This window comes from Mustela lutreola, chromosome 13 (assembly GCF_030435805.1).
Source record: "Mustela lutreola isolate mMusLut2 chromosome 13, mMusLut2.pri, whole genome shotgun sequence".
In the NCBI taxonomy this organism is placed as follows: Eukaryota; Metazoa; Chordata; class Mammalia; order Carnivora; family Mustelidae; genus Mustela; species Mustela lutreola.
Window position 1 is genome coordinate 5,775,096 of NC_081302.1, and position 72,089 is coordinate 5,847,184.

The following is a 72,089-nucleotide window of genomic DNA, read 5'->3' on the forward strand; positions in this document are numbered from 1 at the left end:
GCAGATGGTGAAATCTTCTTTGGCGAACCCAACAGTCAGCTGGACATCACCTTCCCTCCCTCCCTGGAAGGCAGAAAATGTCCTGGTGGAAGATGGTCCTCTTGTCTCTGGAAGTGGGTTTACTTAGGAAGGTCAAATCCACTCTAAATTATACTTATGTCTCATCTGTCCTCACCACATGGGGCCTTTCAGACAATTATTTCTTGGGCAAGGCCTAAGGAGAAGAGAAAATCCAAATCTACTCTAGCCATAATCGTGTCTTTGCAAGTCCAGACTTGGACCTAAACACCCTAGCAGAGATGCTACAAACATCTTGTAGAATATTATTTTAAATTTTTTTAAAGATTTTATTTATTTGACAGAAAGAGAGAGAGAGAGATCACAAGTAGGCAGAAAGGCAGGCAGAGAGAGAAAGGGGAGGAAGCAGACTCCCTGCGGAGCAGAGAGCCCGATGTGGGGCTTGATCCTAGGACCCTGGGATCATGACCTGAGCCGAAGGCAGAGGCTTTAACCCACTGAGCCACCCAGGCACCCCTATTATTTTAATTTTTTGATAGACCAAAGTCTGTTACAGAATGACTCATTCTGAAGATTCTAGAATATCCTGGTGACTGTTTCCTTCCTAAAAAGCAATGTCAATTCCTTGAAGTACAGCTTAGGCTGGTGGTTCTACTTACATGGAGAAAACAGAAATAATTAATATGTATATGTATGTGCATATATATGTGTGTGTGTGCGTGTGTGTGTGTATGAAGTTTGTAAAGAGTCAGTCTACCTAATCATTCTTATTTAAGGAAAAGAAGACTTAAAGACACATCATAAAGAAATGGAGATACGTTTTTCATTTTCAAAGTGTTAAAATTATACATTCCTTCCTCTAAATTGGGAGACATAAATTCCCTGAATTAAACATATACTTTCTGGTGCTGTGCAGCGTGAAGTCGGTTTACTTCCAGAGGAAAACTCTGTGGTGTGTTAAAGCAGTAACTGTAATGGCCTAGATTCGGTCTTATGCAACTACAGACAACCATTGGGTTTGTGCCTCCTTGTTAGGTTTTTCTTTCAAAGGAGCAGAGTCACTGGCTGGTGGATTATGGCGCATAGAGAAGCACACAGAAGACTTAAGTTTTCACTTAAGTGAAAACAAAACAAAACATCTGAGGGTTAACAGATCTCTGAGGCCACAAACAGCTCCATCTCCAGTTGGCTTTCCACTCTCTCTCTGCGGACGGTCTCCAGCCACGGGGTGTGAAGGGGTAAAGCGTCACCAACAACCCAGAAACAAAAAACTGCAGGAAGTGAATGGGTCCAGCAGAGGATTTAAAAGGGCTTTTCCCCAACGGAGGGTGGGTGTTCCTTCGACAGCAAAAAATTCTCCGTCTTCCTTGACTTAGAAGACTGCAGAGAAGAGAAGACAGCCGGCATCGTTGTCTCATCGTCGTCATCGTCTTCGTCTTCGTCTTCTTCTTGTTCTTTTTGTTTTTAAAGATTTTTTTTAAGATTTTATTTATTTATTTGACAGACAGAGATCATAAGTAGGCAGAGAGGCAGGCAGAGAGAGAGGAGGAAGCAGGCTCCCCACGGAGCAGAGAGCCCGGTGTGGGGCTTGATCCCAGAACCCTGGGATCATGACCTGAGCCGAAGGCAGAGGCTTTAACCCACTGAGCCACCCAGGTGCCCCCTTCTTGTTCTTTTTAATGGTAGAATTTACCTTTATGTTTAATGGCAGAGTGAATACGTTTGTAATTTGGGGACTGTTATCTCTTCCAATCAGGGGGTCAGTTTCTGAGATCCTGAAGTCTGAATTAGGTGAACATAGAATATTTTCGTAATCTTTCTTTCTTCTATCTTAGTTTTGACTAAAATGTAAGTAGATTCAGGAGTGAAGGGTTATTGGTTAAAAAAGGCAAATGAAAACTCTTCCCGAGAGTAGATTTCCCCCCTCCCCCAGTGTGATGTCAGTCACAGCTCTTGGCCTTCTGGTGCATTCCTGTGGGCCTGCACCACAAGGAATTATCCCTAGGGGCACACATGTCTTACTGTTGTGGTAATGATTGCTTGTATCCAATATTTATTTAATTTTTTTTCTCTCTATGTGGGTTATAAATATATATGTAATATATATTACACACACACACACACATACATATACCGACAAACAACTTCCCATTTATTTACAATTTTTGGCCTGCATTTTTACTTCTCATTGATTTTACCAGTACTAGATAATACAACTAACTTATATTTATTTCCTTTTATTGCTGGAGGAAATCCTAAGAACGTTCAGACTCACCAGGAAAGCCCTGGTTTAGTGCTGATTGTTAATGAACCCTCCCGTGCACCTGGTTTTATGGTTGGGAAGAAATCATTTCTCTCAAGAGTCCCATTACTGTAAACCTCCTTTAAACTAGTAAGAAGATAGTGTGTAGGCAAAACTCAGGTTACTTCAAATATTTGGTCTAGAATTTGCTTTTGAAATCCGGTGGATATTGGAAGTAGGAATTCGAAATCCCCTGGGTACAATAGGTTACTATTAAATTTGCGAATGTTTTAAAAGGATTTAATTCAGATAAAAATCCTTAATTTTCAATTTATATCACAGACAGACTTAACCCTGAAAGGCTAGATTACGTGACAATTTCCTTTACCATTTGAAAAAAAGCCTGTGCTTTTTATTTTTTTTTAAGTCTTTTTTTCTTTTTTAAACCAAGTTTAATGGTGATAACGTCTTCTATTTGGAGTAGGGATTTAAGAAAGTGCTATTTTGGATTTACTATAGAGCTTTATTCTCTCAATTTTATTAAAAAGTGCTTCTTTTAGTGGCTTACCAAGCTCAGCTAGAAAAGTACTAGAAAGAACATACCTCTCGGCCCTGCATGTCCCAGAAAGTAATTGTTCTCTTTAAAAGGTAGTTTTGTGATCTTTGGTTCAAATTAATGCCCCATAGGTAGGGGTTTACCTTTGGTTTATTTTTGGTTAAGTATCACTTTTGAGTTTGAACTACAACAAGTTTCCTGAGAAAAGCTTGTAAAATCTTTGGAGCAGCCTTAACAGCACTGTTGACGTTGATCAGAAACATATGGGTTCAAATTTCTCTGCAAACACATGGTTATACATGTTTGAGAGGACAGTTTGGGGTCTCACTGCACCCCAAACTTGAGATATCTGGCTTCAGGAAAGACTTTCAGATGTGGGGGAGTGTTCTCTGTAGACCCGTGTTCACTCATCCTTTACAGAAACCCTTCGAGAGAGGTCTGGTTATTATTTTCTGTTTGGGAGAAAAAACATGGTGTGAATTTATTTTTCAGGCCACAAGTGGTCTCAATGACCACCACAAAAATTTTACTTTAACCAACGGTGTGCCCTATCTTTCCAACGGTGAAATATCTCCTACCACCTTAAGCCATTTGGTTTTTGGGAGACCTCACTGTTGACAAAGTGAGAGATATGATTTGCTCACCGAACCTCCATTTCGTGTTCCACCATGTAAGGAATGAGCAAAGCCTGACCACACAGGCGGGTCTGGGTTCAAAGATGGCCAAGAAGAAAGCCTCACATTTAAAAACGTTGCTTCAATTCATGTTACTATCAGGCCAGCCACCAAGTAATGCAGAGACAAGAGTCATGGACAAAAGAGTGCATGCAACCATATAACCATATGCTGTTATTTCCCTTTTTTTTTTTTTTTTTAAGAAAATGGTCATGAAGTTTGTGGTTCTCTTATGTTTCTGAGGAGTGAAAATCTTCAGAGCAGGGAAACCAGAGCTTGTTGCTTTTTATGAAATTATGTGTGGAGGTCACGGAGCAGAGCCTTTCCCAGCAACCAGTGGCTCTCTGTGCCTGCATAAGAAAATGCTGCTATTGGGGGCACCCAGGTGGCTCAGTCGATTTGGTATCTGCCTTTCGTTTGGGTCGTGATCTCAGGTTCCTGGGATTGAGGCCACGTGGGTGTCCCAACTCAGCGGGGAGGCTGCTTGTCCCTCTTCTCTCCCTCTGCTTGTGCTCTCTCTCTCTCTCTCTCTGACAAATAAATAATAAAATCTTAGAAAAGAAAATTTGCCTTACTTACCTACTTCCTACGCTCTTTCCTTTTATTTCCCCCTTGTTGGGATCTCACCTCATGTTTTTGTGTAGCAGATCCTTCCTTGGCCAGACATTGGATTAGATCTTTAGAAAATAAAAATCAGGTCTATTCTGATGTTAACTCCTGATATATGAAACCTGAAATTATCTCATGGTGTTGTCCACTGGGACCCTCTTAGTCAAAAATGATGACATTCACTTTGATAGAACAAGAAAAACATGTTCCAGAAGCAAATGACATTTAAATTTCTAAACAAGCTGGCAAAATGTGATTCATTGAATTCTGAGTGTGTTTTTAGCTGAAGTGCTTCATCTGAAGGATAACAGCACTTTGTTAATTTGGCATGGTAGAAGGATTGAGGTGTTCCATGAAAGAAATTTTCCAGATATGGAAAGAATGCTCAATTATCAACACTTCATTTTTTAACTACTTTTAGGGAATATTCTTGTCCGAATGCAATTCATGCTTCCCTACCATGTTTATAGATGGATGATTTGATATTTTAGCAGCCTCAGGGCCCCTGTTAAAAATATAGGGAGAAACACTGAATGTTTATTGAAATTATTCATAAGAAATATATGTGTGGAATAGGATACAACAACTCAAACTTGAGTTTTGCTTTGTGCAAATGTTTTCTGTCCATTTTTTGAGGAGGCTGACTCATTAGAGGAAGGATGAAAATATTTCTTTTCCTGTCCAGGGAGGGGAAACCAGATTTTATGTTTGTAAGGGTGGGGGCTCCATTGTGATAAGACATCAGATTCTTCTTGATGGTCATTAAATCCAATTAAAAAATATATATATTGTTTAAGGACTTCTCTCTTCAAGACCCCAGAGGGAAAGTTTGGAGGAGACACAGGGGTGGGGGTTACAGGGAGGTGTGAATGATGGTGGTGCTGGCTTGGGAGCTGTGCCAGCAGGCTCCAGCCACCATAACAGAATAGCACAGAAGGGGCCTTGAACAACAGAAATTTATTTATCGCCTCAGTTCTGGAGGCTGGAAGTCCAAGATCAGGGGGCTGGGAGGATTGGTTTCCAGTTTAGCCACTTTCTTTGACTTGTGGATGACTATGTTCTCACTACATCTCCAACATGGCCTTTTCTCTGTGTGCACACAATCGCGGCATCTCTTATTCTTTTTAGAAGGTCACTAGTCCTTTTGGGTTAAGGTCTCCAGCCTTATTACCTCATTAAACCTTAGTTACCCATCTTCCAAATAGAGTCACATTGGAGCTTGGAGCTTCAATGTATGGATTTTGAGGAAGGGAACACAATTCAGTCTGTAACAGAGCCGATGTAAGAAGTCTGGGGCTGCCAACAGACAATTGGTCTCATAGTCTTTCTCCAGCACAGAAAGTGCTTGGGCCAGTAGGACCACCATAAAAGACAAAGTTTAAGTGCCCAGCAGTTATAGATGAAAGTCAACAGGGAGTGAAGCCATTCTGTGAGATGGCCAGTTGTCTGCTGAGTGAATAGGTCAACTCCCATGGGATTCAATAGGCTAGGCTTTGAAGGTGTGGTGTCACAGAGCTGGTCACCATTTGTGCCCCCAGGTGCCCAACCATTCAGCCACATTGGGTAACTGCCTCATTGCAGCACCCCAGGGAAATAGTGGCAGAGGAGATTCTCTGTACCTATCCTCTGGAATCTTCTAAGACATGATACTGTATCTTCAGCTGGGGGACAAGGTTATGGGTGGGGTGCCTTCCAGAGGTTGTACTTCTAGTGACCTTAACCATGTAGAACATCACCACAAAAGGAGAAGTCAATGACAATCCAATACTACATTGGAATGGGGTTGTGATTATGGGGACTACAGAGCCATGTAGAACTGACAATCTCTAAAATACGAGTCCACAAAAGACTGTTATTGTAAAGATCTGCTAGAAACTGGTACTGCATTTTTCTGGCTCTGTTGTGCTCTTTTGTTCTACACAAAATCACTCCCATTACGTTCCAAGAAAGTTCACTTTTCTGTAGAGTGAAGCGGGTGGATTTATGTACTGGAAAATTTTTCTCGTTCAGATATTTTTCATGTTTTATTTGATGCTGAATAGCAAAATTTGCTAGAAGCCTGGTGTGGTTATTCTCTAACCATTTAGAAGTTAGGGGGAAAATTCCTCTTTGTCATGTAAGTTTTGAAGCATATATATTTAAAAATATTTGGTAAGGGGCGCCTGGGTGGCTCAGTGGTTAAGCCGCTGCCTTCGGCTCCGGTCATGATCCCAGGGTCCGGGGATCGAGCCCCGCATCGGGCTCTCTGTTCAGCAGGGAGCCTGCTTCCTCCTCTCTCTCTGCCTGCCTCTCTGCCTACTTGCGATCTCTGTCTGTCAAATAAATAAATAAAATCTTTAAAAAAAATAAAAAATAAAAAAAAATAAAAATATTTGGTAATAGTCATTTGGGTTGAGGAGGTATCACATGTATATATACAGTGCTCTACTCTCAACTCATTTCACACACTGGCCAATCAAAAGTCAAATTGTCTGCCCACGGAAGTGAGGTGGGGAGACCAGGTAGCCTCTGCTGATGTGGAATGGGTTTAGACTCCAGTTTCTAACACTGAGGGCTTGATTCTGATGTCTGGCTTTTTGTTTTGTTTTCTTTTTTTCTTAAAAAAAAAAAACCTGAATCTTTCTGCATAAAAAATTTATTTTTCTAAGACATCTCACATAAATTATATATAAGATGGGGGTAGAGAGAGAATATAGAAATGTAAAAGTGAATAAAAGTGATATATATATATATATATATATATATATATATATATACACACTATTTTTATGGGGACAGCTCTCTCCACATCATTTTCCTGCCAGATTCAACCACATGTCCCTTTTCTCTGTAAACCCAGTGACAGTCATTGTTGGTGTGCCAATTTCTACTCAGTGGTAGTGAGTCTGTCCCTTATCTGTCCCTGCACACTCCCCTTGTCTCCGTCCAACTTGATCTGCCTTACCAAGAATTGTTTTTATGTATCTGCCCCCACCTCCAGACATGGTAAAGCTAATTGTATTAGGTTTCTAGTTAAGCAATATAATTAAAGCAGGACCTAAAAATGAGCATATAAAGAAAGAGCACTGTTGCTCTGAAAGCTAAGTGGAATGCTTTGTGGTGATTCAGGAAAAGCTGATCGGTAAAAATAACCAATACCAATGAGTCACAGGCAGGTCAACTGAAGAAGACAAGCCATAAAAATCTAGAAAGATTCGGCACTCAGATGTTTCCACAACTATCTTTGGGATCTCACTTCACTTTAAAGAAATAAAAACCTGGAAATCACAAGTGAGGTGTTACACGTGGAGAGGCTGACGTTGAACTTGAGCCAGAGGACCCGTATTCAGAACCTGGGTTCTGGCCCTACATCCATTCTCTGACAAGGATCGTTCATTTGCACATTGTTAGTTAAGATGTTCATGTTGTTTTCATCTTACTGTTATTTATTTATTTATTTTAAAGAATTTATTTATTTGTGAGAGAGAGACAGCATGAGTAGGAGGGACACAGGAAGAGAGAGAGAGGCTCAAGCATACTCCACACTGACCATGGAGCCTGATGTGGGGCTCCATCCTAGGACCCTGAGATCACAACCTGGGCCGAAACCAAGAGTCAGAGGCTTAACCAACTGTGCCACTGAGGCACTGCATCGCCTTGCTCTTCTTCAGTCTATGTTTTCACCAAGCAGAGGTGCTGGCCATACCGGTCAGGAGCACTGCTTCTGTACAAAACTGACACATAGTGTTTAATCAGGAGGGATACTTCTTCCATTACAGAACATGCAGGGGATTCAAAATGATATTGCCGGTGTGCGTTTATTGGCTAAAATTTAATAAGGTGGCCAAAACCCATTGCATAATTTCAGGGTAAGAAGAGCCAGCCTCCGATATTCACCACAAGTGAATATTTGCTGGGGAAACAGAGCTGGGGAAAGGGTGAGTTGTGAGCAAAGAGTTTCCAAAGTACACGTGGCTTTGGGGTAAAAGGAGGTATAGTGGAGTAGACTGTATTGGCTATAGGTGGGATAATATATAGATTATTCTGTAGGAAACGGAAAATAAAGACAACCCTAGTGAATTTACAAAAAGGCCAATTCCAGTGCTTGTCTTCAGGGTGCACATATCACTGATGAAATGTGTCTGAGAATGCATTTGGGCTTTCTTCCAAGACATTAAATAACTAAAGCCAGTAGGTCAAGAGTTCTTAACCTATTTTTTTGCTATGGACTCCCTTTGGCAAACCCTTGTCAAAGCAATATTCTTACATGCATAAAATAAAATACATAGAATTAAATAAAAGAGATCCTACTTTAAAAATAATTATGAAGATGAAAAAAGTATATATTTGTGAAATGGTAGTCTTGATTACAAATACACAAAGTGACAAGATCTAGTAGAGGGTCTAATCTGATGAGTACAATGAATATTTAGAAATACCTGATATGAAATAATATCGATTAATGACCAAGCATCAGACACTGCTGGTATAACTATGGTGTGTTATTGTCATCATTGAAGAAAGTGAAAAGGAAGGTACAGATTTATTTTGTTCTCTGTGCACATTCATGGATTTTCTGAGTTCCATCCTTTGAAAGGAAGACATTCAGGCTTAGATGACTTTATGAAGTGTCATGAAAAGTTTTGAATGATAATGACTAGTTGGAAGCATTTGGAAGATTCAGTAACATAGAGAGTGACCAATATATATCTTTATCCTGAGGTTTTCAGAGTATTTCAGGAAAGAGAATTTATGAGACCTACTTTTCCTAAGCCAGACATTTCTGAAATGTTGGAAATTTTACAATAAGCATGTATTAGTATTAAAAGAAGAAAATAATGTGAAAAATAAAATTTTTAGAAAGTCTTGTATTTCAGAAGAGCACAAAGAAAGAATTCCTCTCTCTCCATGAGGAAGGACAACATGTATATAACACATTATATTAATACCAGTTGAATACTCCAGAGTAGATGGGCTTCAGTAGATGGGCTACTCCAGAGTGATGTGGTATTAACGGGGCCAAATTAACATGAAGCATACCAACCAATGCTTATGGCGGTGGTAACCTTCAACCACGTTATAGCAACAAAAGCCACAGAAGGCTGAAATCCTGTATGAGGCCATTTAGCTTAAACAGAATGATTCTGGAAGTTTAGAACTAATGATCATGAGTAATTAAAAAGATTTCACCCAAACCATTTGGATTTAAATTCAGGAAACTTCATTGTTTCTTTGTAGTCAAGAAAATCAGCATTCTGAAGAAGAAGACCTTTGTTTTTCAAAGGACAAAACTTTAATATTTTAAGGATATTCTAAATGAATTACTGGCGGGGTTCCAGAAGGTTCCATTCATCCCACCACATTGAGAATTGAGAATTCTGAAAGTTAAAGCAATTACCTCTTTGGATCCATAAAAACAATATATAGGAATAAAGGGCAGGGGAGCGAGGGATAGGAAGCAAGGAACAAAGGAGGAAGAAGAGAAAAGAAAGACAAAAGACAGGATCTATCTTTCCATCAATAGCGGAATGGTAACTAGATGATAGTAGTTTTTACCTGTAGGATACTTAGGAGTTTTTATAACATTCTATTTTTGTGGGCTTAAAAAACAAAACTCTAGTGATGTATGCACATTTATTGAGCTCTCCGTTGGAGACGTTTGTGCTTCGTTGTATGTAGGATTATTATCTCAATAAGAAAACATTAAACACAAACAATTACACATCAAGGGGGAAAAAAATCAAAGCAGACTAACCAGGATGGCAGGAGGTCTGGAATCGATGCCATATATGAAGTGACAGGAAGAACTGGAGAAATTTAATTAGAAAGGAAAAGGATTAGGGGTTACAGGGGTAGTTTATGGAAATAGTTGAAAGTTGTCATGCAAAATAGGTTGAAATATTAACATCAAAGAGTTAGTCAAACATATTGCAAGCCAAGCATGCAACACAGGGATGACAATTTTTGTGAAGTGAACCAAAATAATAACTTGCCTCCATGGACATATTCTAAATGAATTAGTCTTTCGAGGAAAGACTAGAAGCTAGGATCACAGGTTTCCCATGAACCTTTAGATGCAGAATCACTAAGAACCCTTCCGGTCTTAGCGATCTCTGGTTCTTTGGTGATTGGCATGGACTGCAAGAACATTAAGATGGTTGAGAGTTCTGTTTTTTGAAAAGCCCCAACGCACAGTTTCTGGACCTCAGATTCATCGATGTAAATTTGTAACACACTCTCTGATTCCCAGGCTTGCGAACAAAGTGAACAGTAAATGTCTAGATCCTACAAACCTTGCACACAACAATCCCTAAATGAAACAAATATGTGTTAAACAGTAGATGTGAAATAAATTTTTAGAATCTGAGGAAACTTAATACACAGTTTTAGAGTCATCACCTAGGACTCAGGAAGTCCCAAATATCTGTACATATAATTTTAATAAATAATAAAAATCCAGTTACAGTCAGTGTCTCATGAAATGGTTTGTAATTGGTGACTGAGAACTTTACTCAAAAATTAATATCAGCAATGAATTTCCAACAGTGATATAATCAATGAATTATATAAATCCAGGCTGGGTTTATATAAAGTGTACATCTAATTATTTGATGCAATACTTAGGTAGGTTTGACATTTGCACTATCTGGTGTTGGTTATATTTTATATGAGTTTATGTAGTCAAGTACTCAAATATTGAATTTATTTATTTCTCAGGGTTGAATAACAGACTAAAGTTTTTGATGATTTGATGTCGAAACAAAATTGTGATTTTTTTGGGCTAGACACTGATAGACAATAGTGTAAAATTTTGAAATTCTAGGGGCACCTATGTGGCTCAGTTGGTTAAGCATCTGCCTTCAGCTGAGGTCATAATCCTGGGGTCCTGGGATCAAGCCCTGCCTTGGGCTCCCTGCTCAGCAGGAACCCTGCTTCTCCCCTTCCCTCTGCCGCTCCTCCTGTTTGTGCTCACTCTCTCTCAAATAAATAAATAAAATCTTAATAATTTTTTTGAAATTCTATTAATGTGGATATTATTTGCTTGTCAATTCAGCTCCCTAAATAATAACTTCATATTATTTCAATAGCAGTACTCAGACTATATCAAATGCCGGTTGAAGAGTAAGGTCACAGTGCTGAGATTCAAAACGTGTCAGATGTAAAACCATCAGGGATTTGGGCAAGATGAAAAGACGAGACTTTTGATGTGACCTGATGTAGCTGAGTAACTCACAAAGTCACAAGTCAGTTTCTGACTATAAAAGAGACATCTGATCAGATTGTCATGCTCTATGTTTAATGGAGTGTTGCAAGGACTTTGACACAAACCATTACCCACTATTTACTTATTCAAGGCAGAAACCTACTGGAAAATTGAGTGAAATTATCCATACTTTAACAGCTTTGAGCAGATTGCATTATGATCAAAATTTCTAAAACACACCCTTCTGAAGACATAGGTATTAAATACTATTGAGTTCTGTTATACTACTTTAATCGTCATGTTTTACAAGATTGCTTCTCTCCTTGGAAGATAAAGTAACATTGTGTGATTGTGGGAGAATTTAATACCCACAGTTGGATCTGTAATTTGTCAGTAGTTGTGTTATTTGGAGAAATACTGTTAGTCCAGAAAGCCAGTTAATTTTCACACCATTCTTTTCTCAACAGTCCTGTTTTATTTCCAAATTTCCAACATTTGTTCTTTATTTAGGTTCCTTGGACAGAGTTCCCTAGTAAACCAAAATGAACTTTTTTTGGGTTTTAGACTAATCAAAAGGAAACTTTTCAAATAAGAAATACAGAAACTCTGACACTCAGTGAACTGTTCATATATATATATATATATGTATGTGTGTGTATATATATGTATATATATACATATATATATATATATAAAATCAGTTAACATTACATAGCTCCTTTGATTTATGATGGGGTTGCATTGTTATAAAACCATCACAAGTTGTAAATATTGAAAGCTGAAAATACATTTTCTATACTCCACCTACTGAACACTGTAGCTTAGCCTAGCCTACCTTAGATACGCTCAGAACACTTCCATTAGCCTGCAGTTGGGCAAAGCAACTAATGCAAAGCCTGTTTTATAACAAAGTATTGAATATCTCATGTACTTTCTTGAACACTGGATTGAAAGCAAACGGAATGACTGTATGGGGACAGAAGGTTTGTTTATCCTTGGGATTAACCTGCTCAGCACCAGGAGAGAGGATCAAACCACATATTGGTAGCCCAGGAGAAAATCCAAGTTCACAATTCCAAGAATGGTTTCTACTAGATGCATATTGGTTTTGAACCATCATAAAGCTGAAAAATCCCAAGTTGAACCATGGTAAATTGGGGACCGTCAGTATATAGAGTTGTGTTCTGCCTCGGCCTATTGGTGCTGCTGAAAATAAATTAGAAGTGTCTTCTCAGGCCCTGCAAGGTCATAATGATCATAAATGGAGGAGAGCATCAATAAATATTTATGTGGAATTTTATGAGGAAACTTTTAAAAACTTAAATGTTTTCCAAAGATCTTTTTAGCCGCAAGAACTAAATAAACTGGTTTCCTGACAAATGTCTTGTGTATACCGTATTCTATTATATTGTCCTTTATTAATGAATATAATGTGCAATGACAGATTTTGAAAAAAAACTTTTCCTGTTTTCCTTACTAAATATTTCAAAACTGATGGCATATTTTTATTTGCTTTAACGTATTTTTGAAGAAGAGTTTTGCAAAAATGAACCAATTTAGTAACAAAGAACTGTTCATGATCTAAAAATTAATCATTGCTACCATAATCTTTGTCCCAGAACAATCCTTTGATTTTAGTTTCCTTATCAGTTGCAAGTCTGGAACACATTGTAAGATAAAATTAATTTTTTCATCATATGGTCTAGCAGTATCAAGATGGGGCCTAAGGTTAATCATATCAGTCAAATACCCAACTTGAGAAAAATTCCACTGGAAAGCTCTTCAAATATCAGCAATGACATTTGAAGTAATTGCAAAGCTCAAGCACCAATTTAAATGAAAGGCTACCCCCCTCTGCTATCTTCTCCTTCACTAGTTTAATATTATAATATAAAAAGTATCATTGTGTTATCAGGTGAATTAATAATGTGATATTTTATTGATTGCCTATGTATTCATTTGAAAATTCTATTTTCAGTTTAAGGATTTTATGGAAAGACCATTTCTAAACATGTAGTGTACAAATTCCTGAAAACTATTGTTTAAAAACTATATTGCTTAAAGAATCATCAATTTGGAAGGACCCATAGGTCTTGTTTGAGCCCTATATTCTACTTCGAAAGTGACAGTAATACCAGAATTCCTCAGATGGTGTCACCTAATGAGCCTTCAAATGGTCATGAGGGCCATATTGTGATCTCATTATGTGTCTGGTGGTTTAAAGGCAGACCACTGTCTTTTACTCAGTACATTTCAGTAGACTGAAAGAGAGTGGGTGGGAAGAAACACACTGAAATATGACTTACCTTCACGACTAGTTAAGGCTTCTCATATGAAACAACTTGATAGGTGTTTAACAGATACGATGTTTGATGAAGCCATGACAAAACAAACTATTTTTATACTTTTAGTATGTTAAGAGGCTCCAGTTAGAGATTGCAGAGGATTTTGTTCATTGACTGAGAATAAGCTGCATACAAAGAAAGGAAGAGTAAAACGGTCAGTCCCAGATGTAGAAATTATACAACCAAATGGAGAGGAAGAAGAGTGAACGCCAATAGCACCACTTTAAAGCCATGTTGTGTGGAACGTCCTGGGTAAATGTGCACCCATCAGCCTAGCTGTGCCTTGCATTCCTCTGTGACCAGAGTCTGGGAAAATATCCTCTCAAATTCAGGTTTTCTGGTTGGACCCATCCTGGTTTTGGTTCTTCACTGGTGTTCATCACCCACTGTTGAAATGATGATGTGGGGGACTCTACTTATTTATAAATAGTATTTGCTTCCTTTTATGATTACCAAAGTAGAATGTGCTGAGAACACAACAAATTAAAAATGGAGAAAGGCGAAAGGAAAATTTAACACAACTATCAATCTACCACCAAGGGTTTTGTCTTGAGGCAAGTCCAATATACAATTATTTTCTTTAAAACAATTCTTGAAGAATGTATTATTTATTTAGTTGCCTGATCCTCCAGAAACCCCTGGACTGATTTTTGGTGTTCTATCTAGAAGGCTTGCACAGCGGTCAAGATGCTTTCAGGTGGAAGTGCTAATACTTGACTTAGACAAAGGCGGCTCTGATTTCTTCACATGAGATGGTGTCCTCATAGCTGCTACAAATATCATGAACTTCCACAACCATATCTAAGGCAGGAAGACAATGTGTCCTGCAGAGAGGGATGTCTGTGGGATAGGACAGCAGTTCTCTTCTTATTGGGAGAAACATCTTTACAGGAAGGTGCCCAAATGACATCTCCCTACTTTGTCAGCATGGAAACATGCATCTGGTCCTAAGCAAGGCACAGGCCAAGTGAAGCAGAATTAGCACACTTGGCTTAGGTGACTTAAATCACTTTTCCTTCATGTTTTGGGAGTGGGAGAGAGCCACACTTTCCCCCACAAACTGGGTTTCTATAAACCGAGGAAAAAAGGGCAAGAGGACGCTTATAGAAAACAGGTAGTATCTGCCATAACTCCCCATTTCAGCTCAGCAAATGGCCATTAGAATCTGGTCATGATTCTTGTCCCCATCACTTTATCAAACCATAAGGGCCACATTTTTATTTCCAGTTAATTTTTCTTTAACGCATTAGAAAGTTCTTCTGAAACTTGAAATGATAACAATATCTCAGTTGATTTTTTTTTCACAGCTCCACATTTTATATTGTCCTACTTACTAATTTTAAGAAATGGGAAAAAAATGAATGAATGAGAGGCTGAACAGAACCTCTAGCTCTAGAAAGGATTTACAGTATTTTACATATCTATGTATATTTTATAAAATAACAAATATTAAAATGACAGACCATGGAAATTTAAGGATTGAAAAGTAAAGTACTGCAGACATAAAATTGATAAGGTCACAACACAAAAGATATGCCAAAATTCTATATATTTGCTTGGAGCATGCCATAAATTTTGCTCTAAATTGCTTAGAAGTCAACATGTAGAAGGTTGTCCTGTCAGTTCTCACTGAGATCACACTCTATATAAGAAATCTCCTCCATTCTTAGAATGAGCATTTATTGTAAGTCTCTTTTTAAAGACATCTCCTAATATTACAGTTTCCATAACCTCTAAACAGAGACCCTTTTGAAAGAGAAACAATGATATGAACCCAATAGGTCTCCACTGGGACTATCCTTTGCTAACCATGACGTATGGTTGCCCTCTCAGTATCAGAGGGTGCTATCACTTTCAGGGAAACATCTCTAGTCTATTCTTTCTCCTAATTTTCACAAGTTGTTTCAGTTCTTTGGTATTCTGTTTAAATTCTCTAGCCCTTGGGCACCTGGGTGGCTCAGTTGGTGAAGCATTTGACTCTTGATTTTGGTTCAGGTCATAGTTTCAGGGTTGTGGGATCGAGTCACACCTCGGGCTCCATGTTGGACGTGGAGCCTGCTTAAGATTCTCTCTCTCTCTCTGCCCTCCCTACCTTCTCTCCCTCTCTGAAAACACAAAACAAATAAAAACAACCCAAAATCTAGCTCTGCATTTACCATTTACCTTGGAAAGTAGTCTTCTCTCCAACTTCCGGTATAAAAGGAAAATGACTTAGCATAAGCTCCTCCCACATGGGCTCTCTTTTCTTTCTGGCTGCCCTCATCAAACATTCTCGTGTCCTTCTCTCTTGTTACAATGTAAATGGACCTTGGGTCTTTCTTCACCAGTATCACCTCTCTAAAGAAACTTGGCTATGAAGGTAAGGACAGAGTTTTCTGTGCTTATCATTTTTTTAAAAAAATTATTTATTTATTTGACAGAGATCACAAGTAGGCAGAGAGGCAGGCAGGGAGAGGGGAGGAAGCAGGCTCCCTGCTGAGCAGAGAGCCCAATGCGGGGCTCGATCCTAGGACCCTGGGATCATGACCTGAGCCAAAGGCTTAGGCTTTCACCCACTGAGCCACCCAGGCGCTCTTGTGCTTATTATCATTTCTAATTCCTCATGCCCTTTCTCTTCTCCGTCTACTGTCTTATAGATTGTGCCCCTAACTTGCCACAGAATATACAGGAGAGAAAAAAAAAAAAAAGGAGGAAAAAAAAAAAAGAAAAGAAAATACAGGAGAGGCCGCGCATCGTATCTTAGGGACCACTTGTCATCTCTTGGCATTCAAGGTCACTTTTAGATACTGTATTCTTGTTCACTTTCTCCTTAAAACTCATGCCTTCTTTGAAGTCTGGGACGTCCCCCCCACTGCTTTTCCCGTTTTCTTCCTCAACGATGACTTCTGCTTTATTTCTCTTGGATGTCTTTTTTCTGTCCCTTCTGTGTGGTATTCAACACAGTGAGGGACAGTACATCCTCCTGGTGAGAACACAGACCGAGACCAGATCACACGGGTCTGAGCCATTTACTGTATGTGTTGCCATTCACAGAATAATTCATCTATCTGGGCCTCAGTTTCTTCATCTGTCAGAAAGATGTTTCATATGTTTCTCATGAAGATTCAGCGATTCAAATACACAAAGCACACTGAGCTCTACACGGCTATTAATTTAAGAACAAGATAAACAAAAACCAGGTTTCCCCTCTTAATTCTGTTTTCGTTGTTTTGGTCTTGGTGGATGAACTGGCTGTCTCTATAAAGTACAGGCAGATACACGGCCCCGTGTCCCTTCAAGCCCACACCTCCCTCCTGAGCAGCAGGGGGAGGCTGACGGAGGGGAATCTCCATTCACCTCACACGCGGCCATCTGAGATGAACTCATCACCTCACCAGAACCGTTACTCTTATTTTATTTTCTTTCCTGGTGAAAGCTGTCCAAATGCGCAGACTGGAATCCTGGCAGTGATTTTTCATTCTTGCTCCTCCTCGCATTGAATTAGTCATTGAGTCCTGTCAAATTTACGGACAAAAAAGCGCTTGCACCTCGTGCCTTTCCTCTGTTCCCTCTGCCCCTCCCTAGACTGGGACATTCGCTAAGTCCTGCTGGGATTACTGGATCAGATCCTTATTAGTCTTCCTGCCTTGGATCTCACTCATCTGTAGTTCCCCCTCCGCGAAGCTACCAGAGGGATTTGACTTGACGAAGAGCTGATCGGGTTACTCCCTTTTTAAAGTGATTCATAGTCTTCAGGATAAAGTCAAAGCCTCTAGCATGGCGTGCCTGATCCTTTGTAATCTGTATCCTCCTGCTTCTATGGCTTCGTTTTTTGATACTTTCCCCCTCGTAGTGTACGAGTCAACCAAATTGATGTACATATGGAATCAATAGGTTCTAATCCCACTGAATTAACTTCAAGGTGAGATTTTGATCAAGGGATTGTTTTCTTTTGCTGATACAGTAAACCAAACGATTGCTTGTCTAAATGTTTATGTAGCACAATTGAATTGTATACAGTTTATTCTGAATCTTTTAGTTTAATTGAAATAATCTCTTTGGGAAAATTATCTCTATAGTGAATTTTTATACTTGATATTTGATTTGTTAATCAGGCATCTCTGTATCAGAGTACTTAGAACATTATTTTACAAAATTAAGATTTCTAATTCAATTTTCTCCTATTGTAAGATCTATGTTGTACCTGTCATTTCTACCAGCTCTGTTTTTCTCTTGGCGAAATTTTTAGATTAAATTTTACCATGTTTAGTTGAGCCCTTATTAAATTTTTAAATTTTGTTCATTATCATTTTCAATATTTTTCATTATGAATTGAATGAAAACCTTATTACGTGTATCTTCATTTAATTCAGGAGACTATATTAAACAATTCTCACAGGTATTCCAAGATGGTCCTGAATGGTCAGACGATCCATTGTGTTGATCATCTATTTTTTATGTATATCCTATAATTTTGTCCACCACATACTTACAGTCCGTGTTTTGGCAGAACAGAGAGAAATAAAACAGAGTTAAAATGGCAGCATCAAAATATCAAAATACCATGGTCAAATGGTGGGGTGGAACAGGAGTGTGTAAGTGTCCCTTTTCTGTATCTGCTGTATCACGAATGTGTCACTCTTGCTATCACTCTTGTTCTCTTCGTAAAATGCCTCTGTGCCAGTCAGGATTTGTTCAACTGTAGGTGAACAAAACCCGATTCAAAGACACCCAATACAAATGTACATTTACTGACTATCATGTTGGCTTTTCTGTTTCAGCATCTGGGAAGAGACTCTCAAGAAGTGTTTCTGATCGGTCCACTTTGTGTCATGTGCTCATTCGGAACCAGTCACTCGGGCCAGAAGGATGGGGGTCATTCCCGTTACTCGCCCGTGGCTGGGGTGGAAGGGAAGGAGGTAGGAGGGTCGCCGAGCAGCACTCAGGGTGAAGGAGGCTGTCTCCCAACACAGAAGGCTGGGTGTTGGACATACAGCTCCAGTGTGCTGCCCCTTCTGCTTGCCTCTCCTGTTTGCTGCCCAAACACATCACACAGGTACTCAGAGCTAGTAGAACAAAATATTGCAATTCTTCTTAAACTCGATGGTCTCTCCCACTAGCCGGGAACATCTCAAGAGGCAGACAATTCACTGTTCACTGTGGTGCACCTGTATTTCCTCGATGTTTCACAAAAGGCAAGTAATCAGCCTCATCTGTGGAGAAAGGGAATGAAGCAGGGACAGTTTGGGGTTCCCGGTTTCCTCCCGGTTCGTATCTGACCCATGAAACCCTATTCTTAATCACCCACCTCCACTGTGGAGATTGTATTCATCTCAAACTCACCTGACACATTTGCATTTAATTTTAAAGATGAGAATTATAATGATTACGGAATGACTTAAGAGGATAGGAAGAAAAATTAAAAAGTAAAGAAAAGCCCCGAGTTTGGCACTTTTTAAGCCTTAGAAAGTAACCAATAATGGTGGCTCAATGAAGGGGACAGGATAGAAGTTATTTTTCTTTCTAGTTGCTTGAAATACTATGTACCATGGGAACACCATCTTTTTGAAAGATAGTCTTGCAAAACGTTAGATTTGGGGAATGAATAAGGCTAAGTTATCACCAGGGTTGATAAAGTGCAACGCCGGTCACCCATTTTAGACAGAGGTAACATTTTTGCAGCCATTTATAAGTCATCGCCACACAGAAGGTGAAGCCGCCTATGGAAATCATGGGCCAAGGAATAAAGCTGCCACTGAGCAAGATTTACAACACTGCCAGGCGGTGAACTCAAAGGTCACCCTTGAATTAAGTTACCTTTGTATGACTTTCTGTTCTGGGTGTGAAAATCCACGGGGTGGTGAAGTCCATTAAGCTCCACTGACAGCGAGAGGGCTTCATTAATTCAGGAGTGGGAGTAGGTTTGCCTCGCTGCAAAAACCCTGTGGGAATTCTACGGGCATGGTTGGGTTCTGCGGGCCAAATGGAGCACTAAAATAGAAGGAAGCTGTGGGAATGAAACCGGGGACTAAGATCTCTACCTACAAACAGTCACTGCCTGAACGGGCTGTGTCATAGCCAAGGAGAAATCACATTTGTCACGGTGTACAAGGGCTCTGTGATAGTTACATGGTGACAGGAGCTGGCAGACCACTCCCGGCGTACGTTGGAGAGGGCCCCCAGGTACATGCGATGTAATGGTAGCTGCTGTGGTGTCATTGCTCCAGGCTGCAGACGAGCCACCGGGAGAAGCTGGTGTGGCTTTGCTGGGAGGCTGCAGGCTGCACAGGGCAGGGGACGGAGTTCCTCATTGAAGCCAGAGATTTGATAGGAGCAGAAATACTCCATTTTCTCCCCAAGGTAAAATTAGGTGATGCTGTCTCCATGTTTAATACTTTAACACATGAATTTAACTAGTAGGTTGCTAAATAAGAGAGTCATGCAGCTATCATGGTGAAAGACTCATCCAGAATGAGAGGACCCCATCCTCGCTCGTGAGCATGGAGACAAAACAACCCTTGAAAAGGCCTTCTATGACTGGTATTTTCCATAAAGGGGGTGTTTCTGTTGGGGTAGATTTAAAGGGGTTGATGTGTGCTGGGTCAAATCTAAAAGCAGGAGGACTGGATTAGGAGTGAGGTGATCCATTTCTGGGGAGACCATCTTGTAAGGATCTAAGTCCTGATGTGCTCTTCCTTTTTGTTGTAGAAGGAAAAGTTCAAGTCAGTTAAACTTCAAGCTTATCACCTTCTCATTGGGTTGACCTTCAGGAGCTAATCTTGGGTGTACTTTATGGCCCCACATAGGCCTGTCGGGGGCAAGAGGGCAGGGGACAGGATGATGGAGAAGGTCTACAGCCTGGAAGCATACCAAGGAAGACTATGAGAGGAAATCATTCTGGTTATTAGGTGTTTTATAAGTTGCGAAAGCTGTATCTGGGCTAAAGGTTATATGTAAATATAGTCCTTTATCCTTTATACTTCATTGTATTGGAGAAAGAGGGAGACATGAGCAGAATTGAAGCAGAGCCTGGGGTATTCTCTGCATCTGCTTCTGCTGGGTGGGACACTCCTTCTGGAAGATCTCCTTCTGCCAGGGGTCCTCTGAGGCCATTCCATGGTCCCAAGTGTGACCTGCAGCCCCCACACCCCACCCTTGGACTCCGGAACCCTTTCCCTCCTGCTCTGTGAGACCTGATTGAAGACACTTCAGAAACTTCACCACCCCCTGGCTCCTGTGTGTTTTGCTCAACATTCAGACACATGTCCCTGTCTACTGATTACAAAATCCTCTCCTGAATTCTGTTCTCCTCTTTAACAACAACAATGTGCCTATATTCTGCACATACCTCCTCCCCTGGTGTGTGTGTGTGTGTGTGTGTGTGTGTGTGTGTGTGTGCTGTTGGGTGGTGATGGGATGGGAACATCTTGAAATGTCAAGGATGACCCTCAACTATGTGCTCATTGAGAAGAGGCTGACCTTGCAGGAGCACACGCACTGTCATCTGCCAACGTAAAGTCTACTCTATTTCTATTGTTGGTGATATTTGTTTGAATCAGTCCAGAGTTTCCCTTTCATATGTATATGCAAATATATGCAAATGTACACAAATATCCACATTTTTAACTTTATACATGTTGTTCTGCAACTTTTTTACTTAAAAATGCATCATATACATCCTTTCATGTCAACAATGTATATATACCTTATTCTTTTACATCCTCATATAGCATGCATATCTCACTACTTATTAATTACTGGTTGATAGTTTTGATATTATTTTTAGTTTCAATGATTATAAAAGGTGCTACGATGAACATCTCTGTTCAGATATAGTTATATATGTGTATATGTATATGTGTATGTGTGTATATATATATTGTTTCCTATAGGCTAGTGTCGTACTAGAAGAAATGCTGATATTAAGAGCATATGAATTAAATTAAAAAATCTGGGACCCCTGGGTGGTTCAGCTGGTTAATTATTTGACTAATGGTTTCAGCTCATGTCATGATCTCAGGGTCTCGAGATCAAACTCTTTTTTTTTTTTTTAAAGATTTTATTTATTTATTTGACAGAGAGAGATCACAAGTAGGCAGAAAGGCAGGCAGAGAGAGAGGAGGAAGCAGGCTCCCTGCTGAGCAGAGAGCCCGATGTGGGACTCAATCCCAGAACCCTGAGATCATGACCTGAGCCGAAGGCAGCAGCTTAACCCACTGAGCCACCCAGGCGCCCCGAGATCAAACTCTTGTTGGGGTATGAGCTCAACTGGGACTCTGCTTCTTTCCCTCTTCCTCTGACCACTCCTGCCCACTCATGCATTGTCTCTCACTCTAAAATAAATACATCTTTTAAAAAATCACACTAATTGCTTCCATAAAAGTAGATACATTGTCACATTAGTTGATAAAGCTATCAATTTTCCAAACTAGATTTATCAGTCATTTAAAGACTATACTTTCAGGGATCATTTCTATAGTTCGTTACTAGATTTATCAGTCATTTAAATTTGTGCCAAATAAGATAGAAGAAAACAGTTGTCTCCTTGTTACATTAATTTGTATTTCTCTCATAGCTTATGAGCATCTTTCTATAGGCTTGTTTATCATTTTACTTTTTTCTGGGAATTACCCTATTGTATTCTTTGCCCAGTTTTTGTATCGAGTTCTTTTTCTTTTTTACTGACCGCAGCAGCTCTCCACATATTATGAGTATTAATTCTTTGTGATCTATATAACAACTGAGATCAGCCAAGATATTGTCTCATATGCTTATGTGAGCTGACCGGGCACAGCTCTGAGGTGTCTTGCTCAGTCTTTCGTGTACTTGCAGTCGAGTAGCTGAGAGGAGAGTCATCTAAAGACTTGATCTCACAAAAGCTCCCACACAGGGTGGCAGTGGGTGTTGCTGGTCCTGGGAGCTGTGCTGGAGGCTCGGTTGGGGCTGTCGGGCTGTCAGTTAATGTGTCTATTCATGAGTTTAACTTAATTTAATCCATCCATGTCGTTTGGGCCCCCATGGCATGGTGGCTCCTTTCTAATACAAGTGGTCCAAGAGACAGGATGCCCAGGGACCAGTCTCTTAAATCCTGGGTGTGAAAAGTGGCAATGCATTCCTTTTGCTATAGTCTATTGTTCAAAGCAGTCAGATAGCCTACCCAAATTCAAGAGAGGAGGAAGGAAGAATACTAAAAAAGACTGTGACCCACTTTAATCCACCGCACTCCACTCTCTTACCACAATTATTTACATATTTACAAATTTCCCACATGCAAAATTTATGTTGCTGCCCTCCCCTAATTCCTACCACTGCCTCTTCCTCTCCTGCCTAAAACCTCACTTCTATCATGATAGCTTCACATTAAAGTTCAAAGTTCAGGCTTTTATCATCTAAATCAGGCCCAGGTGTGAATGAGGCTTGTTGGGTGTGGGGCCTCTCTATTTGAAGACCTATGAACCAAAGAGGCAAGTTATCTCCACACACACATTAGACATACAATATTGGACAGGCATAGAGAAACCACAAGTGGCATTCCCATTCAAAAGTGAGGAAAATAGGAGGCACATGGCAGTCATTGGTCCATAGCAATTATGAAATCCAGCTGGGCACGTATTGCCAATTCTTTGAATTGTTCTGTTTCCTGGGAATGATTCTCCATGGTTTTTGGCTTTGGGCCCTGGTTTCTTGTTTCTTCCTTCACGTCATCTTTCTTTTTCCATAAAATATAGACTGTTCACATCTGAATGTTTCCTCTGCCTTCTTTCTTCCCATTGTAGTTTGGGAGGGGAGATACAAGGTCCTTTTAATTTTGTCCTACCCCAACTCCATCAGTCAAAGCTAATATGACTCTCTGTCTCTGTCTCCCTGTCTCTTTCTCTCTCTCTCTCTTTTTTTTTTTTTTTTTTTTGATACAGTTCTCTTTAAAAGCTTGTAGACTTCTAGTAGATCAAATTATACAGCATTAGAGAAAAGCCATACCATACGCACATTTTTCCAGTGTGAGCTATTTATTTGAGTCAGGAGTCAGGTGTGTGGAACAATATTCTTAAGATTTTTGGAAGGCTTTTTGATTAGTTGGAAGTGTCTTTGAGGCAGGCACATAAGACTCATTTAGTACCTATTGTCTAAGAGAGAAGATCTATGGATAGTGACCTTAGGATTATTTGAGGTCCTACTAGGTATATACATGAAACTCTCTGAGGACTCACCAAAAGGTAGTATATTGTACTATTAAAGTCATTACTCTGAAGCCACATTTTACCGATAGTGCTCTGGGTTTCATATTTGTCCTGAAGCCATTTCTTATTTTTTGAGTCTTTTGACATCTGGAGCAACTCAGGATGAGAAATAGTTTAATTTTCTCTCTCAGTAAGTATTGCCTTCAATTTATTTATTTTTTTTTGAAATTCAACTTGAAAATGCAACAGTTTTTTTTAAGAAAAATTACATCAGCTATCTTTTCCACATATGATTAAAAAATAGTTGGCACATTCAATATTCTGATTGGAAATATCCTTAGCCAGATCCATCAGTGCATTCAGTATATTTCCTGATTTCCACATTATAGTTGGTGATGGTGTTATCTACCAGGGTCACCTTTCTCTAGCCTCCAGCACAATTAGTTTCACTCTCATCAAGGCCCAGTAACAGTTGTCTCAAGGCTCTTCTACCTTCTCAAAAAGTGTCCTCAAAAGTCTCCCATCTTGTCTCCACCATTGGATCCAGAGCTAATGTCATGTATTTCAGAATTTATGGAAGCACCCTATATGCAGTACCAAATTGTGCCCAATTATCTATTCTTGCTCTAAAAAATATACTAAAATATAGTGCCTTACGACCACATGTAATTCTTATGTCTCACAATTCTGTGGTTGCCTGGGCTCGGATGGGTATTTCTCACCTGAATCACTGAGCTCAGGACTTGGGACCTGAATTATCTGAAGGCTTGAATGGGCTAGATACCAAGGCTGGCTTGCTGGTGATGTCAGCTGTTGGCTGTGGACTCTTCTGTTGCTGTTGGCAAAGGTCTCCACGAGTGGCTTCTCTATGTGACTTGGATTTTCACAACAGACCAGCTTAACACCTGTCTTAAGATACAGGAAGCAGAAACTCCCATTCTCTTAAGGCTCAGGTTCAGAAACTGGTTTCGCATCACTTTCAGAGAATTCTATTCTACAAGTAGTAAAAGAGCTCATGTAGATTCAGGAGGAGGGATCATAGAATTCACCTTTCAGTGGGAGAAGTGCAGTCAAATATGGTCATCTTCAATCCACCTTGTATGTTAATAATACTTAATCTCAGACCATAATTCCACATTTTTTTTTTTTTTAGTGGCTTCAGACTTTTGTGTTTTGCATAGGAAGCCATTCATACTCTGAAATTCTAAAGAAAAATATTCCTGTATCTTTCACTGTCACATGTATTCTCTTTTTCACTCCCTACCCCTTTAACCATTTAGAATTTATTGTTGCATATGATTTGAAGTGGGAATCCAACTTCAGTTTTTCCAAATAAAGAACAAATTATGCAACACCACTTATAAGTACTCAGTTTAAAAATGTGTGACTTTTCATATTATAAAATCTTTTACATACATAAGTCAGTTTCTCACTTTCAACCCCCTTCTTCCACTGATTCCTTATTTCTCCACAAATAAGACAACAATTTTAACTTACATTGATCTATATATTATTTGATTTTAAATAAACCCCCCTTGGGGCCCCTGGGTGACTCAGTTGATAAAGTGTCTGACTCTTGGTTTGGCCTTAGGTCATGATCTGTGGTTCATGATACTGAGACCTGGGCCATTTAGCATGGAGTCTGCTTGAGATTCTCTCCCACTCTCTCTCTCCCTCCCTCTCTGCCCCTCCCACCCCCCTTGCATTCATGTATATGTTCTCTCTCTCTCTAAGATAACTAACTAACTAGATACAATCTTTTTTTTTTTTTTTTTTTTTTTTTTTTTAAAGATTTTATTTATTTATTTATTTGACAGAGAGAGATCACAAGTAGGCAGAGAGGCAGGCAGAGAGAGAGAGAGAGGAGGAAGCAGGCTCCCTGCTGAGCAGAGAGCCCGATGCGGGACTCGATCCCAGGACCCTGAGATCATGACCTGAGCCGAAGGCAGCGGCTTAACCCACTGAGCCACCCAGGCGCCCCTGATACAATCTTTAAAAAAATAAATAAACCTCCTTTTCCAGTGGTTCTCATCAAAAGATATTCTTGCAGATACATTTTAGAATTAGTTGTCAAAATTTGTAATAAGAAAATGTTAAAAAGTTTTTAAAATTACGATTATTATTAGATTTACTTAGAATTTGGTAAATTAATTTATAGAGAATTTTTTTTCTTTTCTGGATTTTATAATATTTTATTCAGGCATTTCTCTGTCTTTGATATCAAGTTCTAAAAAATTTTCTTTTCTTTTACCTTTTAAAATAATTTCTTTTCTCAATTCTCTGCTTATTGTCTTTTTAAAAACACCTCGCAGATGTATGGTTATAACCACGGGATCTACTATTGTTGTTAAACCTTTCTTCCAGAAAATAATTTCACATTTTCTATGTGTTTTAGAAGAATCACTGTTGCATGTATTTGTTTATTTATTTTATTCATCTATGTTTCTCTGTTTCTCAGATCATTTAAAAATTTTTAAAATCATGTTTCTAATTTCTTGGAACGCTGATCAATTTGTTTCTTCTAGTATCCTGTTTAAAGTGATTCCATGTGATTTATCTTTCCAAATCTGAAAATAATAACTGGACTCTTTTAGAAGTTTTTTTTGTTTGTTTCATTAACACTGTTTTAGGAATTAGTGGCAACATACATGATAGGCAAATAGTTCCTATTCTTAATATATAAAAATCTATTGGAAAGCAACAATAAGATAAAACTTCAGAAGCAAGTGGGCGAAGACATAAATAGGGAAATCATGTCAGAAGAAATGAAAATAAATATATTTCATTAAAATATTCATTTAAACTATATTTCATTAAAGATGAAATATATTAACCTGGAAAGGTGTGTATGATTTTGTGACAGAATCTCAGTGATGATCTCTTTTTAAAAATATATACATATCGGTGAATTAAAAAAATGAGGCTTTCTCTACAACGCATTGATTCTGGTGGTTATTTCTGAGAGTTGAGACCAACAAGAAATATTTACTTTTTATTGTAACCACTTCTATTTTACGCTGTTTGGTACACTTGACAATAAACATGCTATTTTATGATCAGTCAAGTGACCTATTTTTATTAAAAACTCAGTATAAACTTACTGCAAAAATGTCCAGAAAATACATGAAGGTATAAAAAAGGAAGTGAAAAATGGCCCACATTCTGCGCAGTGACCTACTGTCTTAATGGCTTACCACTCCCTTATTAGTCTTCCGATGCATGCACACTGACCCTTGCACGGATCTCCTGGAAGGACGCACAGCCAGCACACCCTTCTTCCCAGTGTTAAGCTGGGCTGTCCCCGAGTAGCTCTTGCTGACATCTCCCCGTGTCCCCGAAGGTGTATACGCATCTCCACCAGCATCACCCCAACGTTCACGTCTGCAGCAGAGCACTCTTGTCCTAGCATAGTGTGCCCGCCTCTTTGGTCTTCTGGCCTCCATGCTTGTCACAGGCTGCCACTCATCCCTGTCGCCCCACCCGCCGATGTCCCGAGTGCCGTGTCAGACCCAGAAAGGATTCTGCACATTTCCTGTGGAGTGGCCGAGGCGGGGAGCAAACGAATGAGCAACTCCATCCGTCAAAGCCCATTGAACTGAGCACAGGGAGACGCAGCCGTCACGTGCCTTTGGGAAGATCATACATTTCTCTGCGGTTAGTTGTCCATCTGGAAGCTGCGAGTAATAAATGCCACATCACAGGAAGTTTAAAAGGATGAAAGAGATAATATTTATAAAATACTTAACTTCTTTAGAGAGAAAATCCCCACCAAGCCCAATGTGTATACTATTATCACCGACTCTTCACAGCCCTATCCATCACACAGAGGATCCTCTGGCTCGTGTTTTCTCTGGGCAGCTGGATCTCCAGCAGATCGTTCCACGGACGGACTGCAGGACGTGAAGACCACGACCACTCTGTGCGAACGTCGTACCTTCCGTAAAATCGCAGAGTTTCCACACTAATTAAAAAGGTGCTGTTTTTTAATCCTCCCAGCATCTCGCTGAGATAGGGGAGCGAAGCTATTATTACCCTAATTTTGCAGCTCGGGAAGCCGACATGAGAGTCGCTCTCCTTCGGCGGTAGATGGGAGTTGATAAATAAAGGCAGAACTTGAATCTGAATCTATTGGTTTTTATCCTTCAGCGTGATGAGCTCAAAATGAAATCAAGCCTTAGAATGCAATAAGATTTCTTGAGTCTGTGAGAAAACAAAGCAAAACAAAACAAAATACAAAACCCTTTTTCCCCCAAAACAGTATGAAGACATAGAAATACAATATTTACTATGAAACTATTCAGACAGTAATTTACATCAATGAAATTGCCCGATTAGACTGCCTTCTTTTTTTTTTCTTTTTTTTTTAATCAAAAGCACGTGGAGGAGTGTGAAGCGAGCTAGAGAGCCCCTTACATGTGGGTTTTCAGGTTGGTGTGAAATTTTAAAACATGCGCGGTGATGCGTGAGGCTGAGCTCGTACTTGTTTGAAATGCTAAAATCAAAGCACTTTTTTATTACACTGGCAAATAATTTTTTCTTCTTTTTCTCCATGATTAAAAGGAATTTCCTGTTTAAAACAAACTAATATAGTACCACTGATTTCTCTGTTAGTTACAGAAAATTTATTGATTACTGACACTGTGCCAGACACCCTGGGTGTTGGAGATACTCGGACGAGCAAGAAAGCAAAGTCCCCTCCCTCTGGAGCCTACGTCGCAACAGGAAGTAGAATGACCAAGAGCAAACAGAATAATCGAAAGTCCTCGGAAAGTCCTGTAGTTTAAGTACCATGAAGAAAACAAAGCTGAGTGACATTTGGGGAGGGATGGAGGAGCGGAGGGAGAGGGCCCTGTGAAGAGCAGAAATCTGCATCGTAAAGACAGGAGTGCTGGAAACTCCCAGAAGAATATATTCCAGGCAGAGACAGGGGAAAAAAAAAAAAAAAAAAGAGGTAAGGAGAGGTAAGGTTCCCATTTCCTCTGCCTACAGGACTTTTCTTTTTCTTATGCATCCTGGAAGGTCAGCCCCCAGTGAACAGTTAACCTTTGCTCCTTCTTGGTGCTGTTCTCCTTTATGGTTACTTAGTGGGGAAAAGGGTCTGGGGCGCTTTGTGCTGTGGATACCCTGACATAGCGGTTTGGGGCATGCTCCTGAGGTCCATGGCACGGAGGACAGAGCCTGACATAGAAGCTGCTCCGTAAACCTTCTGTAAAACCCTCAGTACACAGCCTCACGTTGTGGCCCAAGCCTCGTACAACGCTGCTGGTTCTGAAACCATTCATGGGCCGCACGGAAAATGCGGTAAGAGCTGGGCCGTCCGACTGTCCGAGTCAATCCTTCGGACGCTCCAGTGGTAGCTCTTATCTTGTTTTATTTGCCCAGTTTCTGTTTGGCACCAAATTGAGGACGGGACACAGGCAACACCTTATGAAAACAATGATTTCTTCCTGAAACGTCACTGGTTTCTGGAACACGCTCTTGGCACCGTGTGGGGACATTTCAACCCTGGGAGGCAATAAATCGTGTTTTATGTTCTCAGGACACATCGCTCCCTCTCTGAGTCTCAGACGCCACAGAGAAGAGGGGGACGAAACCAATTGTCACTTTTTGCGTCAAAAACACCAGTTTGTTGAACCGCAGAGTCAGCCAATTCTCGTGTGAGCCTGTTCCTAATTTCTGCATGTCCCTTTCCCATTCTGGTTTTGTTTGGAGAGTAAAAGAAGTTTCTAAATATTTTGAACCCCAGGGTCCTTTGTGGCATTCTTGGGTCTTCTCTCCTTTCACTGAAACATGAAACAACCCACAACTGTTTGCTTGTATAACCCTTTCTCTTTCATATACATGCAGTAGGATGGGGCATAATTCAACAAATCGGTCTTCTCCCGGCTTCTGTCACATTCTTTCTGCTGCGAAAGGTTTAGCTTGGTCATAAGAAACATTTGTTTGGAAAATGGAGCCAATCCAGATGGGTTATCTCAAAGACGTCGCAGGTGAGAAAAGGTGCTGGCTTCACGTTCAAGTTAGACAAGGTGCAATTAGAAGCTTAACCCATTTGCCTCCTACGTCCCTAATAAGGTATTCCTGCTAAATGATAATTAAGTCATGGCTCTGAGGCACTCCGGTGTGACTCTCACAGATGGGCCAACTCGCTCCATCCCATTCACATCCCAAAGTTTCTTTGATCCCACCTGCAGCCCACACCTGCTATGCTGTCCTTCTGGCCAGGCAGCCTACAGGATGGTGAGGAGCCCTTTCTCCTGCGCCACCGCCACCTTGTTCCCCGGGAAACACACTCACCTGTTGCTCTAGCCGCTGTCCCCTGCCTTTGATCTTTAGGCCCTGTGCAAACTGTCGCCTGTGACAGAATTTTGGTTAGGCCTCATTGCATCGGAATGCAAGCTTCAAGGGTTCTGAAAATTTGATAATGACTTGGTACACGTTCCAGGAGGGTAGGCTAGCATGTCGGGCAGTTTCCAAGATGCCGTTCCAAAACTCCGTTCTTCTGGGGGACTAGAGGTGAGGATAGGCCTAACTCTAGAAGTTGAAGAATCTGCCAGAGGATAGTGTGAAACTCATTCCCACCCCCAGATTCATCACGGTCTGGCTACCACTGCACACTCTGCAAAGACAGGCTGACCCCGCTACGGTTCCGAGTCAGTAGACCTCCCTCCCTCCTTGCAAACAGGTGGGAAATCTACGGGGGCTTCAGGCATTGGAGGGGACTAGGAATATTTTTACAAGAAGAAAAACAACACAGTTGACCCTTCTTTAAACTGAATCGGCAGATAAGGCGAAAGCTTCTTAAAAAATTCTTTAAATGGGCCACCTAAAATGTAAGAGTTGTTTGCCAGAAGCTACATCTGACTCGAATAAGCAAATCTGGCGTATAGAGCCCGTGCGCGTCAAACAGAATCCAAATGGAGGACGCATACTTTCGTGGAAGTCAGCTACAGCAATCCGTATCTTATTTATGTGTATCTTTGATGTCGGTTATGTTATGTCGTCTGAAGTGATTACATTGCTTTTATTTAATAAAGATTTTAAAGTTGTTTTAAGTCTCTGAATGGAAAGATTTAAAAAAAATGCCGATTTCTTATTTTCTCCATCTCAGCTTTTATGTTGGAAGCAGCTTAGGTTGAAGTTCTGAGTCTAAACCATCTACAGTTTCCCGGATTAAGATCAAGTGGGAGAAAGATGCAAATCTTGAAAGCAACATTAGACTAGTGCTCCTGCTACTCGTGGGTAAACCAGGCATGGAGACTCTCGCTGCTGGGGACCACCGGAATGTTCCGGAGCCGGCAGGAGGGGAGAATCTCCAGGGCCAGTTGCTGGAGGCACGGGGACTAAATCTGCCCCTAACCCAAAATGCCCACCGGGGCAGACAGGACCCTGTACTTGAGGGTGGGGTTGCGGGTAGCTGCGGTGGGGGGAACTTTGCAGGGAGGGGGAGGCGGCGGGGGACACACTCGTTTACTGTCCATCTGCTGATCGGAATTGTAGGAAGGGCTGTGGTTGCTGACAGAGCAGTTCCCCGTGAATTTAACTATTATTTCAGGTTCCTATCTTTTCCTCTTTGGTAGGAAGATATTAAAAATAAGTCTCTGGCAGAAAGTACAGAAAAACACAGAGCCTCTGAAATTGCAACTAGTACAGATTTCTGGCCAACAACCTTAATTCCTGATGCTTGTCATCAATGCGCAGTTTGCCCAGTTTGCTCTCCTCCAGGGTCGGGAAAGTCTGGACTGCGGTGGATGTCGGGGGTATCTGAGAAGCCCAGACACGCCCGTGCTCTGGAGAACTCCATGTGGACTTGGAGTACTGAGTGTTAGGACATACATAAAAGCTACCGTTTGCATGTCCAGAAGCTACCTTGAAACTTTTTTTTTTTTTTTTAAAGAACCATTTATTAGAGTGTATATTTAACTTCTGGCAGGATTTACAGGTTATAATATCCCAGTGCCTTAGCTCAAAAAGCTGGTGGTTGGGTTTCTCCTCATCTCCACGTCACATCTGCCCGGCATGTGTTCCCATCCACATTAAGATGTGGTAACAGCAAAGAATAAAAAGGGAGATGACACAAATCTGGGGTGCAGAAGACCCAAAGGAAGCCCATCCAACTTCTTTCCTACCACTTAAACATTGTACAGGTCAGAGCCTTACTTGGGGAGGCAGGAGTGTGTGTGTGGGGGGAACAACATAAAACACTTGTGGAATTCAAACACTTCAGTCTACCAACGCTTCAAATCAAAGCAGGGGTTCACACTTAATGCAGCGATAAGAGAAATATTTGTTATTCTGCGCTCTGTTATGCCCACATTTATCAAAAAACAGCCTCTACTTTGCTCATTTCCTGACAGTGTCCACTCTTCAATCTCACGGCCCCAATATTTTTTTCCGATCACCGTCAGTGCGCTTTTGTGACAAACCAAATCTGATTGCGTTAGGCTTTTCGAAGGAGAAAATCTTCAGCGACTCCCCTAGAGCCTTCAGGAAGGTCGAGATGCTCGGCTCTGCAGACCCCGCAGGGCAGCCTCCCTCCGCACCCTCCCGAGGGCTCCGTGATGCCTGACCTGTTCCTCTGTTGTACGGACCCACCCAGCGAAACCTATGCTCTCTCTTGTCTCTGTGACTGCTCTCTCTTTCTGGAAGGACCCTCTCCAGACCTTTGTTAACCCCTAACTGCCTCAGGACTCTGCGCACGTGTCCCCGTCACCCTCGCCCACCCCAGAGCCTCCTCTGATTCTCCTGCCGGGATGAGGTCCCCTCTGTGTTTGCCCGGTGTGCCGGGCCTGCCGAACCAGCACAGAGTGCTGTCACTGCCATCCTCCCAGTCTGGGTTCGGTGAGCGAAGCCCAACCTGGGGAGCAGGTCGTGGGGAATTTCCTCTGCATAGAGATATTTGTACAGACGTGCATTTCATCTTTTTCATAGTTAGAGATATTGACAGTTGTACATACACATTTTTTTTTCATATATTGACCTTCATTTTCTCTTTTAAGGCAAGAAACAGGGGTGTTTCGGGAAAGCCAAGCCAATTTTGAACCTGCTTGCGAGGCTCCTAGGGATGTAGCTATGACCTGTCGCTGGCTGCTGTGGAGAGAACGCCGGGGGCACTTTTGGCTTGATTAGCCTCTCTGGGAGGGAACACAATGGCCCTGAAGAATCGCAGAAGTGAATGGAGCTGAGCGGACGCTCCTCAGGTGACATCCCCGCAGAAGGTAAGATCCCACACTTTATGGCCGGTTGGGAACCTATGCTCCGGACCCTGGATGTTTGGGTCTACACCCAGCTTCTGCCCTCTTCTGCTCTGGGGAGGTTTCCCTGCGACGTGTCCTTATGTCTCTTCATTTGTCCAAGGGCCCAACGATGGCAGCCACCTCACAGGGCTGGCAGGACACCTGTGCACACGGAGCACTGGCGCCTGGTAGCCAGGGGACAGTCAGCAAAAGTCAGCTGCAGTGATTGCTACCATGCTCCCTTTTCCAAATCGTAAGTCACTAAGCTACTAAGTTTATCCCCTTTCACACAGGCCTGGCCTTAGAGGGAAGAGACCTCTAAGGGAGGGGACCCAGGGGTTCCCGTCTTCTCCCTGCGCCAGCCCATACCCCGGAAGGGCCTGCCCCACTCTGTCCACCTGCCTCTCAGCGCTCAGCTCGGTGCCACTTTCCAGAGGGATTTGGGGCATGGAAACTTTCTGGGGGTGCTGAGCAAAAGCAGATGATGGGAAGAGAACCCGATGAGGTAAGGTGAGGTGTCGCTCTCCGGCTTCATATTCAAGCACAGTTCCGCTCTGCTCCGGAGCAAAGAAAGAGCTCGTGGGCTCAGAGCATGAAAAAAAGCCAGGTTTGTGTCATGGAGTTTTTTTGTATCCACAAACACATAACCAGCCAGCAGGACTTCTCCTAAGATCTGCAGAACAAGATCGACTTGAGTTTCTTGTGGCACTTTCTCAAGGATGTACTAATGGGACTAGGTAGTTCTCTGGAGGGAAATTCCCACGAGGGATTTTAGATGAGGCCCTCTGGATGAACTGCACTTTTTTACAGGGAAAGCAAACCGAGGAGGGCACGCCCCACGGGGGACCTCTCTGTATTGTAGATGGTCAGCGGCTACAGCCATCCAGGAGGCAAAGAATAAAGTAGGATTTTCTTGAAGAGGCTTGTTTGTCACAAATTTCCGTAATAGCAAAAGTTTAGAAAAACTGGTATTAAGATTTCAATTGTGAAAGGCACCTCTGGTATAAGATTCAGGTTAAAAAAAAAATTAATTCCAATAAAATCATGTTCTGGAGATTATTTTTTTAGAGATTTTAAAGGAGATGGCCCACTGCTAAGACATCCTCATGAAGACACACCTCACTGTCTCATCAAACCACGAACTCTGCTGTATGACATCATCGAGCCACAGAGATAGCATTTTTTTGGTTCAGTTCTGGCTCCAAAGCTAGACTGTAGCCAGCAGCAGGAGGCAGAGCAAGCCATGCCTATGCTTTTGCCGGGAATGAAGTGTTGTTTGTAACAGATTTAATGATGAATCCAACAGGAACGTGTTTACTATTTTGGGGGGAACAAGGAGAAATGCGTCATTTCAGGCTGATAGTTTGAGTCATAACCATATCACCATATATAGCTAAAGTGTAGCTGGTGAGACTGACAGTGTGTGAGAAGGGCATAAAAACAGTGAGGAGATAACAGTGGTAAATGGAGGGACACCTGGGTGGCTCAGCTGGTTGGGCGTCCGACTTTTGGTTCCTACTAAGGTCCTCATCTCAGGGTCCTGGGATCGAGCCCCATGTCTGGTTCCGGGCTCAGCCTGGAGCCTGCTTGTCCCTCTTTCTCTGCTCCTCCCCCAACTTGTGTTCTCTCTCTCAAAAAAATAAATGAATTAATTAAAAAAATACTTTACTAAGGAAAAAAAAATTGGCAAATGTGACCAGGTAATGAAAATTTAAGGGGCCTAAGTATAATTTAGGTAGGCTAATCATTATATTTTATTTAAGAAACTATAAAGCCTACTAATTCACACAATGTTAGGTTATTAACCACATAGCTAATGGATAAATGCAGTTCTAGGGGCAAATTTCAAATTCTGGTTCTCTCACTTATTAACTCTGTGATCTTGTGCATACTACTCCCACTTCTCATCCCTGGGTTTGTTCTTCTGCACAATGAGAGTGATAAGAAAAGCTGGATATCATAATTCTATTGAGTGAGAGAATCTCTGTCACCAAGAATACCTGCCATATAGTAAATGTTATATGTTGAGCTACTGTTGTTATGCTGATATTAATTCTCTGATCAGAATCTTTTCATGGAGTGTTCTCAAATTTTCTCGAATAGATAACATTGGCATTACTAGGTCAAAGGGCAAACTCATCATTTTGTTCTTTCTAGTTTTTGCAATCCATTCCTCTAAATAAAACAATACTTGATTGTTTCACGACACATGGGTACAGCCATATTAATTGTTAAAACAGCAAGATACTGGTGTGCGGGTTAGTAACTGGCTGCTGGATGAGTCCTCCTCTGTGGCCATCCTGTCCCTTCCCGGGAGCCCTGACAGAGCCCAAACAAAGCACAGGGTACACTCGAGGACCTCCCTCCACACTTATGGCCGCCATCTTTACTGATTTGGTGGGTCCACCCCAAACTGTTATTGATTTGGAATCTACTAATATGTATTCTGAACAATATATTTTTAGCAAATACTCACCAGTGTTACTTAGTTTTATTATCCAAAATCTGCTTATTGACTAGTTGTAAAAAATACATTGCAATTTAATTCCTATTTATTTGATTATTAGTGAATTGAACACTTGATTACATATATTTATCCTCTATGTGCATTTTCTCCCTTGTAACTTTCATGCTTGTGATTTTGCTTGTTTTTTTCCACAGGGGGTCTTAGTGCTGTCTTTATGATTGATAGGCATTCTTTAAAAATTCAAGACATTAACCCATTTAATGTATGTCTGTTGTGAATGTAGTTTCTTGTTTGCTTGTCTTTTACTGTAGTGAGTGATCTCTTTCTCCCCCCCTGGAATTTACCTTAAAATATCAATTTTTAATTTTTACCATTGCTTGGCTCTTAGAAAGTTTCCTTCCTCTCTATTAGCAGTCAGAAAAAAAAATATTAAATTATGTCTTCTAAGTTTTTTATGTTTTTGTTTATATGTTATACATATTAAACTCTCCAATCCACCTGTAATTAATCTTTGTGCATGATGAGGACATAGGAGCTCACTGAACTTGGTTCTCAGCTTGTCTCCCCAATTCTGTGACTTTGATGCTTCCTTTCTTTTATGTGACTCTAGGCTTATATGCCTCTCTTAATACCTTTTTGTTTTTTTTTTTAAGATTTTTATTTATTTATTTGAGAGAGAAAATGAGAGAAAGAGAAAGTATGAGTGAGAAGGTCAGAGGGAGAAGCAGACTCCCCACTGAGCAGGGAGCCTGATGCAGGACTCAATCCTGGGACTCTAAGATCATGACCCGAGCTGAAGGCAGTTGCTTAACTGACTGAGCCACCCAGGTAACTTGACTTTTTTTTTTTTTTTTTTTTTTTTTAAACAAAGTCATCCTGTGTTAATGTTTGTCTTTTAAATGTTATTTACTGGCTTCAGTAACTGAGCAAATAGTATACCTTTAGCTTCTTGGTGCAGATTTGCTGGCTCAGGGGCTGGGACCACGTGGTGAGTGCAGCAAGCGCTGGTCCTCCCCGGCTGGGCCAGGGCACTGATGTTCATTACCCTCTGAAATCACAGTGATTTGCCAAGACTTTGTGCGATGGCCTTTGAATTGGGACCAGAATGCTTTTTGGTGAAAACGAATTGAAATTTACTCATCAGGTCTGACTCCACAGACATTTGGAGAGGACGTAGTCTGATCTGGACTATAAAGTTGTGCTTTCATAAAATCAGTTTACAAAAGAAAAGATTTTAAAAAGAGTATGAATTTTCAAGGATTCATTTTCACTGAATTCATAGAATAAAGACCCTCTGAGTGAAAGGGATTCTTGGATCAAAAAAGAAATTTAATTGCTTCTTCAAGCTCTAATGACGGTACTTTTCCGTAATTTAAAAAATAATTTGGGTGAACTTTCCTTTTTGCTTCACTACCGATGGGAGGCGGGGAGCAGGCAAAGTCCAGTCTGAGAAACAAGCATCGCTTTGTTTCTCTTTCGACCCCTCGGTAATTCCAGTTAAACATACCTAAGGTTATAAAATTTCTTCATTGGCATCCTAGCATGTTGCCATTGTACCAAGCTCAAACGATGTATTTTCAATTACTGACCTCTTAACATATTTGACATTGAAAAGTCTCCACTGTAATTGGCCCTTCCTCTGTCTGGTAGCACTGGCTCTTCAGGAAGACCAAGTGGAGAAGCCAATTTCACAGAAACTTAGAGGGATATCGAGTAAAAGAACAGGCAAATTTAAAGCCTGTGAATACTACAGAGAAGATGTATAAGAAACATCCGAATTGTATCATAATACAGTTTATTATTACAATAGTTTGATACTATAAGATTATGTCTTACAAGGTAATTGGTGCATATTATTTGAAGATTAAGCATTCTGAGTACAGAAACCTTGCAAGAAATGCATTTTATATTGCAACTAATATATCAACTGCATTTCAATAAAAAAAGAAATGCCTTTTATAATTTCTTTTGTTGGAGAAGAATTTGTGATATTATAGCTTGTGTCATTAGCAACTTATTTCCTATTTTGTGTATGTGAAGTTTTAGGGGGAAAAAGAGCAAAATTTAAGTTTCAAACTTTATTTTAGGATTTATTTAAATTATGTTAGGCTGTCAGTGTGTCACAGGCCTTTTTGTGCTATGTGTTTTGTTAGCCTCTCAGTTTTAAAGAAACCTTAAGCAAATAGCATTTAGAACTAATACATAACTCTGTCAGTATTTTCAAAGTGCTATAGTGTTTCAAAGAGAAGAAAAGCATTGTTCCTTACCTTGCTCAATATAGCAGTGAAAGTAGGGCAGGCTGGTTTAGTATGAGATTCCAAAGCTGCACTGTCATGTCACTAACGCTTAAAAGCCCTTAATTTACATTTTCAGAAAAAAAAAATTATAGAATTAAATATCTTTGAACCAGCAAGACTGTTCATTACAGGAAGTTATTATTTTGATCAGGCTGTTGGTTTCTGAAGTCTCTTGGCAACAATACAAAAATAGCTTTCCCTTGTTAATAAAGAACAATCTGCAAAAACAAATTAGAAATGTGTTAAGGACAAAATAAACAGACATTTTATTTTTTAAACTTGGGGGCCTCTGCCTTTCGCAGACTTCTGGAATCTGGGGAGCCGCACCCAACTGCTACACATTTCATTGCTCTATTAGAGGTTTGGCACGAGAGGAATAATTTTCCAAATGTTGGAACAATGTGGATTCCCATTTTTCCAGAAGGGGAAAAAAAAAAAACCCTCTATCTTACATATTAAATTCCAAATAGAGAAACAGTGTCTGTATCGGTCTGCCCATTTTATGATGGAATTTGAGAACTAAGGGAAAATTATATATATGAAAATGGTATATCTAAGTGTAGTTGAAACCTACATCTGGTGAAAGTCTTTTTATATCAGTGTAGACAAGGCAGTTCACAGAGCTAAGCTCCCATGTTGTGAAATCCCACTTAAAACAGTAACTCCAGATCAATCCCCTGGGGTTTGCCGGGATAACTCCTGTCTAGTTCTCACTGTTCCCTATTGTATACATATTGCCGGCTGCTAAAGAGAGATTGGTGTAACTGGGTGAGAAACAGTTCTCTGAATGTCCCTTTAGTCTAATGGTTCCTTCTAGATGATCCGAAATTACTACGGACCTAACTGCCATTGTAATCCACACGCTTGCTTGGGTGGGGTGGGGACAGGCTGAGGCTGTAGCTTAAAAAAAAAAAAAAAAAAAAAAGAAAGCATAGTTTTTCATTTTCATCCAAAGCATTGATTTCAATAACTTGCAATGGAAAGGGATTATTCTGTTTTCCCCCAGGGGGGAAAAAAAAATCGTAGAGTCGTGGCTCGGGCACCCGGGGAGGCGGTTCAGGTCCTCCCGCACCAGGCCGAAGGCGGCGTGCGGGAGGGAAGTGAAGGGCGTGGGGCGACCGGGGAGGAAAAGAAGGCAACAGAGTGGATGGGTGCCGCGTTTGTGTGTACCCGGTCCGCGGGCGCATCATTCCCGGACACGCGCCCAGTGTGTGGGCATCCCTGCCTGTGAGCAGAGACCCGACCCAGGCGCTTTGGACTGTCCTTATCTCTTTTGCTTTGACACGAGAAGTCGTGCTTCTCTCTGTGACAGCCGTCCTGTTCATACCCAGGGGACGTGCTTGCTGGAATGTCAGCCGAAAAAGCCGTGTTTTCCGTGGCTTGTCCCTGACATTTCCTGATGTCCGCGTTGCTGCGTGTCCCAGGCTGTTCCTTTCTCTCCCTTTCCCTCTCCTGCCCACTCCCATCCCCCGCGCTGACCTCCCTCCCCTCTGTCTCTGACCCCTTCCAGGGCTCCTCCAGCTCATTGTGGCACCCGCCTGGCGAGAAGGCTTTCCTCCTCATCCTCCTCGTGGAAATCTTCCTTTGGGGGGTCTCGCAGGAGCCACGGAGTCAGCTTGGACCAGGAGCGCACTTCTAGGCGCTCTGATGCGGCGGGCGGGTTGCAGAGTCCGGCAGCTGAAGGGAGGGGAGGCTCAGTGAGATCTGCGCCTTTGGTCCCTGGAGATGCTGGCAAAGCTGATATGCCAGTGTTGAGAATGAAAGCATCTCAGGAGACCATCTGGTGCTGCCCTGGGCTTTCAGAGGTTAAGCTCTCCTGACCCCCAGGAGACTGCTGAGGTCTTGAGAGGTTAAGTGATGTGCTCCGGATCTCACAGCTGACCTGGAGGAGGGCCCTGTGTGTGCGCATGTGTGTGAACTAGAACATGGGGAGCCTCCTTCCAGAATTGACTGTTGTTTTTTTTTAATTATTTGAAGAAAATTCTGACATATAGGAAAGGACCCACATTTAAAACAGCTAACATTTAGTGTTATTTGCTGCCTATGTCTTTTTTCTTTCTGTAGTCTTTAAAAGTCACACAGGGAATGTATGTGTTAATGCTCATGTTGGCGGAGGAGGGGGAGGGAAGATGGGAAAAATAAAATAAAATAAAATAAAAAGGGCAGTTGAATGAATTCTCTTAAGAAAAAGGCAGAAAAACGGAAGATGGTGCGTCCTGGGCGAGGTTCCTTCCGGCATCTTCCCCGTCTATCGGTTGCTTTACCCATGTTTCCATGGGGTATTTTAGGGGTCCTCTGGACACCAGCTTTCTTCATCACCATCGAATGCCAAGAGGAGACACACATACAGTCACTGCAGTTAAGTGTAAGGTCACGTCTGCTACACACTGTGTGCACACACCGCCTTTCCCCCAGACAGCCGCCTCCGGATGTTCAGTCCTGGTCTGGGCGATCCCTCCCTTGTTCCAGCCCTGCCGCAGCAAACATCCTGGGGTGTGTCTCCCGTGCACGGGGGAGTCTTTCCCTGGAGGCAGAACTGTGCTGGTTGACGGAACACACACGTGTCCCCTCCTCAGCATGGCTGAATTGCTGTCCAGAGTGCTTGGGACATAGCTGCTTGTCCTTGGGACATAGCTGCTTGTTTCCATAAATCCTTCCCAGTCCTGGATGGTCTTAATCTTCCTTATTCTCAGAGAGCCAGTTGGAATAGACGGTATCCCTTGGCTGTTGGAGTTCAGGAGAGAGTAGCGTGTGTTCAGAGCTCCCCATATGTGGAGACATGCGTGTGGCAGGCCCTCCGAGCCGGCATGACATGCTCTACTGACACGGTGATGTGACACCTCAGCTTGGAGAGTACATTTTCCTGCTTTGCCAACTTTGTGCATTTTTGGTCTATTGATGGTTTAGCTATTGCATGTTAAAGATTGTGACATAGACTGATTACTTTGTATTCCATATTTGAATGCTTTCTCACAAGTCAACTGCTTGATTTTATAGATAGAAATATTAAAACCCAGGAAGTTTCAATGACTTACTCCAGATCTCACAGGAAGGCTTCTTTTAGGAAAATAAATTTCATTGGCCAAGAAACACTGAAATACAAGGAAATGGGGGCTCTATCTCCAATGCGCCCTTCAGATTCCCTGCCTCTCATGTCTGAGGAGACAAAGTCCCATTTTTGCCAGGGATTTTCTTCCACAGAGAGGGCAGAGTCTCTAAATAAATGTTAGCTGAACTGACAAGTCAAAAGGGGCGCCTATCAAATTCCCTGTGGTGGATACATGTGTTGGAAACAGGCCCCCAGAAGATAAGCGTACCGTGCCTCACAGGAAAGTGTGTCTCCGTCCTCTCTACCCTGGTGCTCCTGCTGCTTGAGTCCCTGCGTGAGACTCTTAACTGCAGACTAGCCCAAGGAATGGGGAAATTGGGCAAAATGGGTGCTACAGGATAAACAGATTTTATGGAAAAAATTTATGAAGTATAAAGAGGGAGCGTGAGGTATCAACATCATTAGGGATGTGGGTGGAGAGGTATTTATTTAAATTTGATGACAGATATCCTCCCTAACATGTACATCACCGGACAAATTATGTTAGTTTTTTCTCAAGATTTTATTTGTTTTTGAGATAGAGAAAGAGAGAGAGAGGGAGCATGACCGTGGGGAGGTGCAGAGGGAGAGGGAGAAGCAGACTCCCCACTGAGCAGGGAACCCGATGTGGGGCTGGATCCCAGGACCCCGGGATCATGACCTGAGCCAGAGGCAGACGCCTAACTAACTAAGCCACCCAGGTGTCTCTAAATTGTATTCGTTTTTATGTAAATTGTGATAAAGTTGTAGGAATAATGTCTTTTCTCAACAACTGTACCAGTGGGATGAAATTCAGATCATTAAGCAGGAATTTGTCTGAAAGTGGGCCACATAAAATTAAAAAGAGGTGATTTTGATAGAGATAAGTGATTAACTTTATTGATTAAAGGAAATGTTTCTCACATGAAATGCCAAAGTCTGGGAGTGCTCTCCGTGGGTTTGAGAATGTGTGCCTGCTTACGCGCAGAGAGACAACAGCATGCCATAAAACGTAGCTATTTCATGAGATTTAGGAGAATAGGCTCACACTGAAACCAAGAAATATGGAAGTGAATATCTAATTAACAAGCAGCGAAGAAACAGAGGAAGAGACTCGCTGGAAAAAGTCTCCCGTGTATGGCTTGAGAACCAGACTGCTCTGGTACTGCCTCCAGTCCCAACCCAAGTAAAGAGACGATCCGCTTTCTTCCCTCCCGTAGTTCCTACAGCCACGATTCACTCAGATGGTGTCAGGGAGCAAGTATTTGCACCGGGGTTCTCAATCCAAAGTCAAGCGTTGGAAGAGGAAATGAAGAAAACGTTCCCATATTTGGAGCTGCCCGGGGTGGCGAGATGGCGCACTCGCTCTCGCTCAGGGAGCTCTGAGTTTTCTCTAATCGTGGCTATTACTCATCTGAAGGCCAACACCTTCACCTGCCCAGAGCCCTGCACCTTGCTGGGACATTCTTTGACTATAGAGCATTTGTGTGTCACATTAAAAGCATTTGCCAAGCATTCTATAACGGCTATTTACTGTTCTTCATGGCAACCCCGCACCCCACCTCAGCCCTGCCCTTTAAACTTCAGGAAGCAGCTGCTCCTTCCAGCCAGTCCCAACCTTTTCAAGGATCCTCTGGAAGTCTTTGGCTGGGGCACGGTTTAATCTTAATCAAAGTCCAACTTCAGAAGCTGCAGTGGTCAGAATCCAGGACAGGTCATTTAGCGGCCGTGGGTGCTTGGAGGATTACGATGATAGCAGATTTGGGAAAAAAGAAAATCCTTTAAAATGAAAGCCCATACCTTCAACTCTGGTAATTTCTCTGTTTAAAAACAAGTAAGAAGATACTAAAAGTAAAACATACACACACAGGTACAAAAGGAGTCCTTATTTTTCAAGGGATTTGTGGACTACGGTATAGTAAAGCATCAGGAACAGGACATCTTAAACCAAAAGGATTAAAGTTCCAAATAGAGACGCCCTGCGTCGTTCAGGCGTTTTAGATTTGATTGTTTCCAGTATTTGCAATGTATACCACATTGATGGTGTGAAATTTGTTAAAAATAGCATCAGCTAATTATTCAGTGTGGAAAGAATTCAATAAAGTCAATGTCTTAGTTATGCTTGAAAATTATGTTGCAGGCCAGACCACGAAGGGAATTTATTAGGTTAATTTAAAATTTTGATTTTTAATTCATATATTAGAGAAGAAAACATGGCTTGTGCTTCAGCAACCATGAGGCATAGACTGTGGACTGGAGTTCTGGAAGACTCAACCTTGAGGAGCATCCTCTGGGGGAATGTCTTGCAGGCAGCAATGAGCAAGGTAGCCCAGGAGAATCCCTGCCCAGCTCCGGGGTGATTTCCCAGGCTCCCTGTCTTCCGTCACATGTCTGGCTTCCGACTGAAGAAGAAATCCCAGTGTGTACCTATTTTGTCAGTGCAAATGCTTCATGACTGAGGTGCCCCTCAGTTACTCGGGAACATAGTATTTGTAAAAAGAAAAAAGAAAAAAAGCCGAAAAGAGTTTGAGGTTGATACACAAAAATAGGTATTTCAAGAAAACATACTAACTCCCAACTGATTTGAAGAATTGTATGGAGAATGTGCCATTTCATTCCCAGAAGGAAGCAGGAGGCCAACTGAAATCTGCTGGCCCTCTTCTTTTCCTGAATCCAAAGTGAAAAGAATATTCAGAGAACATGGAAACCCCATGTTAAGGACGTAAGCCTAGAGGAATAGTTCCATTTTTTTCATTCATTAGGGATTTTCACCTCATCAATTAGTAACTACTGGTACAGTAGAAACAGAAATGTTGGCTCCTTTTTTCCCCTGGTGAAACAAAATGGAACTCTTTGACATTGATCACGTGCAGTGGAAGCCAAGTCGTTGAGAGGTCCCAGATCTGATGACTCGGTGTGATCCCAACCGTTGTTCCCAGCGTGAGCACAATTTCCACCATTCAGGGGACCAAATATCTTGTTGTTGTTTTGAATTCTAGAAACCACAATCAGCTTCTATGCACTGTAATGATGATGATATTATTCTGTGAAGAGATCGCGATCTTCCTGTGGAGTGAAAGTGAAGTGGGCATATACAAGGCTCCCAGACACAGGGCTTATCAAAGTTGGACTTTGGAGCAGAGCCCATGAATTTAGCCTGTAGCGTCTTATTTTAACAGTGCTCCATTCCCCTGCAGAAAAAGTCATCTTACCTTTGCAGGAGGAAGGGGGTCTTCTTCAGCTCCAGTAAATTGCAGGGCTATCATTAGAAAGCAAAAGAAACAAGACGGGGCGCCTGGGTGGCTCAGTGGGGTAAAGCCTCTGCCTTCAGCTCAGGTCATGATCCCAGGGTCCTGGGATCGAGCCCCTCATCGGGCTCTCTGCTCGGCAGGGAGCCTGCTTCCTCCTCTCTCTCTGCCTGCCTCTCTGCCTACTTGTGATCTCTGTCAAATAAATAAATAAAATCTTAAAAAAAAAAAAAAGAAAGCAAAAGAAACAAGAAAAAGAAAAAAAGAAAGAAAGAAAAGAAAGTGGTTGGGGAAGGAAGTAAGGCAACGTTGTTTATTCAGAATGTTTCGGGTACCGGCAGGACGGACTGCTTTGATATCTTTGAGTGCAGCTCAGGGATTTCAGTTGAAATGCTACAGTTTTCCCTAAGTGCAAGGGGAGTTCAGGCTGGCAGTGGCCCCCCATCAGCTTTCGTGCCTGGGGCCAGGGCCCAGGGGCGGGAAGGTGATCTCACCTGTGGACCGGGGGCTACAGGCTGCCTGCCCGATCTCTGTGCTGCCCTGTGGTTACGCACCCTCTGGATAACTGAATCTTCACATATTGGCAGTGGGCACTGTTCACTGTTACTGCATTGCTATTGTGCTTGACTTGTTTGAGGAAGAAAAATGTTTTCCCCCAAATATCTCAAAATTTGGTTTTAAAATCTGTTTTTCCTGATGAGAGGGACCCTAGGATTTCTGTAGGATCTGTCGGTAGGTGGAGACCAGGAGTGGAGAGGAGCAACTGTGGCGGGGCTGGGAGGAGGAACTTTGATCCTTTCTCGCTCTTCAGCTTTTGGGGTTCGTCAAAATCAAACCAGTTTCAGAAAGGTCTTCACCTGGGGATGCACAGCCCTGGGCCCTGAAGCCCTTGCCCGCAGGGAGTGACACAGTAGCCTCCATGTCCCACCACACTTGGCCAGTTTTTATTTTTGTCTCTGGGTATCCTGTTCCCATTTTGTGTCTGAGCTCTGGGTCGGAGTTCCTGAATCCTGTTTCCTGCACTGTTTACCTTGAGAAACGTGTGTGTGCGCGCGTGTGCCTACAGTTTTTCCTTTGAAAAGGAGTATTTTTTTTTTCCCAGTGTGAAATGATGAAACCATATTCTCAGTCGTGTGTAATATTATTTGCTGTAACATAAAAGAGGTTAGGGCATCTACTTCTGATGCATTACTCGGACAATTGTATTACTGGAGTCAGCCAGGGAATCAGTTAGTTCTGCAACAATGACAGTAAATCGCTCTAACGTCGGAGGGCTCAGGACTCAGTCCTCCCAGCTCTTCTCTCCTCAGGCTCCATTCATCCCTCTGGTGACCTCAGCCGATCTCTTGCTCTGCTGGCCATTTATACGCTGCAGATGTCCAAATTTATATCCCTAGCTCAGAACTCTCTTTGGAACTAAGTCTCATGTATCCAATTGCCTGTGATCTCTTGACCTAAAAGTCTATGGGAAACTTCATTCTCAGCAAACCCAGCTTCTGATGTGCTCCCGCAATGCACTCCACTCCAGACGTCCTCATCTTGGTTCACCAACAGTGACTCCAACCTCCCCAGGGCCCCAGGCAAAAGCTTGATCTCCCTCCTTCCCTCTTTTCTTTAACTCAGAGCCCACATTCAGGCAGGGAGGGGAGACTGCTGATGGCCTCCTGCTCCACGGGTCTCCACTGGAGGACCACAGTGGGCTTCTCCCCTGCTCCCCTGCTTCTGTTCTTGTCCCCTACCATGTCTTCTCAGCCCCAGACCCCACAGTCCCTTTAAAACATGGCTGGGTTGGGCTCTGCCTCTGCTTACACCCTTGCGTTGCTCTCTGCTTGAGTCAGAAAAGAAGACAGCCACATCCAGAATGAATATATTCAGGAAGAACCCCCGTAGTATTTAACTCATTGCTCTCAGTTTGCAGGTGATGGAGAAATCCTTGGGTCAGTTGGAAGCTGCCCCCCGACCCCCAACAACTCCTTCTAAAGCCTCATGCAAATGGTAATGAGTGGGGATGGCTGGTCAGCCTCTCTCGGGTTCTCCCACCCTGAGCTGTGGTGCAGATCATTTCTTGCAATTACAGACCCTTCCCTCTCTTTTTGCCAAGCCAACCCCACCTTCTCCTTCAGGTCTGAGTGTTCAGGTCACTGCCTCAGGGTTCTCCCCAAGCCTCTCCCTCTCCTGCCGGACCGGCTTCCTCTGCTCAGTGCTTGGGGGTGTCTCTCCACTTTCTCATCAGACTGGCTTTTGCAGTCTTTCTTCGGACTAGTCTGTAAATCCCTCAGGGCAAGGAGTATCCTCGTCCTGTTCCCAGCTGTAGCCCTAACACCCAGCAGCCGTGGAATGTTTGTGGGCCCAGTGACTGTCCACCACACCCTAACCCAGGTCAGATTAGCAATTATCCCGACAGAGACTGGGATCTGGTGCTGGCAGGTTCCCATTCCCAGCCACACTGTCTCCTGGCCCCATTGTGCCTTGTGCCTTTTATCCACAGAGGAGTGACGCATTGGAAATACTTTGGAGAAGAGAAAGGAGTCTAAAAACCTGGAGTCCCCTCACTTTATGTAACTATTAATTTCCCACAGAGCTTGGTGGAAACAAAATTGCTTAAGACTTTTGCTGCTTAGAAAGAGCCCAGTGCCTGGTTAGGAGGAAAGGTAATAAAAATTATTTAAAACGTTAGAACAAGTGGAATTAGAGAGATGCATTACTGTGACCATGGCAGCACTGTGCCTGGTGTGGAAGGTTCCAGGACTGTCTGAAAGAATGAGCTGGACACATAAGTCAGCTGAAGCCATATACCTAGAGTGGTTGGTGATCGCTAGCTATGGCTGAGGGACCCAGTCTGGCCCACTGCCTGTTTTTGTGTGGCCTGGGAGCGAAAAATGGTTTTTATGTATATTCAGATGGTGGGGAAAAACAGGTAAATAATATCATATGGCCCATGTACATTATATGAAATTCAAATTTTAGTGTCTGTCAATAAAGCTTTATTGGAATGCAGCCATGCTCATTCACGTATGGCCTTTGGCAGGAGAGTTGCAGCTATGGTTATATTTCAAAAGCTGAAAATATTCACTATTTGCTCCTTTACAGAAGAAAATGCTGACCCCTGAGTTAGAGGAGACGGCACGTGCAAAGTCCTATCCGTTCAGCTTGGCTGGAGTGTGGGGGATGCATGAGAGAGAATGAGAGAGAGAGAGAGGAGTATGTGCCTGTATGAGTGTGTGTGCGTGTGTGGTGGTAGGAGGCTGTAAATGTGTGGAAGGGCAAGGGGTATGTTGGGAGGCAGGGGTCAGATTGGAAGGCCAGGCAGGGCACCATCTTGGGTAGATTCGGCATACCCCGCGAAAGCTCCAACCTCCTGTGCAGGCAGAGGGGAGCTAATGCAGGAATTTATGCAAGACTTTCCCATTAATGAGTTACCCTCTTGGTAGATTGTGTCTGTGTAGGGGGGCCTGGTAGGTAGAGATCAGGAGACAGCAACACACTTGATAATCGAGCCCATCATTGTGATTGAATATCCGATTTTTTATGTCTCCACCAAAACTACACTCAACCTATAGCACTTACTTTTTTTTTTCTTCTTCTTCTATCATTTCCATAAATCCTTTAGAAGCGATTATCCTCATTATGATGATGACTTTCCTCTTGTTAGGAGTACATATATATAGATTCTTTCAGAGTTTTCATGGGGAAAATGCTGCATTTACGTTAAAATACGGTGGTGATTCACCATCTTTTTGTTTTTGTATTTTGTTTCTAGAGAAATTTGCCAAGAGTATCTCGGGACCATTATCCTGGAAAAATTTCTCTGCATCTTCCCTCAAGGATTCCTTAAACTTCAAAGAAGCCTACTTGCCAATAGCTGGCAGGAGGAATAGGCCCCAGATGGAGATGTTATCAGCACCCACGTGTGCACACCTCTGGAAATGTTCACATTTTAAAACTGTGGTGTTAGCACACTACGGTCACCTTTTGGGGCCCTGTTTGAGGTGTATAGTTTAACTATTAATTTTATACTTCAAAGAGAGTGTACTTCATGAATGCAGCTGCAGAGAATTTAAAATATTATCCCCACCATTGTGGTCTCCCCTAGTTTTGTTTTTAAAGTAGGAAAAATCGAATGGAAACCTGTGGGCGTGAGTAGTTTGGGAGTGAGTAGCTAGGGCGGTAGTGTTTCTGAAACAGAAGACCATCTCTGCCACATTTCTTGAAGTAACAGCTTTCCTCTTGCTTTTCAATGATATTTGTAAGGTTTGACTTCACTGTCGTTCAAGGAAGTGTTCATGTTGGTGAGGGGATGATGCTTTATAAATGTCAGTGTCTTTGAGGGATAAAAAAAATGTAGAATAAGTTATATTATAGATTCCCTTTAATATATGAGTTTCACTGGGTGGGAGGAAATGAAAGTTCAAGTTTTAAAATAGTCTTTGAGTTGATTTTGCTAATAATTTTTCTCTTCATTTACCTTTTACTTGCTTCCAAAATGACAGTTATTAATGCGAGAGCATCAACTTAAAAAAAAAAAAAACATCAAAACCATCTTTAAGAAAAAGTCATGTGTACTATATGGAAACATTCTATAAGTAATGTAAGTGGTGACATTCTGGTGGGTTTGTTAGCATCAAATAATGAATTATAATTACTGTTCAGGTTGATTCACTGATATTTCCCAAAACATGTCTCTGAGGACTTCAAAAGCCTTGTATACTTTGTCTTCATCATATGTAAAATACTATACTTCTCATGTGTACCTTGGTATGGTCTGGTTTTTTTTTTGTTTGTTTGTTTTTAAAGATTTATTTATTTATTTGAGAGAGAGAGAGAAAGGGTTAAGAAGGGGCAGAGAAAAAGGAGAGAGAGAAAATCTCAAGCAGACTTCCCGCTGCGAGCCAACATATGACACACAACACTGGATCTCAGGACCCTGAGCTCATGACCTAAGCAGAAACCAAGAGTTAGACGTTTAACCGACTGAGCCACCCAGATGCCCCAGTTGTATAGTTTTATAGATCATGTTATTTACTTTTTACCTGGGTATGAAGCAGTAATGTGGTCCCCTGCCCTTGAATAATAATAAAATAGTTGGACAATACATGGGAAATAATGGTAAAAGTCCATGGCGTTTTAATCCTGCTTAAATTTTATATTTAGAACAATTATTACTGAGGAATAAACATGAAATGATGAACTATAAAAAAATTAGTATTAGTAAATTTAACAGTTAAAACTGAAACTCTACTTCAGAGAGTTTACCGAAACTCTAGTTCAAATCAGCTTAAGCCAAAAGGAGATCAATCCTCTGCCTCGATTATCTCAACATTACAGTGTTAGCTAGATGCAAGGACTCGAAAGATATAAGTAGGTTTCAGCCTTTTTAACTTCCTGATTTCACTTCTGTGGTCACAAGATGGTGGCCGGCACATTCCACACCATCTCATCTACCTCCCATCTCTTTTTGAGGGGGAAGAGCAGGAGTCTCCTCAGCATATCAGTCACAGTTCTCATCGCCTGTCGCTGCCTCTGACAAGCTGAAGCCAACATACTGATGGCTCAGGCTTGGCCATACCATCCTGGAGACTTGAACTAGATGTAGTGGAGAGGGTGGAGACCTAGAGGAAAATCTGATGCCGTTACTGGAAGCTTTTGTCCAGTTTTCACTAGAGTATGTCCTTGGAAAGGAGATCTTTGTCAGGGCACCTTGTGGCTCATTTGGTTGAGTGACTGATTCTTGATTTCAACCCAGGTTGTGATCTCAGGATTGTGGGATTAAGTCCCATGTCAGGCTCCATGCTCAGTGGGGAGTCTGATTGAGATTCTCTCCCTCTGACCCTTTCCCCACTCTCTCTCACTTAAAAAAAGAAAAAAATAATAAATAAAAGAGAGAGAGAGAGAGATCTTTTTCAATGTCTGGTTCAGCTCACCTCCAGGGTAGCAAAGCATGAGGCCGATGAAACCCAGAAATTTTCCTTAGAGGAGGTTCGTTCTTGGTGTTTGCCCCCTCTGCTCCAAAGAACAGGGACTCAGGGTTTGTCCCCCACTTTCTGCTTATGGAATGAAACTCAGGGCAACACTGTGGAGTGGTGTCAAAGACCTAAGGAATACATGAGGTGAGAGGCTGTGGTTACTATGCTGGGGGTGAGTGAGAAGCTGGGCTCAACACCAGTGTGGTTGTTAATCCCCATGCATAGGAGGACTCCCACATGGGTTTTAGGTTCTGTTGTCCCCATCTTGAAATTCCCAATTTTTGAACAAGAGGTCCTGCATTTTCCTTTCACATTGGACCCTGTAAATTACGTAGCCAGTCCTGTGAAGGGCCATAGCTACACTGGGACCAGAAGTAAGCCACAGGGAAGGAACCAGCTTGAGGAACACTGTTACAAGGATCCCATCACAGAGCATTTTACTGCCAATGGCAAAAGCTAAGAGGGGTATCACTGAGGCAGAAGCTGAGGGGTATCTTAAGTAATAGCCAGAGAATGAATTTTTACCCCATTAAGGGAACTATAAGGAGAGATCTTCATTTGGGCTGGTGTTTTGAAAGAACTCATAAATACATTCAAGACAAAAAGAGTTAGCTTTGAAGACCCCCAAAGTCCAGAGAACACTGGTGACTGGTCAGAACCTTTTTCGTCCTTCCACCTCTCTGTCCTCTCTGGGGTTCACTTCAGCTCAGGAAGAACCAGAAGATGACCTGGTGGGGACAAGGGTAAGACAAGAAAAGGAGCAGGTGTTAAAATGGAGAAGCCAACCCCCTTTCCACTACAGGACTTCATAAGCAGGCCCAAGGAATGGAGGGGAGGAAGGGTATCAAGGAGAAATCTAACTCGGAAGGAAATTTGGAATTTTGACAGGTACATTGGTTTTGGCATTTAATTGACTGAAATTAGACTATTTTTATTACTAAAAATGACTGCAGGACTTTCCTTATCAGAGAATGATCATGAACAGCAGGCAATCTGCTTGAGATGCGCCCAAAGGTTGGCACACTGTCTCCAAAGAGAAAGGTTTCGAATGCACAGGATGCAAAAGTGAGCATCGTTTTCTTGTGTCCCATGGAATCCTGCCCTTTCCACCCAACAATGGGAACTGTGGATGAGTTCCTGTAAATCACTGAAGTCATTTTACACAGAAGGTAGATTTCTTGATTTTGGTTTTTGACACAGTAAAACACAATGTGAAAAAGCATTTGAATATAAAATTTTATTGACACCATAAAATAAATCGTCACTATTAGAAACACGTTTTATGAAGATGTGGCGTCCAAAAAAAGACCATTTATGGTGATCCATGGGATTTGGTGATAAAGCCAAACCCTCTTTTTATGGGACTTAAACTAGAGCAATGTCACCAAGAATTGACCCTCCGTTGAGGTAGCTTATCCTATTGGGGTAATAAATACTCTGTTGTTCAAGAGAGGAAATTAGATATACTAACCAGAGAGTCAATCAAAGTACATTAAGGTCATGACAGAAACGAATCATAAGGAAATTCACAGGTGAAGCTGACTTTCCTCCATGGACTCAACAGGGCATCTAAGGGAAGTGGGGAGGAAGACATCCTGTTGTGGCAGGTACTGGATGTCAGCTTTAACTATACATTTCCTTGTTTTCATTAGCTTGGGTTACAAATGGAGCATTTTTTGAATGCCCCTTTGGAACGTGAACTTCTGTTTTTCTTATAAGTTCCAGGGTGAGTAAGAGAACTTCTGTAATCAGGCGATCACTCACTTTATTTCTGTTTTATGTAAGTTCACAATGAAAGACAAACTTCTCCATTATCATAATTACCTATCTTGTCCTGTGGAACAATGCTTTCTTTGTGCAGTAAAACATTCTTCTAAGGATGGGGTAAAACTGGTTTTGCAGGTTTTGCTCTAGAGCAGAAACCACCCCAAACTAGCAGTGGGGAGTTGGGGGTGGGTGGGGAGGGGCATGGACTCTCTGGTATTTATTTTCACACAGGAGCAGGTGAATATGAAGTATGTGACTAGCAAACATTTCCCCTTTTTCTGAGCACTCGAAGATACCATGAAATTGGTGTTTGTGAATTAAACAAAAAGAACTCGGGCATTTGGGGGTCAGTCAAGACAGAGAAGCATGGCACTTGGACTTTGCGGTCAGACCCCTGGTCAGGCTGCAGCCTGCATCCGGGCACCCCTGTCACACCTGCTTCATGGTGACCTTGGGGTCTACTCGTGGCCAATGGGACTTGAAGTTTTGGCTCTATTTTTTCTAAGAAAAAACAATAAACAACAACAACAACAAGAACAAAACCCGAACAAAAACCCACCAAATGACTAAAAAATTACTGTGTGAATATTGCTGAATTCATTTGTTGACTAAACACTGAAATTACGTGGTTTATTTTTGTAATAACCCAAGTGAGTATGCAGTTTCATCCCTTCTGCTTTCACTGACGTCAGTGAAATTGAGAAAGATAGGCGCACCATGCTACACGAGTCCACCTTTAAAATTACGGTCTTGACTATTAAAAAGAGAAAAAAAGGACAACTCAGTCCAAGTTTAAGATAAATTCCTCAGTTCCTTTTAACGTGAAAGTAACATTGGATCAACGTCATTAGATGCTAGTGTAACTCTCATTCCTGAAGCCTCTTCCAAGGAAACAGGCACTGCGGGCTGTCAGTTTTCTGTAGCAACATGCTTAGAAAAAGCTTAGTTTCTATGCCAAGAATAAAATTCTAGCTCCCAAATATTTGCATAAGTAAACATTTTCAAATTCATATTCCACATACATGCTGAACTTCTTGGTGTTTATAAATGTTTTTGCGATTAGTCTTCAAGTTTTTGTTGGACAGATGTGTAAAACTCCCTGTTGGTAATGGGGTGTGGGGAAATGGAATAAGGAGAAAAAAATTTGTCCTTTATTAGCACTTAAAATTATGCTTGGCTCTTAATGTAAAATTATGAAAAAAGAAAGATCTGAGACTGAAGAATTTGTAATCTTAATCTTACCTGTCCTCAGGTTCATACCCCGTATTTATCAGGATCATCTAATTAGGCAGCAGGGGAGTAACTGGATAAGACAAAAAATGAAAGCGTCACCATTCTGGTGGGTTATACTGATTTCGTTTCCTCTCCTGTTTAACTAGACTTGATTATGTGAATGTGTATGTAGTGAATTAAACAGCGGCATATAAATATACCTAATTATATCCAAAAAAATCCAAGTTCTAAATATCGGGGGAACATAAGAGCTTTCTAACAACACGTGATTTGTCTGTTGCAAAATGGAGGCTTATGCCTTAAATATTGCTTTAATGCACATGAATTTCACTGTACAGATAATTTATAGAAGACTTACCTGTATAGTTTCTCGAATAGGAGTCATGAGTACCAGTCACCTCAAAGACTGAATTAATTGCTTCCCAGGATCCCCAAAAGAATAGCTAGTGTACCTTCCCTGTTCCTTTCTCCAATGTTATTTCTGGGTTCCTCTATACAAAAGACTCCTTAGTTTAGTGACCTAACATGCACCTAAGCTTTAGTGTTTCTCTCTGACCCACGGGGTTGTTCAGAGAAGTTGTGCCTGTACGAGGGAGGGATCAGGCAGGTTAGTACTTATGTCATTAACTCTTTCACTGCACATTCTTCAAAAAGTTTCCTCTTGACAGAAGAAAAAAGGTTATTTCTGTCTCTGTCATTCTTCAGCGTGCTTTGTGAGACATAGTTTATTTATTCTTTCCTCAAGCATTTATTGAGCAATTACTCTGTGCCAGGTGTTTTTCTAGAGCTAGAAACCCAAAGAAAGATAGTATGTGTCCCCTGAAAGAGCTTATAGTACACTTTTATGTGCTAATATGCATCATATTTATGCACTTTTATGCCAACTTTTAGGTATGGAATGTTCTAATACCTTTGTAAAGAAGACATTGATGTTGCGATTTGCTTGTACACCGGCTGCAGAGGATATTACTATCAGGTAAGTCACCTGTGTTGACATGGGAGATTCCAGTGGCACTAATGGTGTGTTGGTTCCAAAATCAGGCTTCGGTGGGAATGATAAAGGCATAAGTGCTATTGATTGGTGAGTAACAAGGTGTTGGATGGAGACAAAAGGGACAGAAAAAGTGAGGTGTACACAAACCCAGAACAATCAAAGTGGTGTCTGAAAGGGATGCAGTTGTATTTTAAGGCAACTGAGACGATTATCGGTCATCAGCAGAGAAAATAAATTGGCACCCTCATTTTTTAATGTATCTCTTAAAAATCAATCAGCACTTATTGACACCTGTCAACTCTTTCACATTTTTTATATGAGGTGTTAGTTCAGTTTCAAGCTTGGTGGGCATCTATTGATTTCACGTCTTTGAAAATGAAAGTTTAGATCCATGTATTGGGGGATCAGTGTTGAGAGGCATAGGAGATGGTTGATCCTATATTCAAAAGAAAGCCCTGCACTTCTGGGCAGATGTGTGGATCTCCTTCAGGATGGGAGGTTGCCATTACTTGGCACATTTTCATGTAAGGTTGTCTTGATATTCCAACTACTTTAGCTGGAACCTATTACGATCTATGATGTTTAGGAGCATGTGTTTTGTTTTGTTTTAACCTTTTTTTTTTTTTTAAGGTCTTGTTTATTTATTTATCAGACAGAGAGAGAGAGAGAAAGAGAGCGAGAACACAGTCAAGGAGCGTGGCAGGCAGAGAGAGAAGCATGCTCTGCTTTGAGCAAGGACCTCAATGTGGGACGGGTTTCCAGGATCCTGGGATCATGACCTGAGTCAGAAGCAACCACTTAACCAACTGAGCCACCCAAGTTTCTCTAGGAAACTGGTTTTGGAAGAGATGACAATTGTCTCAGGGACGTCATACAAGCCCCAGAGAATTCAATTCGTTTGAGGAATAATCATAGCGGTATCCCCCATTTTACTGAGATCTTACAATGGCTGGGTGTTCAAAGTTGAGGGCTTACAAACAGTATTTGAGCCTTTAAATAGGCATGTATGCTTAGTACCATTATTACTATTTTCCCAATTTTGAATCTGAGTTTCGGAGAGGTCAATAGTTTGTCTAAGACTCCACAACTTCAGAGTGTCAGAGCTGCTGGTAAAATCCAGATGTGCCCCTAAAACCTGGGTTTTCACCTTCATTCCATACTACCAACGAAGAAATGGACTTTATGCCATAAACTCCATGACTAGGCATTTTTAGAGTTCTTCATTTCTGATACTTCCTCATGTTCCAAACAAATCTCAATAGTCACAGCAAAGCATTGAAACGCTGTGGGTGGGCTCAGCTGCTGTAGTAGCAGAAGGACCTGGGGTGTCTGGATTCATGGGGTGATCATTACTCACGGTTGCCCTTAAGGGATTCTGCGGGGTGACTCATATCTAGGAAATGTGGTAGCAAATCAAGGGTAGACCAATTTGTTTATCATGGAACCGTTGGTCCAGAAGGGCAGCTGCGAGAGCAAAGGTGGGAGTCCTGAGCAAAGGCTTTTAGCTGTTTATTTGCCGCTCTAATACATTTGTCAAATGCTCTCTCCTGAGCGGGTGACTTCTTGATAACTCGCGAACTCCTGTAAAATGTTTCTGAGCCAGAGATCAAAGTTGCTGGGTCTGAACCAGTGATACTGCTGGTACATTTAAAATTCTAAACACTTTTATTTTTGATAACTGTTGTTCTTCCCCGATATTGTAAGGATTTAATTTTATCACAGTTTGCCTTTGGATGATGTTTACTATGGACTGATATATTAGTTATTCAGTTTTTACTGTCACATAAAAATTCCCATTTACTCAAGAGAGGGGCTGTATATAAATCAGCAGTGAATAAAATAATGGCTTTAGTGGATATAATTTATTAGTGGTATGACTTTAATTAACTTGTTCATAATAATGAATATGTGAAGTACCCATGATTCTGCCTGATAGGTATATTAGTCAGTGTTTGTTCACCTTGAACATTTTCAGTGTATTAGGCAACAGTACCAATTCAGTGGATCCTAGAATTTCTATGTTCATGAAAAAAATAAAGGTATATGTGAAATAATTGTCAGTTATGTTTACTCATGATGTAGAAGAGACTATTGTAACCCATTACAGGGCTTATAGTCTGACTTTTTCCTCCAAGTTCTATGGAGGTATATTTCAAATACAGTAAGATTCATCCATTTTAGGTACACATAGAGTTTGAGAGATTTTGGTAATCAATACAATTATGGAACCACCACCACTTGTGAATTTTATGTACAGATGCACAAAACACTTCCATTATCCTAAAAAGTTTCTCATTCTCCCAGCCACAAGGACCTACGGATATGCACTGCTGTGCTTCCCATCACTACTGTTTCATTTTTCTATCATTTTCTATAAATGCGATTCTATGATATACAGCTTGTATTTCTCAGGGTTCTCCAGAGAAACAGGAGATTACACACACATATATATCATATATATAATATTTAGGCAATACATGTATGTAATGTATAATGTATATATGTAATGTAATGTGTATGTAATGTACATATGTGATAATATAGAGAGAGAGAAAGAAGAGAAGAGAGAGAAATATTTATGTTATTTATAGGAATGGAGTCATTTGTTTATAGGGGTTGGAAAGTCTGAAATTTGCAATGCAGATCAGCAGGCTGGAAGTTCTGACAAAGACTTAAGAGGTGATACCTTGTAAGTCCAAAGGCAGAGTTCTTTCCTTTGTTGAGGGAGTTCAGTCTTTTCTCTAAAGGCCTTCAACTGACTGGATGAGGCCCAGTCATGGAGGGTAATCTGCTTTATTCAAAGTCTACTGATTTAAGTGCTAATCACATCTAAAAAAATGCATCCACAGCACTCTACAGATGGTGTTTAACAAAACAACTGGGTACCAGAACCTAACCAAATTGATTAATAAAATTAATCATCACCCAGCTTTTTGTGTTTGCTTTTAAGGATAAGGTTTATGAGATTAATCCATATTATTGCATGTATTAATACTTTATTCTTTCTATCGTTCAGTTGTATTTCATAGAATGAATAGACCACAATGATCTATGCATTTGCCAGTTGATGAACATTTGTGTGTCCAGTTTTTGTCTAGTAGTATAAGAAATACTGCTCTGTGAACTATGACTATTCGATGGCTTTTAATATAACTTTTTGAGACACACTCAAATAGCATCTACTAAGCTATTGATTGTTGTACAGGAATGGTTAATATTTACATTGCCCTTTAGCATTTAGAGTATATTTGCTTTTAATTTCTACCATATAATTATCTAATAAGAAACATGTAAAATAGTGCTGTTTGTACATGATTTTAGATAAGCAATCTCATTTAATATTTAGAGCAATTCCATGATTTAAGTATTTTTAGCTCCATTTTGCAGAAAAAATGGGAACTTAGGGATGTGTAGGGATTTGCCTAAGATGACAATAGTAGGGAGGAGCAGAGCTGGAATTCAGAGCAAGACATTCTGACTCCAAGCCCAGTTAACCTTGTTCACTGGTAATAGCCAAGAGTGGGCCCAGAAAGTAATAAAATTGCAATAAAGTATTGGAAAGAGGCATGGTCAAAACTCAATCAACCTAAAGAATTACTTTACCTGATTTAGAAAGAACACAAAGTCTTCACTAATCATGCCAAATTTTAGGATTGGAAAAATCCAGTGAGTGTTCTCCTGACCAGGAATTAGAAGGGTTCCTTCCCCATACAATGATGGCACAATTTGTCTCTTCACTCACGATCACACTCTGTGCTTTCTTGAACTGATATAAATAATTCATAAGGCGATCACTGGCATAGAGTGGTAATTCAGGTAGGGCACTTAATGTTTTCCCTTAGCCCTGGGATTGCTCTCAGATGATCTGCCTCAAGGTTCCTTGCCCTTGACATTATTGTAGCCTGCTGTCCTTCACCAGAGATGCTTCCTTCCTCTTACGGGAGGAGTTCCTCAGTGTTGCTGCGATCAGTTCAGTGGGTAAAGACTTGGGGCAGACGGTGTCTTATGTCCCAAGATAATTCAGTCTTAACATAATTCCATTTCAAGACTTAGAAATTCAGATTATTCATTCATTCAGAATCACTTATGGAGAGAGCATCTACTAAGAAGCAATGCTATTGGTAGAAGCGCCTCTTGCTTATTTAGCTATTATTGTGTAAGTTAATTTTTGATGTGTTTAATATTTTTAGAGAATTACAAAATATATATGATGTAATGTAAATAATATGGGCTCCCTTTGACAGATGTTCTGTGCACTGTATGCTAAGCTTCAGTCTCCTCTAAGGTAGACATGGATCTCTCTCCCTCTTATACAAATCAAGAAAAATGAAGCTCACTGAGATTAAATACTTTAATATTTTGTATTTATTTATTTATTTATTTATCAGAGAGAGAGAGTTCGTTTACAAGCAGGGGGAGCTTCAGAGAGAAAGGGAGAGACAGACTAGTCCCTGAGCAGGGAGCCTGACATGGGGCTCAATTCCAGGACCCTGGGATCAGGACATGAGCTGAAGACAGACACTTAACCGACTGAGCCATCCAGGCGTCCCTAAGATTAAATACTTTGCTCCAAATGACATGGCTCATAAGTAGTTGAGTCACAGTTAGAACTGAAGTCTGTTTGACTCCAAAGGCAGTCCTTCAATCCAGGAGTCAGCCAGTTTTTTTCCGTAAAGAGCCAGGAAGTAAATATTTTAGGCTTTGTGGGCTTGAGACAAAGTTGAGGATGTTATAGAAGTTCTTGTGGAGTATATTGTTTCTTAAGACTACACAGCTCTGTGGTTGTAGCATGAAAGGAGTCACATGTAAGTAAGCTAATGTTGTAGCTGTGTGCTAATAAAACTTTATTTATAAAAAAAAGGTGGATTTGACCTGTACACAATAGTTTGCCAAAATCTGCTCTAAACTGTGCTCTGCTGTTGCTTTTATTTGGGTGGGGGGAGGGGGAGAAAAGATATCTTTTTGAGGTTAGTTTTAGGTTAGTGGGTGAATTTTTTTTTTTAAGATTTTATTTATTTTTTGAGAGAGAGAGCATGAGAGGGGAGAAAGTTAGAGGGAGAGGCAGACTCACCAAAGAGCTAGGAGCCCAATGTGGTGCTCGATCCCAGGACTCCAGGACCATGACCTGAGCTGAAGGCAGTGGCTTAACCCACTGAGCCACCCAGGCACCCCAGGGAGGGTTCTAACTTAGTGGTTCATTTAGCATCTTTTATTAAATGGCATTGAATATAATTTCATTTTAGTGCCTCTTGTTTACAGAAGTACAAGAAGATGGGAAAATTGTCATCTTAGACAATGCTAGTAGACTGAAGACCTCAGAATGTCAAGTTACTTGAACAGAAAGATAGGTTGAAATACACACAAAGCTATATCATGTGATAACCTTTAGTTGCCTATAAAAAGAAATATTTCAGACCCTGTCTGTATAAATCTCTGGTTTATGTTTTTATGCTGTGAACAGGACACTATGCCAGTTGTATCAGTTTCCTATGGCTGCTGTCACAAATAACTATGAACTTTGTGGTTTTAAAGATAAAACTTCGCTCTCCTATGTCTGGAGGTCAGAGGTCTCAAGGAGCTAAAATCGAGATGTCTATAGGGCTGTGCTCCTTCTGGAGGCTCGAAAGGACAAACCATTTCCTTACTGTTTGCTTCATGTGCTGCTCACCTTCCTGGGATCATAACAAGCGCCCCCCTCCCCAACCCCTTCTCTTTAGTCTGGCCTCTACTATTGTCACATCCCTTCTGACTGTGACTACCTGTCTTTCTCTTATAAAAATGCTTGTGATGACATTGGTCCCACCTGGATATCTAGGATCATCTCCACCTCTCAGGATTCTTCATGTAATTATATCAGCAAAGGCTTTTTGCCATGGGAGATCCTATATTCACAGGCTCTGTGGATTAGGGTATCCTTGGGGGAGCACGGTTCTGCCTACCATTATCAGTGATGCTGGGCAACGGGGCTGGGGAGAACACCTTAATAAGACCATGTTCCTACGGAGGCATGTGCCCCCTCCAGATTTCCAGAAACCCTGGTAAGTAAGAAGTCTTGTCAACAGAGGTCTGTATTTTTTCCCAAGACAAAATAGTGAGCATTTCTGTAGCCTCTCCTTCATGCCCCTGCTGAGCTTGTGTGATGGTGACAGCCACACTGACTTCATCTGAGTTCGCTAGTTTATCAGTATGCTGGCATTCTCCTTGTCTCTTTTAGCCAAGCAATTTGTACCATTCAAAATGGAGCTATTGTTAAGGAAATGATTTAAAGATGATTCACATGTTGATGGTATTTAGCACCTACTGAAAGGATTTGTTAAATTTTTTCCTTTGCTGGGTTGCATGGAAATATGTGCAGGCTCCCTTTTAAAAGGATTTATATAAAAATGCCCTATGTTATTATGGCTGTGAAACCAAACTTCATGGGCATTATTTATTCACCCTTATAATTGTTGAATAACCCTGCATTGTGGGTGTATAGATAGGTCTTTCAGAATTTTGTGAAGAAGACAGGGTGATGGTTTTCTCACCATGAAAAGCAACAATTGGCCGATGCTAGCCTGGTCTACAGCAGGGGATGTTAAGGCAAACAGAATGATATTCTTTGCACAGGGTCATTTAGATGAAGGAAAGCAGAGGGATGAGGCGAGCCCTGATTCCAGAGGCTTCCCAGGAGAAAGTCTGGTGACTCTGGTACATAACCATCTCTGCTAGTATTCTCTTCAGCTCTGAAGAGATGGCGTAGGCATCTCACTATCATGCAGAGAGAACCATAGAGGACAGTAATGACTGCTGGATTCTATATTATAAAGTAGAAATTGCTTCTGTGAATCACACTGGCGGGACTGAGATTAGTGGGGAGGTTGGAGCTCATTCTCACGGTTGGTTCTGAGAGCCAGATTGTTTTCCCAAATAGGTTACAATACTATCTTGTGGCTCTGTCTTTGGCTGCAGAAAGTGTGAATAATGGAATTCTATTTTCAAAAGCATCAGGCTCCAGATATTTCCATGTGTGGTTAATCACTGGCAGTAATACCTAGGCTGGTGAGTAATTTTCTAACTTTAAAATTCCTTCACAGAAGGATATTTCCCAACTTAAGCACCAGGAAGTAGGATTTAAGTTAGATTTAAGAGCTGGCTGATGGAAAGGGTTATTAAATACTGAAACCAGTTATTGAAGGAGATGGTGAAGTCTTCTCTGGAGGTCTTTAATAATGGTTTAGGTGTTGTCTTGCCTGAAGGCAGAGGATATTTTTAATGTGTTGAATTTGCATATTAGGGATTTCAGGAGATCTTTGAGAAAGCCCTTAAGATATTCATTGGGGCAAAATGAATATGTATAGACCGAGTTAAAGCACTGTAGCTCTTTGGGCCTTCTCTTTGAACAGCTGGTCATAATTTAGACAAGAGCCACCCCACAGCTCTCTTGTTTAGAGGAACTATAAGATAAAGCAGATCCATTGTAGAACTTCTGAAGAGTGTCAGTTATTACATCGAAAGTTGAGAAACGAGGAAATTCCTCCAGGTTTGGGCTCTTATACATCTTGGTTCTGGGGCCCATTTTGACCCAATGCTAGACTGGGGAATTTCAAGGTGATAAAGATCAAGCTTGACCAATTTGCAGAAATCTGAGCTTCCTGACTTAGAGAAAAGTTCTGGTAACTGAAGAACCCAGTCCTGTTTTTCCACCCATGTTGGAAGAGACGCACATGACTGTGTAGCAAAGTCAGGCCAGCTGCAAGGAACATGTTGTTATTGACCTTATTCATACTGATCTAGTGACTACTATCCCAACAGATAGAAACTGCCCCCTAAGGGAAAGGGTACTGGCCGGTGATTGTCTCTCAGAAACAGAACAGGTGCCCAGAGCTGGAACTGGGAGCTTCTTCCCTTCATTCAGCAGTGCCTCTTCCTCTCTGGGCCCTCCTCTGTTTGCTTTGGCAGACTAGGCAGCTGTTTGTCTTCAAGAACTTTCCACATCGGTGGAGACCATTGAACTTGGGTGTTTCTCATCCTTGATTCAAGCCATGCTTGAAGCCAGGTGCTCTTTCACGTCTTTGTTAATGACTTGAATTAAACCAAAGCATTGCACAGAGCTGGTAGCTGTCAATACCATGGATGGCTGAGCAGGAGGCTAGAGAGATGTGTGAGTAGGCAAAAACACAGATCAGAAACAGAAAGATCACATTTAATGGCAGTAAGTGTAATGTCTTGTAACTCAACTTTGAACAATTGGTTATGTACTCTAAGGCTCTCATTACAGTTCATCCTGTGAGGTCAGCGCCATGGACATCAGGTAAAGGGGAGGGGACTCATCTGGTGACAAAGGCCTTGCACTGAAGGAAGCTGATGAGTTGCACAGTGGTTGGAAATTAGGTGACAAATGTTTATGCGAAGATTAAGTATTATATCTAAACTACAGGTCTCTTAAGAATTCTTTACTGTTCCCTTTTCTCCCCTCTCCAATAATATCTGTTCGCATTTCCTAAGACATTTTCTCAGTCTGAACTGATTTTCTTCCCTGAACCTGTTGTGATTTTGTGTATTTTCCAAATTCATAGGCACACAGTTCTTACTTAGAGTTAGTTTCCTTTATTTCCCTGGTCAGAAAATAATATCATAGCCCAGCTCAGCCTCCAGGAGAAACATTATTCACTCTTTCTAGTCTAGATGTAATTCTACTTTACCCTGATTCATGATTTTCTTCATTACACATGCTTTATGTTCCCTCTACTTGTAGGGACACTGGTAATTGTGTTTAGTTCCTGGATTGTACTGTAAGCATTTACGTTTGTTGACATGCAGCTTTATAATAACTTTATACTATGTGCTTGATTTTATGAGAGGTACAGTGCAGAATAGTTATATTTTGAGGAATATAATGAACATATCACTAATGTTCATTATAGCCTTCAAATTATATTCATACAACAATAAAAATTAAGTTCCGTGGAGTTTTTACAATATTGGGTGGAGAATGACTCTGAACACAACCTTACGTTTAACACAATATTCTGAAATTTGATAACATGACCTTATTTAAGTGATAGCCATCTTTGGTAGATAACAAAACTTGCCACAACTGCTATAATTATAAAAGCATGTGTTGGTTTTTATAAATAATATATTATAATCATTGTAACTCTTTGCAGACTATTACTGGTATGCTTATAAACAGAGCATGTATGCAAGAGCTCCAGCCTACAGTTTAGAATCTATATCACTCAGTCAACAAAATTTGGACATAAATAAATATTGGCAACATGAAAGGATTATTTTTTTGGTTTCTAGGCTGTGGCTAGGAATCTATAGAGGACATATGAAGTTAACTTCTTTTTTAAGATAAGTCACTTAAAATGGAAGGAACGAAATAATCCCTATACACACGTATGCCTATGTGAAAAGCAAAGAATGGAGAAAAATGGGAAGTGGTTTAGGAACAAAGATCTTTGTTTCTAAACAAAAGGAACAGAATCTGTTCTGATCTGCCCCCATGGGGGCAGATCTCAGAGTCCACTTTAATCTAGGGCTTAAATGCTCCAGCCTGAACTGAATCTGGGTGGCTAGGTGTGTGCCAAAAGCTTGAGACAGATTAGTGGGACAACATTCCCCACATAGAAAACAACCAGCAATGGTGTACCTTCACCTACCACGACAGGTGCTGTGAGGTACGTGAGCTCAGGGAGCTCACTGAGACCCAGAGATGGGACCACGTGCCCCAACCTAGAGAGCACAGAGAAGGCTCTCAAGGGAAGGTGGTGAGGAATGTGGCAGTTCAATTCTGAAGAGCTGTGGGAGTAGAGTGGGGTTGGATAAGAGAGATGGGTGCCCCTGGCAGGGGTACAGCCTGCCATGTAACTCAGTGTAGACAAAAGCAAAAGAGTTCATGGGCCAGCAAGGTAGACATGAACCGTGTGACTGGCAGAATAATGGCCACATGAAAGCCCTGGGACCTGTCAGATGACGTGGCAAAGGGGTGGGGAGATAAGGTTGCAGGGGCAGTTAAGGTCATTAACGACTCTCTGGAGTTATGCAGGTGGGCCAGATGTAATCAGAAGCATCCTTGAAAATGGACATGGGAGGCAGAAGTGGTGGAGCGGTGAGATATGAGAAGGGCTCATTTTGCTATTGGTTCTGAAGCTGGAGGAAGCAGCCAGGACCATGGATTATGGGGAGCCTCTGGGAGCTGGGAAAGTAAGGGAGCAGATTTTCTCCTGGGTCTTCTAGATGGGAATGTGGCCCAGCCAACACCTTGACTCTGGCTCAGTGAGTCTGGTATGACGCTTCTGACTTCCAGGAGAGCAAGGTAATAGCTTTGTGTCATCGTTTAAAGGTACTCGGTTTGGACTGTGGTGGCTTGTTACAGTGTAACTAGTAACTGAGTGCATATGATTCAGGATGCAGAGAGCAAGGAGCCACGAGGCATGAGAGGCAGCCCAAGGTCCAGCCCTGCTCTGTGGTTTTGTCTTTATCCTGAATGTAGAGAGGAAGCTGGTAAGGCCTCAGGCAGTGGGCTGATGAGACTGGGTGTGTGTTCTGGAAGTAGTACTCAGCAGCAGGAAGGATTAGAGGTCGCACAATCATTAGCAGCTTCTCTGAGCAGCGGTTGCAGCAATGGATAGTACGTGGGGAGTTCTGGGGTCTGGGGAGGAAGGATGGCCCTGAGGAGGGCCCCGTGGTGTTTGACCGAGTGCTGGGAGGGTGGAGGGCATCTCCCTGAGAAGCCAGCAGCAGAGGGGAGCTCTGCAGTCCATCGGTAGGAGGCAGACGGGTTGCCTCTGATGTCCTCCTAACCCCAAGGAGAAGAAGCCGCGTGCTGTGACCGTGGGTAGGAGATTGCCGAGCGAGAACTATAAAAGATACAAAGATGATTTCTCCCTTTGATTAGGAGTTAGGATTTCTGCTTGTAGTGAACCTAGAAAAACAGGTGGCTTTGAGGACCCAAGTGGGCCTTGGGCTTCTGGACACTTCGCTTCTTATTCCTGAAACTGGTTCCCTCTTGTCCTTGGCCTGGCAGTTAGTAGCTTCCTTCAAATCTCCACCAAAAAGGCCTTTGTATCCCTAAGACTTCCCTGAAAATATAGGTACCCATTATGGACACTTGTTAGCCTGCCCTGCCGTGCACTATGTTCTTTTTGTCTTGCTACCTGGCAAGCTCCTTTCCTTTCCACCCCTGTACCCCACCCCAGGTGGGGAGGTGTACCGCGGAGCCTCCCTGTGAGTGCTGACCTGTGACCCCAGCTGCCAGGTGCACTTTTCTTCAGGAACTTCCCTGGAAGCTGAAAACACAAGCTCCTGTCCCTGGACGGAATATTTGGGGATCCAGTCAGCCTGGACACACTGGGGTTCTGCTGGCCTTGGGGCAGCCTGCCCAAGATGCAAGGGAGGAGCAGAGGGAGAGTTCTGACAGGGCCCGGGTGTTGAAACCCTTGCGTACTCGTCTTTCTGTGGTACTGGCTGGATTCAGTTTGGGTTTGGCTTCTGTCTCTTGCAAGCAAAACCCTTCCTGCCAGTCTTCCCCTGTATGGTCTTGAGATTCCTTCATGGCAGCGTCTTGATCATGAACTGCCCAGCTGCTGCTTTTAGTAGTTTCCTAGGACTGCCTTTAAGCACTGAGAAGTAGATATTTTAAAACAAACTCCATTCTGGAAATTAGAAGTCCCAAATCAGAATGTTGGCAAACCTGCTCTCCCTGGAGGCTCTAAGAGAAGACTTGGCCCCGTGTTGTTCTCTTAGCTTCTGGTGTTGCCAGCAAGCCTTGGTGTTCCTTGACTTGTTGGGCTATTAGTCTGACCTCTGCCTCTGTCTTTGCGTGGGGTTTTTACGTCTTCCCTCTGTCTGTGTCTGAATATTGTCTTTCACATGCCCTCCTCCCGTGTCTGTGTCCAATATGTGCTAATGTCCAAATCAGCTTATAAGGACACTGCTAGTTCGTTCACCCTCCCACTGTAACTTGCATCTTCATTACACCTGCGAAGACCCTATTCCCAAATAAGGACCCACTCACAGGTCCGAGGGGTTAGAACTTGAATGTACTTTTATGTGAGATGAAATTCCATTCGGGACACTTGTATAATCCTCCACAAAGTTGCAGAATGACAGCAGAAACCACATACGTCCTCTTCAATGTGGTCTTCAGGTGCAAGCTCTGTGCCTGACACACAGATCCATAAGTCATGAATTCTCACTGACAAAAGCACACACTGCCAGAGAGGCAAAGGCCGCAAGTATCCAGTACTCTCAGAATTTCACATCAAGCCTGCACCTGTAAAGCCTCCAGAGGATTTAACCTCAGAGGCATGGAAAATGCTGTGATTTGGGTTAAAATCCTGTCTACAGCCTGAATAGCACGCAAGCTAAGAAATTCGAGGCATGTCCTTTAAGAGCCTTCCCTGTGGGGCGATAGAATGATAATGCTGTTGAGGAAGAGTGTGGTTGAGGGAAGATCTCTTCATGTGTGAATGTGAGTAAGGTATGAGGAGGGGTTTTGAGATCTATGCAAAGAGCTGTGAAAATAGCCAACGGCCAGCTGGTCTTCTAAGTTTGGACTGGATTCTTGGGGAGCCCTGGTTGAGAACCTGCCATGCCAAGGATGTGGTTCTGGTAGTTTGGGGCCTTTCTTCAGTGGTCCTCTTCTGAAGTGGTATCATGAGCCTGTAGTCAGATAACTTTTCTCCTGAGTTTCTTCTTCTGTGACCCATGGTAGGAATATAGACGCCATATCCCTCCCATTTTTTGTTTTTTATAATTAACATTTAAAAGACTTTAAAATTTTTCTTTGTCCTATGACCTTTCAAGTCACACTGAAACAACATTCCTTTTGGGTGTCTACTGAATGACTTTGGAGCCCTGTCAGATGACACCAACAACCTTCCAGGACAACAGCTGGCATGTTGGTCCATCAGTTCTGCATTTGGAGACCCTTCATAGCTTTTACAGACTTCTCTAATCTCGAAGTTGAAGGGAACCTTGGTTGTCTGGGCAAAAATCTTGACCTCACACCTAAATCCTTCCAGGCTTTTCCTGAGAAGTGGTTGAACACTCCTGGTGAGGGGGAACTGCAGGTCTTCTGATGACTGCTCCTTATTTTCAGATGTTCTAATTCCTAGAAAGTTCTTCTATTGAACTAAAATCACCCTGTATAATTTTTCACAAGGTGTTTTGACTTCTGGAGCAATAGAGAACTGAATCCTTCTCCAATCTGACAAGTCTCATATCTGAAAATGGCTATCCTGTACCTCTCAATCTCTTCCCTAGGCTGAGCAGTCTCAATTTTTCAATGTCACCAGTTTTTCAATGGTTCTTCAAATGTCAAGTCTCCTTTCACTATCTTGGCTGTATTTCTCTTAAAGGACCATATGTTGTCCTATCTTAAAGTATGGGCACCAGCATTAGAACAAAGCCCTCTAGGTATTGTTTGATAGGCAAAATATAGAGCAGAACATCCTTTCCATTTTTTGTATCAAAGAAAATTGCTAGCAATTACACTCCCAGGATACTCTTTTTCCTATAAGCTCCTCTCCCACCTCTGTTTAGCCTTTTCTATTCTTACCTCAATCTTGTGATCGATTTCTTCATTCAATAGAGATCTATTGAGCGTGTTCAGTTAAGTATTCTGATGCATGTTGGGCTTACAGAATGGGAGAAACCTATCTCTGTTATAAAGGAGGTTAGTTGAGGCAAAATACAAGGAAATAATACTGTAGGGGCAGAGAGAGCAGAAAGAACAGTAACTGCATTAGAGAAAGTGAAGACCTATAGTAGAACTAGACAGTATTAACTGGATGGATTTCTTTTATCCAGTGAATATTGCAGTCCATGCCAGTTGCTCTTGGCATGGAAGATACAATAGTGAATGAAAGACTATGCCTTCTCTCTTGGAGCTTGCAGTTCAATAACAGGAGATGGAAGAAACCCAGATGATTAGTAATAGCCTTCATCTAGAACAGGGGCCTGGAATGAGGGCATATTGGCCAAATATGGCCAACCACCTCAGTAAAATTTCACTGGAACAGAGCTATACTCAACTATTATGGCCTCTGGCTGCTTCTGTGCTATAATAAGAGTTGAAAAATCCTATGCAAAGACCATATGGCTGACAATACCTGCCCTGGCCTTTTAAGGAAAATTTTACTAAAGTCTGATAGAGAATCAGATAAAGGAGTGGTGAGCCTTGGGGATGAGGGGCATCTTTTGAGAGGTTGGTCAGAGGAAGCCATGCTGATGAAGCCATACTTGGGCACAGACCTGAAGAATTTCTAGAGCAAGATGCATAGATGTCTGGGGGAAGAATGTTCTAGGTAGAAGGAAAAGCAAATCCAATGGCCCTGAGGAGGAATTAAGTTTAGCGTATCCCAGAGTACCCGCAGCAGCATGGGGGGAGGGGAGGGTTTGATGAGGGCACAGCCCTTACTCGAAGGACATGGGAGCCATGGGTAGGTTGTGAGCAGAGCAGCAATAGGCTTCAGTTGCTCCTATAAGGGGCTGTCGGTGCCAGGGCAAGAGGGGAGGGTAGAGGAGAGAGCGTGGCAACCATGTGGCTGCGCTAGTGTGCTGATGCTACAGATGGTGACGGGGCCAGATCTTGGACATCTTCTGAAAATAGTGGCAACAGGATTTTCTGGTGACGAGGGTGGAAAGAGTCAATGATAGTTTCACTTTAAAAACTTGATTAAATAATGACTTCAAGCTGACCAAAAGTTGTAAGACTAGTTCAAGGAACACCAGCTATACCCTTTACCTAGACTCACCTGTTAACATTTTACCCTGTTTGCTTCATTTGTCCCTTGTCCCCCCTTTGATATGCACATATATGTCTATGGAGCTTCATGTCCGTTTATAATGCACTCATATGAATATATATATGCAGTTACCTTGAATCATCTTTTAATAAATTAGTTCTGTGGTCCTTTGTTCTAATGGCCACCTTGGTCCTAAATATATCATATTTCTTAATAAGGGTGTTTTCAAATAAAAACTTTATAACTTCTATGTATTTAGGTATGTTCATATATTTTGTCTGAGCAACTCCTAGGACATACTTATCAAGGAGCGATCCATTAAAGAGCAGTAGGAGATACTTCTGGTTGGCAAAAGAAATCAGGAATTCAGTTTGACATAAAACTTGAGTTGTCCAGTTGCCCATTTAACATTCTCAAGGGTTTAATACATAAGATTCTAGGGTTCCTGGCACCCAGCTATCTGGTAGATGAGAAAAAAACAAGTTAAAGAACACTAAGACCGACTGCCCTAAAAATGAGTGTAGAAATAATCCAGCAGCTGGAGGAAGTTGTGGGAATACTAGAGTACTTTGTTTCAGCATGGAATCTTCTGTGTTCCTCTACTGTGTGAGAAACAGCCTTAGTGATCAGGGGATGATGCAAGACAGAGAAGGGAATTCCTGGAGTGACGGCCCCCCTTGAGTAGGTAAGAAAGGATGGGCTCTAGTACCTATGTAGGAGCCTTGGCCTTCTGTAGGAGTAGGAAGTTCTGCCATTAGTATAGTTTGGAAGGCGAAAATGGGATATATGGGCCCCAAAATGGGCCATAAAATGGGTTGAGAGTGAGTGGAGGTCCTTTTCTGTCTGCTCATGTTTTTTCTCCTAGGAATTGGAGACCCACTGTGAGAAGGGAGAAGATGGAAGTTCATGTGTTTGAGGAGAGAGGTCAGTCTTGTAGGAGGTAGCGAAAGAGACGAGCCAACAAAACCTAGGGTGTTATGGGTAGTACCAAAGGCCCGCATGAACTTAGTAGATGTCAAGGAAGACCAAGACAGTCACCTTGCCTGTGTTCTGTCCACCTGCTTCAGCTATCCTGGTAAAGAATGTCCACTGATATTGAACCAGGACCAGGGTTTTGCCAACAATTGTGGAGGTGGGCAGGACATTTGGGGTTCATTTAAGCAGTGCCTGTGATGGAGCTGGAATGGAAGTTCAGGAAGGAGGGAAGTAAGGAAGTATTAGAGGTAAGCCAAAATGAAAAGGTGGGAGAACAGGGAATTACAGGTCCTGGTAGAGGAGGAGAAGTGGTGGGATTGTTGGGATGGCCATTCAAGCTGAAAAAGGAAGAGGTGGGGTTTAGAGACAAGGCTCCTGCAACTGAGCTTGTTTTCTGAGGAGACCATTCAGGTCTGCGTTCTGAACGCTGCGGTATAGTGGTTGGTATACCAGAGGCAGAAGGCATTATGGGAACCCAAAAGGCAGAATACTGTCCAGGTTGATGTGGAAGGGAGCAAGATCAGAGAAGGCTTCTCAAGGAGCCCACATCTAAGCAGAGTCCTGATATGCAGTATACATTTGACCTATCTGTTACTACCCTGAAATAGAGTTCAGATAAAAAAACCATTCCACCAAACATTTTATTTTCACTAACTAGTTTTGTTTCAGACTTTCTTTAGCTCTTCTCTTTAGTTTGGTTTGTGTCCCAGCTTCTAGGTTGTCACGTTTTATAATGTCTCCAGCATATTAGTGTTTGTGTTGTACCCTTACTGTGGAGGAATTGCTCAGTCTAAGGGATCCTTAAATCTTTAAGAATCCTTAGTTGAATAAAACAACATATTACACAAAGTACTTTTTAGGGTCATGTGTTCACAAATGCTAAAAATAGAGAAATGCAGACTTTAGAAGAAGATGTGCCTCAAACTTGATGATTGAAGATCTTTGATATGAGGGATACTTGGTCAAAACCTTAGAGTGGTACTTTGGTGTCTAAATAGTATTCAGCTAATCTCAAATCTTCATATTATGTCCCACCAGGTCAGGTAGAGCTCTATTTCCTAAAAATACCTGTTGAGAAACTGAGGGTGGGGGGGTGGGAAGTAAGGTAGGCTTAGTTTACTTGATTAACCCATTTCAGGGAACCTAAAAGAATATTGTCTTCGATTATAGAGAATAAGACCAGGGGCAAGATTCAATAAATACACACTTACAATGACTTCTAGATTTTAATTTAATTTGGTTCTTTGCTTGAAGCCAAACTTCATCCTAAACTAATGGATAGATTCTTCACTTGTGAAACTTTTAATTACTTAGTAGTTCTCTCAGAAGAGAATGAAGCTTCTGTTTTTTTTCCCTCATCATAATCCTTGGATAAAGGCAAGTGGGATCCTTTTGAGAGATGAAGCTTCTGAAGGAAAATGCATATGTAATTGGTTGTGTGGTTTGGTTGGGAAGGAAAGGGATTTAAAATTGGTGGGCCTCATTTAAGGTTCAAAATGTAAGTTTTAATCAAGCACAGATCTTAAAAAGCATAAGGGTCGCTGCCAATGATTGGTTGTAATATAGCTTAGAGAATGCTTTGCAAATAGTACCTTATCTCTGGAGATCCTTACTTTAGCCAGATCTGATTTAATACAGGGGGAAATATCCATTGAAACATGATGCATTCAAGTAAGGTGTACTTTTCTTTGCATAAAAACAGAATTAATACACTGAAGTATCCTGGTTCTAATTGCTTCTTTTCCCACTAAAATAACCTACTTTTATAAAGTAATGTCATTTGAGTTGTGTTCTTTAGAGCAGAGATAGAGTCGTTCTTTGTAAATCAACTAGGCTACAATCCTTTTCTTTCATGCACTTAAAATATTGTACATAAAGAATGACTTATTCTTGGTTATCTTAAAGTGTCATTTCAAGATTTGTTAAGTAACTGATTTATAATGTGTAGGACCTCATCAATTCAATGTGCATCATTCAGTAGCCCTTCGTTAAGCATGTGCAGTTCCACATCACGTATTTGCTGCTGAAGATGACTAGTCCTTCAAAGAGGACTGGTTCTGAACTGGGGAAAACGGTCCCCAGGGAGTATTTAATAATGTCTGTAGATGTTTTTGGTTGCCACAACTGGTGTAGACCTCTATTGAGTCAGAGGTCGGGGATGCTGTGAAACCTCTTTACATTGCACAAGACAACCCTTACAATAGGATTGTCTGTTCCAAACCTGCCTGTAGTGCCAAGATTGAGAAACCTGGATTTTGAAGGAGGCTGTAACAGCTACAACAAAATAAAACTAAGTGCTAAAGCAGAGCTATCATGTATA

General features: G+C 41.7%; 1 long non-coding RNA gene and 1 pseudogene across 1 annotated transcript; both read left to right on the forward strand.

Annotated features, from left to right (window-relative positions):
• Positions 1 to 22,054: 22,054 nt before the first annotated feature.
• LOC131814252 (small nucleolar RNA U3) lies at positions 22,055 to 22,149 on the forward strand (annotated as a pseudogene).
• Positions 22,150 to 28,543: 6,394 nt separating this feature from the next.
• Positions 28,544 to 39,890, forward strand: LOC131814042 (uncharacterized). Its single transcript, XR_009347104.1, has 4 exons — positions 28,544 to 28,735; positions 32,789 to 33,002; positions 33,142 to 33,273; positions 39,295 to 39,890. It is a non-coding gene; the product is annotated as an uncharacterized LOC131814042 (long non-coding RNA).
• Positions 39,891 to 72,089: the final 32,199 nt, after the last annotated feature.